At 41.5% G+C, this 72089-nt stretch overlaps 2 protein-coding genes across 2 annotated transcripts; both read right to left on the bottom strand.

Annotated features, from left to right (window-relative positions):
• Nucleotides 1-45273: 45273 nt before the first annotated feature.
• Nucleotides 45274-57934, bottom strand: DLEU7 (deleted in lymphocytic leukemia 7). Its single transcript, XM_033950336.1, has 2 exons — nucleotides 57026-57934; nucleotides 45274-47122 (listed from the first exon to the last, which is right to left on the bottom strand). Exons 1-2 carry the CDS (start codon nucleotides 57641-57643, stop codon nucleotides 46916-46918), a joined length of 825 nt encoding a protein of 274 aa, XP_033806227.1. The 5' UTR covers nucleotides 57644-57934; the 3' UTR covers nucleotides 45274-46915.
• Nucleotides 57935-59224: 1290 nt separating this feature from the next.
• On the bottom strand, nucleotides 59225-61883 carry LOC117363075. Its single transcript, XM_033950335.1, has 2 exons — nucleotides 60526-61883; nucleotides 59225-60395 (listed from the first exon to the last, which is right to left on the bottom strand). Exon 1 carries the CDS (start codon nucleotides 61867-61869, stop codon nucleotides 60688-60690), a length of 1182 nt encoding a protein of 393 aa, XP_033806226.1. The 5' UTR covers nucleotides 61870-61883; the 3' UTR covers nucleotides 59225-60395; nucleotides 60526-60687.
• Between the last annotated feature and the right edge of the window lie 10206 nt (nucleotides 61884-72089).

Genomic DNA, 72089 nt, shown 5'->3' with positions numbered 1-72089 from the left:
CTTCCAGAGGCTGTTATAGGGGAAAACACCCTCCAGGGATTCAAGACAAAGTTAGACAAGTTCCTGCTGAACCAGAACGTACGCAGGTAAGGCTAATCTCAGTTAGGGCACTGGTCTTTGACCTAAGGACCGCTGCGGGAGTGGACTGCTGGGCACGATAGACCACTGGTCTGACCCAGCAGCGGCAATTCTTAAGTTCTTATAAACAGCATTTTATTGTAAACCGTTTAGATGTATTTGATAGACGATATATCAAGAAACCAATAAACTTGAAACTCTGCAATACCATTCAAAAGTCCTCAGGAGGCAGCATAGTCTTAAATCTGTACAACAAATGCAACTTATTATAAGTCTAGTCCATCATCACCTTCTTTAGTTGCAATTTCATCAGCAAGGCCGAGTCTAGAATCATTTCCAAACTACACACATGCTCAGCCAACATAATCTTCTGATCACCTACTTGAATATCAGTGGGCACATCATTCATACCACTTCTGTTCATTCGATTTCTGTTTTAGCTACATTGCAGCATAGGCTGCAAAAGCAACATGGAAGCATTGAACATCTGCCATTTGACTGTCTAGCTCAGTGTCTCTCAAACTGTGTGCCCCAAAGTGATTCCAGGTGTGCCATGAGAGATTCCAGAATTTTACTTTATTTTTAAAATTCCCTTTAAGTTTCAAGTTGATTAAAAATGTGATATTCCTCTTATCGAATTTCTAAGCGGAGTACATTAAAAAGTAAAATCTGGGGGATACGAACGATATAACAAGATAACAAACTGGTACACTGGGGAAGAGGACATATACGTCACGTATGTAAGAGTCTGTCAATGTTATGAGCGTCTGTGTACATAATGATACAACCACCCAGACAAGCATCATTCTTTGATGTGATTGGTCCTTGAAAACTAACAACAGGTAATTTTATTTTTATTTTTTATGTAGTAGTTATCCAAACTTGAGTGAAAAAGCAATTAAGGCTTTGTTGCCATTTGGATCTTCTTATCTTTGCGAACTTCGATTTTCAGCTCTGACAGAAATTAAATCAAAAAAAGGAGAACGACTGTGGATGGTGGATGATGAAATGTGTGTTTGCATGTCAACTAATCGAGCCACATTTTGAGTTAATTTGCACCTAAAAACAAGCTCAGCCATCGCATTGATTAGCAATTCTATTCTATCTACTTTAGTTTCACCGTTGTTACAATTACCCATACATAACTTTAAAAACTTTAAATAAAAAACTCTCAAATTTAATTTTTTATTGGTTTTGCAATTTTATAATTTCAATTACAATGTGCCGCAACAAACATTTGCTCCATTTACATAGAAACATAGAAACATAGAAATAGACGGCAGATAAGGGCCATGGCCCATCTAGTCTGCCCACCCTAATGTCCCTCCCCTACCTTTGCCCTGTGAATAGATCCCATGTGCCGATCCCATTTACCCTTAAAATCAGGCACGCTGCTGGCCTCAATCACCTGTAGAGGAAGACTATTCCAGCGATCAACCACCCTTTCAGTGAAAAAGAATTTCCTGGTGTCACCTCGTAGTTTCCCGCCCCTGATTTTCCACGGATACCCTCTTGTTGTCGTGGGACCCTTGAAAAAGAAGATATCTTCCTCCGCCTCGATGCGGCCCGTAAGATACTTGAACGTCTCGATCATGTCCCCCCTCTCTCTGTGCTCATCGAGCGAGTATAGCTGTAATTTGTCAAGCCGTTCTTCGTATGGAAAATCCTTGAGTCCCGAGACCATCCGGGTGGCCATTCTCTGCACCGACTCCAGTCTCAGCACATCTTTGCGATAATGCGGCCTCCAGAATTGCACACAGTATTCCAGGTGGGGCCTCACCATGGATCTATACAATGGCATTTAGTGTGCCGGAGCTAAAAAAGTTTGAGAGACACTGGTCTAGCTGAACCATGAAGGGACAGGAAGGCATGGGACAGCTCTCACAGCACATTGGCTTTGACAATGTAGCTGGTGGTGTGGGGAAGCAGAGGCAATTCTGCATGAACAGTATTAGGATTCAAGGCCGCATTTTGTCAGATCAATAAACAGTGGTCCACGTTTCTATTGGAAAATTAGGATATGTTAGGGCCACTCCTCAAAGTTTGGAGCTCTAGGCAACCACCTAATTTCCTTAATATTAGCACCAGCCCTGAATGACTGGGGTATTAGCTTGAGCAGTTAAAAAATTTGAAATCAGTCAAGGAAGGTGGAAAGGAGAGAAGTGAAGAGATAGAGAAAAAAGAAAAAAAAAAAAGTGAAAGAACATGAGGAGGAATCAAACAGTAAAAGTAAGACTTTCTTCCACTCATAAATTGTAATGTGCTTTAAACAACTTCCCAAACAGCCCCAACCCCCAATTCAAAAACCACATCCCCCAACTCATAGATTCCATCACCTGCTTCTGTTTTGTTCCTTCACATTGCCACCTTGGTGGATGAAAGCCTTTGGCAAATTGGGGTCTTAACCTCAGCCAGATGTCTTTGCAAAATGGTGGTGGCTCTGTGCCAGCTTCCCAGTGGATGAATTAGGAGATGTTTACAAGTTATTAAGTCACATAATTCATCCCTGTATCACCAACAATACCTCTTTACTTCAAACACCAAAAGCAACAAACTAACAGCAGGGGCTTGAAAAGGTCAGCATAGTCTTTAAAAGGGAAATCTGAATGGGTTCAATGATTTTATCCATAGAACTAGCTCTGCCTCCCTCCTTATTCAAAATTGTACAGCATGAGGGGCCTAAGGGTCAAAATTTGTAAATAACTTTCCCAGAGACACAACACTGAAGAACTAACTTGTAACCTCTGGCTATAACATTTAGGCATAAGCATAATTTATATTGCTTTTTTCCCACACAATTGAAACTTCTTTCCTCTATATGAACTCTGTAGTAACATGCAAAGTTACCCTAGAGGTGAAGATTTTAACTCATTTCTATTCTTAGTGGGCGTAATTGAAGTTATAAGTATCTCATGAACCAATTAAATCTTCTTATCACTGATCTTTGGCTAATCTCAACTCAAGTTGGAAAAAGATAGGCTGGTTATATATAACACAAAAGATATAATGAAGTAAAAACCAAAGTAGTTAAAATAAAACAATTTCAGTTTATTCCAAACAAATAACTAAAAAGCAATTCACACATGTGTAAAACCCAACATGGCCATGTTTTACTCATAAGCTGCCTATGAGTTAAAACAAGCAATTGAAGGGCCTATTTCCAAAATCCACTAAGTCCATATTGGTTACACAGAGCCAAGCTCTGTGGATTGAAAGCGTTTGTCATGAGCTAACAATTGGCATTAACTCTGAAGAAGTCCAACGGGTAGGGAAAAACAGGTCCCTTCAGACTATTACAGAAAATTTTTTTCACGCTTTTGAGGAAGATATGTGCCTTATACATCCTATATAATAATACCCTTAGCGCACATGCGCACTTCAATTTTCGTGGCTCCTTGCGTCTATAGCTCTGTGGCCGGCAGAGAAATTGTAAAGCGTGAGGCACATGCACATTCGGCGCATGCTCACGTTCGGTGCATACAGTTTAACCTTAATCCAGCAGCGGTTACTGTGTGACGGTTGCCCTTCCCAACACAATGCGTGAGAAAAAAAAAAAAGGTAGGATGGGGCACGATAATTGACAGGGAGAGAGATTGAAAGGAAAAAAACAGATGGGACATTGACAGACTGACAGAAATAGAGACACAACACTGAAAGACAGGTAGGTAGGAGTGAAAGACACACACAGAAGGACAGGAGGCCAGGGAGAGAGATTGAAAGAAAAAAACAAACAGACAGTGGACAAGGAGAGAGAGAGATACACAGAAAAAAGACAGACAGACAGTGGCCAAGGAGACAGACAGCAAAAAAAGACAGACAGACATACAGCAGCCAAGGAGAGAGACAGCAAAAAAAGAAAGACAGACAGACAGTGGCCAAGGAGAGAGAGAGAGAGACAGAAAGAAAGAAAGACAGACAGCGGCCAAGGAGAGAGAGAGAGAGAGACAGAAAGAAAGAAAGACAGACAGCGGCCAAGGAGAGAGAGAGAGAAAGAAAGAAAGACAGACAGCGGCCAAGGAGAGAGAGAGAGACAGAAAGAAAGAAAGACAGACAGCGGCCAAGGAGAGAGAGAGAGACAGAAAGAAAGAAAGAAAGACAGACAGAAAGCGGCCAAGGAGAGAGAGAGAAAGAAAGACAGACACACACATCTATTCTAGCACCCGTTAATGTAACGGGCTTAAAGACTAGTAACAGTATATTTTGATGAAAGTTTTGCACAAATTTTGCACTAAAACACATCACATTAAACTGTAAGGTTTTTCAGATCAATTAATGACAATGGAACCCAAAAGAAGCCAATAGATATAATCAATATGGTCTATGGCATGGGTTTCTGAGATCCCTTCCTTTACAAAAAAGTATAAATATATAATAGAAGTTTGTATGGTATTTATGGTACTAATGATTTTTGCAAATGAGCTTATTGTCTCTGATAGATTATATTGGATTAGAGTTCCATACCATCTCACAACAAAATATTTATGGGAAGTCTTTAAACTATACGGTCATATTTCACCGTATTGCAAATAATGTATCATAAGAATCCACAAAAAATATCACATGATACGTTACTAGCTTCATTGCAATTTGTACAACTCTCATGTATGCAAAGTTACTCTGCTAATGTCATCAATATTTGGAACTGGATAGAAAGAAGTCATTTAAGCATACTTAGGCGTATTCTTTAATAGACTACCCTTGAGGGCAGAAGTGCCTCATAAGTGCCTTTCAAAATCTAATTTTAACTATCCCCTTTCTTTATAAAGCAGCGGTAGCGTTTTTAGCACCGGCCGCGGCGGTAACAGCTCGGATGCTCATAGGAATTCTATGAGCATTGGAGCTGTTACCGCTGTGGTCGGCACAAAAACGCTAGCGTGGCTTAGGCTTTGTAAAGGAGGGGGATTATGTCTGGTTATTTCTAGCAGCAAAACATTCCTTTAGAACTTTTCAGTTAACAAAGAAGTAACCGTCCTTAGCTCTCTTGGTTCTGAAGATTCCCCCTTTAAACTTTTTTACCCTCTCATAAATCTTTTGTTGATTCATGATACTATGTCCATACTGAGACAATATCCAATGATGAATTTCTATAAGTTTCACTCCCTCTGCCCAAAGAAAGCACACTACTGCACATTGTTCTTCGATGGTGCAATGAAGCGTCTATGTTTCTGACCTCGTGGCTGCCACATGATTACGAGTGCTGCACTGTGCATGGACGAACTATCTAACAGGCAATGTATGAGTACATTTGTTGCATTTTGCTAGCTCCATTCCAGTTATCACGTAATTTAACAATTGCCTTTAATTTTTGATTTGCCCTCGTATAAGCTGCCCAAAAAAATCTCTATTTAGCTTTATTCTTTACTCTCCTGTCAGCACACAATAGCCTTTGTTTAATAGGCAATCAAATAACAATGATTCTGACTTATCAGCTTTCAGCAGAAAGACTAACAGTTCTGGCAGCCAATCAAAAACGTTAGTATTGAGTTTTCCAATAGGTCAATAATAATGTTTTCGATTGGCTTGCAGCACTGTTGGTCTTTCTGCTGAAAGCTGATAGGTAAAAATCATTGTTTTTTAATTGTCTTTTAGTACTGAGAATCATAACTAATGTTTTTAATTGGTTCATCCTGTTGAAAGTTTATACAAAAACCTAGACGTATTGGGGCTCATTTTCAAAAGAGAAAAATGTCCAAAAAATGGCATAAACTGGCATTTGGACATTTTAATCACCAAAATGGCCAAGTGCCGATTTTAAAAACTAATTTTTTAGATGTATTGCAGAGCATTCACCCTCCAGGACATCTAAATGTTAAGGGGGCATTTAAAAGGTGTGGTTTGGGTGAGATTTAGGCGGGCTTATCATTTGATTGTCTTGCAGAGATAATCAAAGCTTTTTCAAGACATCCAGGGTGTCATTTAGATGTTCAGAGTTAGACTTGTTTTAAAAGTGAATAAGGGCCAAAAAGGTATCCAAACTGACCAGATGATTACTGAAGAGATGAAAGTACGATCCCCACCCCCCACACACTCCATCAGTGATCACTGACCCCCTTCCACCCCCAAAGATGTAAATGAAACAGTACATACCTGTGAGTCTAGAATAGCAGCACAGTAAAACCTTGGTTTGAGAGCATAATTCGTTCCAGAAGCATGCTTGTCATCCAAAGCACTTGTATATCAAAGCAAACTTCCCCATAGGAAATAATGAAAACTGACACGATTCGTTCCACAACCTAAAAACTTTAATACAAAATACTCACATGTACTTGTATTGCAAGACGTTGCTCGTTTGGAACAGTCACTACACTCCCTCAGCATCAGAGAGAGAAGAACCATCGGCTCAGTTGTGATGATATGACGCGTGTATACTGTATGTACTTGTATTGCAAGATTTTGCTTGTTTAGAACAGTCGCTACACTCCTGCAGCATCAGAGAGAGAACCATTGGCTCAGTTGTGATGTGTGTATACTGTATGTACTTGTATTGCAAGACATTGCTTGTATATCAAGTTAAAATTTAATCAAATGTTTTGCTTGTCTTGCAAAACACTTGCAAACTAAGTTACTTGCAATCCAAGGTTTTACTGTACTTGGTTTGGGAAAGCCCAGTAGAGCAGCACACAGGTGTCTTAAGTAGCCTGGTGGGCAGGCCAGTGTACCATAGAGAGGAAGACCCAGGCCCATAAGCCACTCTACCTATTACATTTATGGTGGAAAGTGTGAACCCATCAAAACCCACTCAATATCTACTGTACTGCCATATAAGTGAGACCTACATCTATAAGGGCTATTTGGTTGGTAGACAGGTGGGTATAGTAGCTTTGGGGGGAATTTTGGAGGGCTCACCTTACACTAAAAGGGGGTTCTGGTGAACTATGTACCTGCAGTCTTTATGTGACATTCACAGTAGTGCCCCCTAAGGTGCCTCACAGCCCTGTTGGAATGTCTGCATGGCTAGTCCATTAAGATGCTGGCCCCTCCCACATCCAAATGGGCTTGATTTGGACATTCTGAACTTGCATGTTTTTTGTATTTGAAAATGGCCTAAAGAGTTAGGTATCCTAAGGGCTAAGAATTCCAAATAGGTCATTAAAAAAAAATTAGACTTCTAGTGGTTTTGAAAATGGATGTTTCCCAACCCCAATATTTGGATGCCTTGCGGGATATGTCCAAAGTCAGACTTAAGACACATTATCAAAAATGTCCCTCATAGTTTGTGGAGACAGAGCTGAGAATGCCACAATAGAGACATACAATAAACAGTGATTATGAATACCCTAATGCAACTTTTTAAGCAAAATAAAGGCCTCTGTCTGTCACTGACACTGTCTGTCACTGAAGAATAATAAAGCTAAATAGAGATTTTTGGCTGTTCATATATTTGAAAAGTTTTGATAATATGTAAAAATAAGAGGAGTTGTTTGACCCCAGAGAATGGGGAGGGGGGGGGGGGGAAAGAATTAGTTCACTTTTGTTTTTAAGAAGGTTTAATTTCTGAGGTCCTGTTTCTTGGAATTCTGAGAGGTTCTGTGGTGCAGAGCTGTTTCCAATTAGTATTACTGATATACTGGCAGGATCTGTGGGACTGTGAGATAATTACTGAGGAGTTTCATTATTTCTGAATCAAAGATACTTCGATATACAGATAAAGCTGAGGTTGCTCAGATATTGTGTGAATGTGTGTTGAAGGTCTGTGAGCTTATTTCATATCAGAACATTTTTTGTTTGTTTTCATGGGATTAAAGAATTATCTGTTTTATGTACATCTACTTAGAAATACATGGCCTTAGCCTAAGAAAACACTGACTTTAGCCTTCACTCATTTAGGGAGATTAGGGTTTTGCTTCCTTTCATTTGTTTATAGATAGGATAGTAGCAAACTTCCAGATCTTCAGAGGAGCTGATGGTTACAGGCAGGTGATAGGATAACAACTCAGTGGTATCCAGTGCAAGAAATCAGTAATACCGGTGAAAACAGGTTTTAAAAAATACTTTATCTTTGTGTGCACACAAATATGCACTTTGGGACTGAGAAACACTCTCTGGTTTTAAAAGAGTCACCTAGTCAAATACCTGTGGTTTTGGATATCCTAGAACAAAGTTGGTATTAAGATGAAAGGCATGACATGTTTGTTTGAGGTTTGAATATTATCGCAAGGCACAAGCGGAATAGAAATCACTAATGTAATCATTACCTATAATACTGTAATCAATGTAAATCTGATCACAAGTGAATGTAAAATTAGCTTTGCTATTCATTTATATTTTAATTTAATTTAATTTACCTTGTTTAAACATCTGATAACAACAATTATTGGACATAACTATTTAGTTTTTTCCACTCTCAAATGTTATTGTTTTTATTAAGTTGCAACAAATAAATAGAAATATTTAAATGTTTAACCTCTGTGTTGGTGTGAATCGAAAGGGAAACCTATTGAAACCGTAATTATAACATCTTATACATTTAATTGTAATAATTAAATTGTAATGTAATTGTATCACATCATCACTAGGGGGTTTACACTACAATTCAGCATTAAAAAACAAGTTTAAAATTGCATTGCAACATCAAGAACATGTTTTATGACACCATAGCCTGCATGTATACTCCTCACTCCTCCCCAGTAGCGTACTAAGGGGGGGGGAGGGCGGTCCGCCCCGGGTGCACGCCCTGAGGGGGTGCTCCCGGCCTGAAGTCATTGGAGTCCGTTCCCCCCCGACGTCCGATTCTTCCCCTCTGGCCTCCCCGCACCATTTAGAGTAGCGAAGCAGCCTGCAGCAAGTTCGTGATGTCAGCGATCTTGCGCTGCTTCATGCTGTTTCCTCTGCCGCGGTCCTACCCCCCTCCTCTGATGTCAGAGGAGGGGGGTGGGTCCGCGGCGGAGGACAGCACAAGCTGACATCGCGAGCTTGCTGCAGGCTGCTTCGCTACTCTAAATGGTGCAGGGAGGCCAGAGGGGAAGAACCAGATGGCGGGGGGGGCAAGCGGTCCTTCGGGGTGGGAGGGCAGGCGGTCCTTCGGGGTGGGGGCGGGCAGGCAGGCCTTCAGGGGGAGATGGGGGGGGGGGTGAGCGGTCCTTCGGGGTGGGGCGAGCAGGCAGGCCTTCAGGGGGAGATGCAGGCCTTAAAGGGGGGAAGGGGACAAGCCTTCATGGGGTGGGACAGGCTTTCGGGTGGGACAGGCAGGCAGGCCTTTAAGGGGGGACAGGCCTTCGAGGGGGACAGGCCTTCAAGGGGGGGACAGGCCTTCGGGGGGAGGAGTGCAGGCCTTCAAGGGGAAGACAGGCATTCATGTGGGGGGACAGGCCTTCAAAGGGGGGACAGGCAGGCAGGCCTTCAAGGGGGGGGACAGGCCTACAAGGTGGGGGGGACAGGCCTTCAAGGGGGACAGGCCTACAAGGGGGGGACAGGCCTTCAAGGGGATGCAGGCCTTCGGGGGGGGGTGCAGGCCTTCGGGGGGGTGCAGGCCATCACGGGGGGTGCAGGTCTTCAAGGGGGGGACAGGCCTTCAGGGGTGAGATGCAGACCTTTAAGGGGGGGACAGGCCTTTGGGGGGACCCTGGTTTAGAAGTACATGGAGGGAAGGGGGTGTTCAAAGAGACATGCATATGCCAAACTTTGGGGGGGGGGAAGAAATAATGGGTCTGAAAATAGAGGAGAGGGAGAGAGATGATGGACCATGGGATTTAGGGAGGGAAGGAACAGAAAGGGAGAGAAATTGGACACAAGGGATGGTGTGGAGGAGGGAGAGAGATACTGGATAGGAGGTAATTGGGAAAAGAAAGGGAGAGATGGTGGACCCTGGGGTGGTGGGGAAGGAGGGAGAGATGCCGGATAAAAGGGTAGTTAAGAAAAGGTGGATTTGTGGAGGGAGATGAAAAAAAGGAAAGATACCAGACTTCCTGGGAAGGGAAGGGAAATGGAAAGGGAGGACAGAGATGGCAGATGGATGGTTAGCATGCAGAAAGAAGGAGACCCTGGCAAGCAAGTTATCAGAAGAAAACCAGAGCCTTGGACCAACAAGATTTGAAATATAACCAGACAACAAAAGGTAGAAAAATTAATTTTATTTTCTGTTTAGTGATTATAATATGTCAGATTTGAAATGTGTATCCAGCCAGAGCTGGTGTTGGACTGCAAACGTGAGCTAGGATTTAACAGAGAGAGGAAAAGTCCTTTTTGTTTCTTTATTTTATTTACACCACAGCGCCAGTGTGGTTAGGAGAAGCCAAAGGGGGTGAAAAAGCTATAAAACCCACCAGGATTTTTGAAAAAAATCACCCAACTGTGCAGGAAAATCGAATCGAAAAACCAATTCAATAGGCTGGATCGAATCAAAATTTTTTTTCCTGAATCTGGCAGCACTAGTTTGCGCTACTGTCTTAGACTTTAGGACCTGGGATTGAGGAGAGATGGCATCCTCAGTACTTTATAATGCAAGTGAAATGAGGATTTGGTCAGACTTTTGAAGGGTCTGCAGAAGCAGATAGTGTAGCTGGTTTTAAGAAAGATTTGGATAAATTCCTGGAGGAAAAGTCCATAATCTGTTATTAAGACATGGGGGATGTGTCTGCTTGCCCTGGATCGGTAGCATGGAATGTTGCTACTCTTTGGGTTTTGACCAGGTACTAGTGACCTGGATTGGCTACCATGAGAATGGGCTACTGGGCATGATGGACCATTGGTCTGACCCAGTTAAGCTATTCTTATGTTATGTTCTCATCTGTAGGGGCCTTTGTTTTCACTTCTTATTTTAATGTATTTTTTTTTCTGGGAACTTATCAGTGTTTTTTATAATGGGAACAAAAATGGAAGCGAATTAATGTGTGTGGAATGGGGGAGGGTAACTAATTTCTTCAGCTAAATAATTAAATCCACCTCAACCAGACATAGAACTCACGCACCATTCACACACCCTCCAACCAAAAACGTCAAAAGAAAAAAACTGTTCGACAACCTCCTAGCCATTCGAGCTGCGACACTCGACCCCCAACTCTACAACCTATTGACCTCGACCACAGACTACAAAACCTTCAAAAAGAAATAAAAACCCTTCTATTCAAAAGACACATAAAACCGAACTAACACAATCAGAACTGTCCCAAGCATCACCTGCAACTACTCCATATGTACTTCTGATGTCATGACAATTCAGACATAATTTATATTATATTATATTTGGAATAAAAGAAAATTTTCACTGCCTGTTTCTATTCTGACCATTTATTCCGTTTCATGGTCATTACAAAAAATATATTTTTACATGGGGGGGTGTCAAAAAATGATGGGCCCCGGGTGCCACATAACCTAGGTACGCCACAGCTCCTCATGTTCCTATACTTTTCTTTGGTCTCACCATATCCTCTCTCACCCTCATGAACTCTCTCTAACTCCTTCCCACCTCATGTACTCCCTATCTAGCTCTTCTTGTCAACCCTCCACCCTCATGAGGTATTCCTTAGCTTTCTTACTGTACTTATTCATTTCTCCCTCCCCAATCTCTCTCCCACCTCATACCCTGTTTTCTTTTTCCTTTTGAGTCACTGCCATCTGCACAGCAGACAGTGCAGTTGGTAACCAGAGGGAACGTCAAAGTGTCCCTCATGGCTGTCTCCCCAGTGCTAATGGTGTCCTTGCCTACTAGAGCTGCTCTGTGCCAACTCAACAAGCATATTCAAAACTCAAAAGCAAAATTTCTTCTATGCTGGTCTTGTATATCATGAGATCAGGTGGAATACAAATGTTACATAAAGTTAATGTATATTAAGTGTGGCTATACTTTTTGTAAGTTACTATTTTAATTTTGAAATAACAGATACATTGAACTGGTCTATGCTGTGATTTAGTGAAGAAATCTTGTCTGTCCACCCATCTCATGCTTCATCATTCTGGTTGAACTGACAGGCAATCCAACCCTGGGGTTAAGCAGTTGAAAGAGTGATTGTTTGGCGAGACCATGTGGGTGGTGAGTAAAACAAACAGCTAAGTGTCAGCACAAAGAGCTTTCTCCGTCTCTTTCCTCCCCCAACATAGCTTTCGACGCAATAAGCATTGCTCCCAATTTACCCTTTTTGCACACAGGCTTGACACTAGTGACTACACCAACTGTTCTGCTCAAAGAGGTCCTGTCAGGAGTCATGAAAAGGCCTGAAGGCAACTATAGTGGAAGGCCACAACCATGGAATAGCCATGCTAGCTAATTCTTACCAAATATACCAATGAACTGTGTTTAATCAAAAGGAAGGACAGCCGTTTGTGTTCCATTAAACAAAAATGAATGAATCAAATATGAACAAATCAAGCTAGGCTAGTTTTTTTTTTTCCCTCTTTTTATTCTGAGGAGGGAGCGAAGTGTGTACATGTATGCAGCTGGGTTATAGTATGAATAATGATTGATCCAATTTATTTTGTTTGCTTCTTATAGGATCTCCTTTAACCCTTTGCCTCCATAGATTTTTCTAAGACATTAATCAAGGATTTTGCAACTGCTTAAAACCAAGGTCTTAGCTCTTCTTTTCACACTATGGGAACAGCAGAGCTCAAAACAGTTCTGTATTTAAATGCATTCCTGCCCGTGAAGGAACACTTCTTGGGGGGGGGGGGGAGTAATTTATAATTTTTTCTTCCATGTAAAGTCAGTTTCGCATGCAGAAAATATCTTTGTAAAATTGTGTCACCATAATTGTGAATAAAAAGTGCATGCATAGGAAGTGAGCATCTACTTTTACTATATGCAGTCTGCACATTGGTGCTCCCAGGAAAGTAGTTTGCGTATAGAAGAGGCAGAGTTGCAAAAATGTATGAATTTGATAAAATAAATGGCTACACCCATAGTGTACTTATTCATATTTACACCAACGTCGTGAGCGTTGATGATTGCATGTGTAACCCTTATTTACCTGGTAAGCATCAGGGTGGTTTAGGCCAAAAGCTGCAGTTGTGAACTAAACTGGAATGATACAGAAAACATGGGAAACTTCAGTATTAAAAAACAAACCACAACAAAAAAATCCAACTGTGTCTGCAGTACAGTGAGCACAAGCAAAAAAACAAAAGTAAAACTGCAGACCAAAATGTACAAGATGCAGGCTATGTTTATTATACCAAATGCTAATGCAGTTACTAATATCACCTTATTACAAACCAAGGGACCCAACACGGTCCATGTTTCATAGTAACATAGTAGATGACAGCAGATAAAGACCCGAATGGTCCATCCTGATTCAATTTTAATTTTTTAATTTTTTTTCTTAGCTATTTCTGGGCAAGAATCCAAAGCTCTACCCGGTACTGTGCTTGGGTTCCAAATGCCGAAATTTCCGTTAAAACCTACTCCAGCCCATCTACGCCCTCCAAGCCACTGAAGCCCTCCCCAGCCCATCCCCCACCAAACAGCCATACACAGACACAGACCGTGCAAGTCTGCCCAGTACTGGCCTTAGTTCAATATTTAATATTATTTTCTGATTCTAGATCCTCTGTGTTCCGTGTTTCGGAGAACACGCCTTCTTCAGGGGTCCATGGTTGATAAGGTTTAAGATAAACCGCAATAAAAAGGTATAAAGCAAATGCCTGTGTGAGTTAGATCGCAAGCCAGCAGTGCAATGCCAAAAATGAAAGTATTAACCATGTACAGTTAGTAATATAATAAAGCTATCCATTTGAGCATAGACCATTGTTTTAAGATTTTGGTCTTGACCCATAAGGCGCTTTATGATGGGACTTCCTCTTATATGCCCATTGGAGCATTAAGATCTGCAAACTCTTCTTTGTTAAGAGGTGGGCGATGCCAAGGCCCATCTGACTTTGAGAAGGGATAATGCTTTTTTTTTTTTTTATAAGCCTGTATAGTTATAAGAGTAGATTTCATTGGAACAATTTAATGTAAAACTGAAGACATTTTTTTTTCAGGAAGCTTTTGGTCTAATTAGCTAGATGGTAGCTTTTTACACCCGTATGGCCCTATTCTTTCTATATCGCCTACAAAATTTGAACCCGACTAGTGCGGAGCTAAGCATGATTCCATAAAAGGTGCACTGAATAGAATCATGCCTAGCACTGCCTAAGTGAACTTAGGTTTCTCTGAGTGTCCTAACTTTTAAGCACACCGTATTTATTCCAAGTTTTTCTTGGCCTAAATGCCTGTGCTTAAGTTAGGCGCACCACAGCACTTAAATCAAAAACAGACACCCAACTCAAAAACATGCCCCTGATCCACCCCTAACCATGGCCACTTTTAACGATGTGCATTAGCCTAGGCATCTACTTTTTATAGAATCACATTTTTTAAGGTAGGTGCCTAACTTTCAGTTATAACCAATTATGTGGTGTTAAGTGCCCATTATCGGTGCCAAATAAACCTATTAATCAAGTTAGATGCCTATATCGGCTAGGTGTGCTGATGTAGGCACATAACATTAGGCGGATTGTATAGAATTTGGGGGTCAGCCTTTAGATTAGAGAAAAGAATGGATGAGTGTATGTGTGATGTCAATGAATGGTTGTCTTCCTTATGGTTTTTTTGGAATTCCATTTTATTTTTGTTTTATATTCTATTGTTATTATTGGATTGTAAACCTCTCTGACATGTACTGAGTGGTATATTAACATTTTTTAACTATTAAAGTAATTCAAACACTTACAGTCTTTAGGAGGTTCTTGGTTAAAGTCCTTTATACCCTTTGCAAATTATGTTCCATCAAGCACTTCTTCAATGAAGAAGTTTTATACACATTTATGCAATTCATTTTTTTCTGTGTAAATTAGATTATGGTAACATGGTCTTTATCGATTTCACATACTAATCTTAAGCATGTACAGATGACACAGAACTCTGCTCTAAGAATTCTGGGAAATGCTAGGAAATTTGCTCATATTACACCATTATTTTTACATTTTCATTGGCTACCGATTTATTACAGAATCCACTTTAAAATCCTGATTATGGTCCATAAAGCATTTTGGTGCCTAATGTAGGCACTGTATATAAAATATGGCCCTTTATCATCATAATTCACCCATGATGTTCAACATCTTCCTCCAACCGCTGGGGAAATTCATCAGAAAACTGGGATGGGAATGCTACATCTACGCAGATGACGTCCAACTGATCATTCCGCTGAAGAAATGGGACGTGAAGACTAAACGGTGGATCAAGACAGGCCTAGAGAAAATCTTAGTATGGTTTCAAACAAATGGACTAATAGCTAACAAGGATAAAATGGAACTACTTCTAGTTAACAAATGGGAAGGAAATAGATACCAACTAACTCTGAATGGCGATACCATAAAATCATCCATGGAAGGGGTGAGGAACCTAGGACTATGGCTGAACCCGAACCTAGACATGACATTACAGATCAAACGCATTGTGAAAAATGCTTATGGCCAACTCTACTGGGTTAGAGGACTTAAATCCTATCTCACCCATCAAGCGATGTTCAACGTAATGTGCATTAGTAGAGTCTCTTTTATTTGAAAGGAAGCTCTGGAATGAGAGGGCATAGGATGAAGTTAAAAGGTGATAGGCTCAGTAGTACTCTAAGGAAATACTTTTACAGAAAGGGTGGTAGATGCGTGGAACAGTTTACCGGAAGAAGTGGTGGAGACAGAGACTGTTTCTGAATTCAAGAAGATGTGGGATAAGCACGTGGGATCTCTTAGAGATAGGAAGAGATAATGGTTACTGTGAATGGGCAGACTAAACGGACCATTTGGCCTTTATCTGCCATCATGTTTTTATGTAATAACCCTGGTACTCTCAATCTTTGACTACTACAGTGCAATCCTGCTGGGTGTTCTGAAGTACATGATCAAGCAGATTCAAATGGTACAGCAAGATTTCTGCTAGGAAAATTGAGGCAGATAAGTGCCCCCCCCCCCCCCCCCCCGCTACTGAAAGAGTTACACAGGTTCCTGATTGAAAGAAGGGTGAAATTCAAGATCTTGTTGCTTACACACAAAATCGTTCATCTCTCGGAACCACAATATCTAGCTGCCATACTACATTACCATGCACTAGCATGCGCCCTATGCTCAAGCCAAGAAAACCTGTTGGAAATACCCTCCTTCACAGACTTAAAAAACATTAGGACAGGAATGTTCTCAGTGATGGCTACAAGGTGGTGGAACTCCCTTCTGAAGGAATTAAGGAATTAAAAAGAAAACCAAGTTGGTGGAACTCCCTTCCGAAGGAATTAAGGAATTAAAATGAGAAAAGAACACCAGAAAGTTCAAGAAAAGGATACAGACCATCCTCTTCACAGACTACTTTAACAAATAAAGCAACATAGAGTAGATAGCTGGCTAGTCTACTCTGACAACCACAAGCACAGAGACTTTAGTAAAAAGTCCAGAGGTTCTTTGCTTCAATTTTACTATCATAAGAGAATTATTTTGACTGGATTAAGAAAATAGGAACATGGAGCAGTGATATATCCAGATCTCAGTGGGCCCTGGGCAGGAGGACTGAAATGCACCCACCAGTATGCAGGCATGCACCCACCCCCTTAGTTCTGGTGCACCACAGGTCCAGCACCTCTCCCCCCCCCCCCCCCCCCACACCTCTGTGCTCAGCTACTTACTCCACAGCTACAGCGTCCGAGACAGCACTAAAGGTTGCCTCTCTGGCTGGCGAGACCTTGCCTCTGCTGCATCCTGCCCACATGAAGTTGCATCAGTGCGAAAAAAGGGATGAAGTCTTACATGCTAACTTTGACACTGTGGCTGTGGAGGACCCAGCGGGCGGGTAAGTAGCTGAGCTCAGGGGGAGAGGTGCCGGACCTTGGCGTGTGGAAGGAAGGGTTCAGCTGCAGGTAGCCCCTACTATTGGGCAACCCTGGGCCTTTTGCCAGGCTAGCTCATTTTTAGCTCCACCCCTGACATGGAGGCATCAGTAAAATGCCCAAATGTGGGAACGAAGACTAAATCAGTGCAGTATCTTTCTTGACTGCTGGGAACTGCTAAAGCTGTGGAATTAGTAGACTGTATAACAAATTAGTGATGTTGATTTTGACCAGTATTAATGACCTTCATCTGGACTAAAGCAGCAGGTCCAAAGATAAAGGCACAGCATTTCATCTAGGAAGTCACCCTGACCCAAAGGCTATCAATTAGAGGACACTTATTCATTTGTAACATGTTACAATGTAAGAATTTTATGACTGCTAAGTCTTGACTCATAAAAGAAACCAGAAGAATTTTAATTACATGCTGAGGCAGCACAGCTTTTGCTCCCTTTGCACATGTTTACTCATATGGGTTACAGTTGTCTTTTTTTTTCCCCCCTCATCCTTGTCACAGACTGGGGGAGGGGTCCCAAGTAGTTCATAAGTGATGCAAGTGATGCAATGATTGGCGACGGCGAAAAGGGCGAACAGAATGCTAGGAATGAGAAAGAAGGGGATCACGAACAGATTGGAGAAGGTTATCATGCCGCTGTACCAGGCCATGGTGCGCCCTCGTCTGGAGTACTGCATCCAACACTGGTCACCGTACATGAAGAAGGACACAGTACTACTCGAAAGGGTCCAAAGAAGAGCGACTACAATGGTTAAGGGACTTGCCGTACAGTGAAAGATTAGAGAAACTGGGCCTTTTCTCTCTCGAACAGAGGAGATTGAGAGGGGACATGATCGAAACATTCAAGGATCAATCTGTCATGTAAGGGAAAAATTCAGGTGGCCCTATCGAGTGGAGTGTTGGGTGCTATTAGACACCAGGGTTTGGGACAGGAGAGGAGCTGATACATAATGCAATGACCAAAACACGGCTGTGTCGAGTCCTCTCAAAACATTAAAGTGAGACTTGAGAGTCCTTTTAATACACTGAAATTGAGAATACATTTGTTGGATCATCTGAATCCTGTTTTGTTATGCCTCAACTGATTGTCCTGTGCTGTTGCATATTCGTGAGGCTTGCACCTCCAGAGGTTGTTTTTTTTGTCAACCTTCCTGTCAGTGCATCAGCCATTCATCATTCAGGCACCGACTTAGACATTTTGCAGGATGTTCACCCTTCAAAACGTCAAACTCAGAAAGGGGCATGTTAGAGGTATGCCTTGGGCAGGTTGTGGGCTGGGTTAGATTTGGACATTCTGTGGCGATAATTGAACCTTTTGCAGGACGTCCTAAACAGAACTTAGACGTTCCGAGCTAGACCTGTTTTAGAAACGTCTAAGTGCCATAAAGGTAACCAAACTGACCAGATGACCACTGGAGGGATTAAGCAATGACCCCCCCACCCCCACCCCCACACACACTCTCCTAGTAGTCACTAACCCCCTCTACCCCCCAAAAAATATTAATAAAGCAGTACATCCTGTCTAGAGAACAGCAGCATCTGGTATGGGAAAGGTTAGTAGAGCATCACACAGGTGGGTGGGCTAATGAGCCATAGAGAAGAAGACTGATTCCAAAAATCAGGACTTCAAAATCATTTTGCCCATTATCTATCAAGGAAACATCTTTTTTGCCCCGGTCCTCTTGTCCTTACCTTATATGTCCTCTTTTACTTTTACAATTGTATTTCATTCCCTCATACCTTCCGTTTCCCGTTAGTCAAGTGTCTCAGTTTAGTTTTGTTAACCGTATTTTAAAATTTATGTTATTTTTAACCTCTGAATCTTTTATATTGTAACTCGCTTAGAAATCCTGATAAGCGATCTTATCAAATTTGTAATAAAACTTGAAATTTGATCTCAAAACATTAAGGACTCCTTTTATGAAGCTGCGTTAAGGCATTAACGCACGGAATAGCACATGCTACATTGCCGCACGCGCTAGACGCTAATGCCAGCATTGAGCTGGCATTAGTTCTAGCCGCGAGCGCACCTTAGTAAAAGGAGCTTTAAATGATAAAAAAATATGCTGAAATAACATAGTAACATAGTAGATGATAGCAGATAAAGACCCGAATGGTCCATCCAGTCTGTCCAACCTAATTCAATTTTAATTTTTTAATTTTTTTTTTAGCTATTTCTGGGCAAGAATCCAAAGCTCTACCCGGTACTGTGCTTGGGTTCCAACTGCCAAAATCTCCGTTAAAACCTACTCCAGCCCATCTACACCCTCCCAGCCACTGAAGCCCTCCCAAGCTCATCCCCCATCAATTGGCCATACACAGACACAGACCGTGCAAGTCTGCCCAGTAACTGGCCTAGTTCAATATTTAATATTATTTTCTGATTCTAAATCTTCTGTGTTCATCCCACGCTTCTTTGAACTCAATCACAGTTATACTCTCCACCATCTCTCTCGGGAGCGCATTCCAGGCATCCACCACCCTCTCCATAAAGTAGAATTTCCTAACATTGCCTTTGAATCTACCACCCCTCAACCTCAAATTATGTCCTCTGGTTTTACCATTTTCCTTTCTCTGGAAAAGATTTTGTTCTACGTTAATACCCCTCAAGTATTTGAACGTCTGAATCATATCTCCCCTGTCCCTCCTTTCCTCTAGGGTATACATATTCAGGGCTTCCAGTCTCTCCTCATACGGCTTCTGGCGCAAGCCTCTTATCATTTTCATCGCCCTCCTCTGGACTGCTTCAAGTCTTCTTATGTCCTTCGCCAGATACAGTCTCCAAAACTGAACACAATACTCCAAGTGGGACCTTACCAATGACCTGTACAGGGGCATCAACGCCTTCTTCCTTCTACTGGCTACGCCTCTCTTTATACAGCCAGGCATCCTTCTGGCAGCAGCCACTGCCTTGTCACACTGTTTTTTCACCTTTAGTCCTTCGGACACTATCACCCCAAGGTCCTCTCCCCGTCCGTGCATATCAGCTTCTCACCTCCCAGCATATACGGTTCCTTCCGATTATTAATCCCCAAATGCATTACTCTGCATTTCTTTGCATTGAATTTTAGTTGCCAGGCATTAGACCATTCCTCTAACTTTTATAGATCCATTTTTATATTTTCCACTCCCTCTTCGGTGTCTACTCTGTTACAAATCTTGGTATCATCTGCAAAAAGGCACACTTTTCCTTCTAACCTTTCAGCAATGCCACTCACAAACATATTGAACAGGATCGGCCCAAGTACCGAACCCTAAGGGACTCCCCTACTCACCTTTCCTTCCTCCAAGCGACTTCCATTAACCACCACCCTCTGGCATCTGTCCGACAGCCAGTTTCTAACCCAGTTCACCACTTTGGGTCCTAACTTCAGCCCTTCAAGTTTGTTCAACAGTCTCCTATGAGGAACTGTATCAAAGGCTTTGCTGAAATCTAAGTAAATTACATCTAGCATATGTCCTTGATCCAGCTCTCTGGTCACCCAATCAAAAAATTCAATCGGGTTCGTTTGGCACGATTTACCTTTTGTAAAGTCATGTTGCCTCGGATCCTGTAACCCATTAGATTCAAGGAAGTACACTAGCCTTTCTTTCAGCAACACTTCCATTATTTTTCCAACAACTGAAGTGAGGCTCACTGGCCTGTAGTTTCCTGCTTCGTCCCTGTGACCACTTTTGTGAAAAGGGACTACATCCGCTTTCCTCCAATCCCCAGGAATCACTCCTGTCTCCAGAGATTTTATTTATTTAGATTTTTATCCTGTCCTCCCAGTAGCTCAGAACGGTCTACAAGTGAACATACACAATGGAGTGTAATTGGACATATAAGATATACAATAGGTTTAAATGTTTGGACATACAAGACTGAGCAGTAGTTTAAATACAGGGAGTATACAGCAAATTAAGAGTAGAGTTTAAGTATAAGTAGTTTAGTTTAAATACAAGTTATTTGAGTTTAGATACAATTTCTCAGAGTACAGACTAAGAGAGGACTATACTGAAATTTAGGGAGAAGATAGACAGGAGAGAGAAGAGAGAGGTGGGGCTTAAGGGGGGTGTGTAGACTGAGGGTGACCTTTAGTTGAAGAGGAGGGTCTTTACCATTTTACGGAACGTCAATAATGAGTTCTGTAGTCTGAGTTGAGGGTGGAGTTGGTTCCAGAGATGTGGAATGAAGTGGCTGTAGGATCGTTTACGGGCAGTTTCTGAGAGGAGGGACCTTCCGGGGGGAATGCATAGGCGTATCTCCGATTTTGAGCGGAGGGTGCGAGTGGGGGTGTAGATGGGAAGCTTGGCTTTTATGTAGGAGGGGGTGGTGGTATAAATTCTCTTATGTGCTATTGCCAGGGCCTTGAAAGCACAGCGCTGGCTAATTGGGAGCCAGTGTTCTGCGCGGAGTGCTGGGGAGATGGGATCATGGTAGTTGAGGTTGTGTAGGAGGTGGATAGCTGCATTTTGGACCCGTTGGAGGCGCTTGAGATTATTTTTGGCTAGTCCATTAAATAGGGAGTTACAGTAATCCATTCTGGAGAGGACATATGTGTAGAGGAGTTGGGCCAGGTCAGGTGTGGAGATGTAGGGTTTGATCCTTCTCAGTTGGCGAAGGTAGTAGAAGGAGGTGGAGACTACTTGGGCAGATAGGGATAGGTGTCCGTCTAAGGTTACTCCTAGGCTGCGTACTTGATCTGTTGCCGTTAGTAGAGTGGAGTCTCATGCTAGTGTAGGACGTGTGTATTTGGTGCTTTTTTTCCTGATCCATAAGAGTTCGGTTTTAGAGGCGTTCAGTTGAAGTTTGTTGTTTGACATCCAAGTTTTCATGTCAGAGAGGCAGTGTTGGAGGTTAGCAATTTGGGATGACCGGTTCTCACCTAGTGGGAGGAGCAGCTGGATGTCATCTGCATAAGAGTGGATTTTAATGCTATATTTCTGCGCTATATCAATGACAGGCCTGATGTAGAGGTTGAATAGGAGGGGGGATAGAAGGGCGCCTTGAGGAACACCATATTTGATAGGCTTGGGGTTAGATTTGTGTGTCCCTAGTAGGACAGTCTGGGTCCTTTGATGGAGGAAGGAGGTGACCCATTGGAGGACTGTGTCCTTGATTCCGAGGTCATAGAGTCTGGATGTGAGGAGATGGTGGTCAACTGTGTCAAAGGCAACACTGAGGTCAAGTAGGTCTTTAATAGGACTCGCCAGAACCTCTCTGAGCTCCCATAGTATCCTGGGATGGATCCCGTCTGGTCCCATTGCTTTGTCCACCTTCAGTTTTTCAAGTTGCTCATAAACACTCTTCTCCGTGAATGGCGCAGAATCCACTCCATTTTCTCGTGTAACTTTGCCTGACAATCTCGGTCCTTCTCCAGGATTTTCTTCTGTGAACACAGAACAGAAGTATTTGTTTAGCACATTTGCGTTTTCCTCATCACTCTCCACATATCGGTTCCCAGCATCTTTTAGTTTAGCAATTCCATTTTTCATCTTCCTCCTTTCACTAATATATCTGAAAAAATTTTTGTCTCCCTTTTTTACATTTTTAGCCATTTGTTCTTCCGCCTGTGCTTTTGCCAGATGTATCTCTCTCTTGGCTTCTTTCAGTTTCACCCTGTAGTCCTTTTTGCACTCCTCTTCTTGGGTTTTTTTATATTTCACGAACGCTAACTCTTTCGCCTTTATTTTCTCCGCCACTAGTTTGGAGAACCATATCGGCTTCCTTTTTCTCTTGTTTTTATTGATTTTCTTCACATAAAGGTCGTAGCAATTTTTATTGCTCCTTTCAGCTTAGACCACTGTCTTTCCACTTCTCTTATGTCCTTCCATCCTAACAGCTCTTTCTTCAGGTACTCTCCCATTGCATTAAAGTCTGTACGTTTGAAATCTAGGACTTTAAGTATCGTGCTCCACTTTAGCCGTTATATCAAACCAAACCGTTTGATGATCGCTACTTCCCAGGTGAGCATCCACTCGAACATTAGAGATACTCTCTCCATTTGTGAGGACCAGATCCAATATCGCTTTTTCCCTCGTGTGTTCCGTCACCTTTGTCTGAGCAGAGCCTCTTGAAAGGCACCCACAATCTCCCTACTTCTTTCCGATTCCGCAGACGGAACATTCCAGTCCGCATCCGGCAGGCTGAAATCTCCCAACAGCAGAACCTCCTCTTTCCTTCCAAACTTTTGGATATCCACAATCAGATCCTTATCAGTTTGCTGTGATTGAATCGGAGGTCTGTAGACTACACCCACGTAGATAGAAGTTCCATCTTCTCTTTTCAGAGCGATCCATATTGCTTCTTCCTCTCCCCAGGTCCTTTGCATTTCGGTCGCTTGGATATTGATCTTTACATAGAGAGCTACTCCTCCACCTTTTTGACCATCTCTGTCCTCCCTAAAAAGATTATATCCTGGTATGTTTGCATCCCATCCATGTAATTCACTGAACCATGTCTCTGTGATAGCGACAATATCTAGATCTGCCTCTAACATCAGGGCATTTGTAATATATAATATATATAGTGAAATAATAATATATATAGTGAAAGAAGTGTTGTGAAATAATACATATATAATATATATAGTGAAAGAAGTGTTCAGAACCATAAAACTCTTACATAGTGGAGGCAAGAGATATTAGGAACCATCACTGCACTTCTCATATTCTTGACCACCACCCTCACCACAATAAATCTAATCTTCTATTTTTGTGTCACTCATATCTATGCAGTCTCAGGTGACTAATGGTATTGTAACTTATTTAAATTTTGGTGGTCACACATTGATGTCCATGTTCAGATGTCTATATACTCCTTCCAAACTCAACTACTTTGTTGCCTGCAACTCTGATCAATTGATACTGAACCGTTCGTAACTCTGTTTTAATTGATGTGAACCGCCTAGAACTCCCTGGGTATGGCGGTATACAAAAATAAAGTTATTATTATTATATATTTCATTATCTTTCACTACTCATAACATACGATAAATCTCTTTTAAAATTCACCACGTTGAGTTAAATTGTATTATCACATTATCTCACAGCTCTCTTCAACTCAGATCTAGATTTTGCCTGGAGGCTTCCTCAGGAAAAGTTTTTGCCTTTTTAAGACATAAATCTCAAAAGAAGAAATGACTCCACCATAGCGGATCAAGGGAAAACTCCCCAAAAAATCAAGATAGTCTATCCATATACAGATCTAATAATCTTTGGGCCTAAATACCACCTTTTTCTTTTGCCAGTTGAGGTGGGTCAAACATACTTTTTCTCATTACATGTAATTAAACATTTACAAGGGAACTTAAGAAAGAACAATGCTCCTAGAGCTGAAGCATGTTAATTATATTCCAAAGACTGAGGGCTCCTTTTATCAATGCGCGCTACGGGGGTTAGTGCATCGGATATTTCATCACACGCTAAACCCTGCGGCAAGCCTAAAAACTAATGCCTCATCAATGGAGGCGTTAGCGACTAGCGCGGCAGGCGGTTGAACGCACGGTATTCCACACGTTAACTGCCTACCGCACTTTGATAAAAGGAGCCCTTACTTTCACATTAGTGACCTCTTTTATCAAACAAGTTAGCACAGCCTGACATGGCAAATGCATTGAAGCTCAAAGGGATTTAAAGGGCTTCAATGCATTTGCCGCACGGCACTCACTATTGTGGCTTGATAAAAAAAGGCCCTAGTTGGGTAGTTCTGGTGACACTGGAAAAAATGCAGATTCTTTACCCACAAAAATCCTCACATTTCTTAGAAAAATAAAATTTCAGTATCCTTTCTTTACCTCATTCAGAGTATAGGTTTACAAGGATAGCTGCTCTCATATTAATAATATTCTGAGACATTTCTAGAAATTAAATTTAAAGACTCCAACTCTCCTTCTCTTCCCTACGTTCTTTGAAAATGCACATAACAATTCAAAAAGATAATTGAATCTCTCTCCTTGATATGTACAACGTACTTTACATATTTTCTCAAGAGAATATCAGGTGCAAGTAATCTGTGATAAGGAAATTTCAACACGAATCGACATGGGTTATGTCATTGATAATTCCCATGTCATTTCTAATAACAGTCTGTATTTGTGATGTTCAAGAGGGAATAGATTTGGTTACATAAGGAGATAAATGTATGTTCAATCCTATATAAAATTTTAAAAATCATCTTAAATCAATCATGCAAATGCTTTCCTTTGCATGTAGGCTGAGCAATTTTAAAACAAGCCATTTGTTTTAAAACAAGGCTTTTTACAAGTGCCCACACGCTTGGTTTTTTTTTTTTGCAGTTTAAGACTTTGGTTGCTTCTGCTTGACCACATACTGACTTCTGTATGCTGCAATTTTTCCCTTTGAATCTCCTCCTTCCTTCCGATATCAGGTGGTGCAGTGCAGGTCAGTATGCTATCCTTTGATGCTTCTTATAAACATCCTGTTTTTCCACTACAGCTGTCACTTGGAACAGGATTTAGTTTCTTGGCATGTTCAGATATTCCCACATTGGAAATGCATGTGTTGTAGTACAGCGATCAGTGTTATTTTAGCATTGACCGATTAATGAAACACACAGGCATCATAAGTACTGCATCCCCCGGTAATTTAGATCTCCAAGTACCTTGAATTAAGTTTAGAACATTTTCTTTTCTAAGAGTTAGATTTGCTAAAAGGTGCTTCGGTATTACCATGCTCTATTATTCTCTTCATTATCTTGAATGTTTCGATCATGTCCCCTCTCAGTCTCCTCTTTTCAAGGGCGAAGAGGCCCAGTTTCTCTAATCTCTCACTGTACGTCAACTCCTCCAGCCCCTTAACCATTGTAGTCGCTCTTCTCTGGACCCTTTCGATCAGTGAAAAAGCCCATCAACTTACAGCAGGATGAGTGTATCTTCCATTGCTAAGTATCGCTACTCGTAAGCATGCCTGGAAGACTGGCTTCCTGAAGATCTAGATGTGTTGCTAAACACCAGCATTGCACTATTCCATTTTTGGCCTCCATTTCACCAGTCCTGCTTCTTTCCTGGCAAACAAGATACTTAAACTGTTGAACAGAATCATTAATCTCGTACCCCCACTGACATATCCTGACCTCCAAAATTGATGAACGACTTGGCAAAGGAAGATTTTAAATATCAGAAAGTGCTGGAATGGTTCCACATCTTTCCCGTGATTTGGGTTCCAGTAGCTGTTTCCACTGAAAAATACAGATGTTACAAATAGAGTTACAAATAGAGTGATTAGGTCCATATTTTAATAACAAACAGAGCTATCACTAAGGCGGTCTGTTTTTTTTCCACTGGAATTGAATGTGGCACAGACAAATGCGTCAGTTGTCGATGGTAATATAGAATATGTCCTCCTGGATTCTATATAGATTGCCCAAAGTAGGGCACCCACATTCAAGTGCCTAGGGCAGATGTGCGTGGAAAGTAATTAGTTAATAAGGCATCAATAATTGTTGCTAATTGGCACCAGTTTGGAGTAATACGCACTTTTGCTCTAGCCACAATTCTATAACAACTGTGTCTAAATTTTACAGCACAGCTTTAACCCCTGCGCCACACACTCCCCCCTGTACTTGGCAGAATCCCAAATAGCAGCAACATTCCATGCTACCGATCCCAGGGCAAGAAGTGGCTTTCCCCCATGTTTATTTCAATAGCTGACTATGGACTTTTCCTCCAGGAACTTGTGCAAACCATTTTTTAAACCCAGCTACACTAACCACCGCCACCACATCTTCTGGCAACAAGTTCCAGAGATTGTTTGTTGAGGGAAATATATATTTCCTCCTATTTGTTTTAAAAGTATTTCCATGAAATTTCATTAACGAATAGGTAGGCATTATTATTTTTTGTATGTAAATTGTATTGTACTTTTTGTTGGCATTAAAAACTAAATAAAGTAAAAAAAAAAAAAAAAAAGAATAGGTAGGCACATAAATGCATAAATATAGATACCCTGTTCTAAAATTATCCCATATGCCTTCATAAAATAGGTGCCTAGAGCCAGCCAACAAAATAATTTACCTCTGTGCATGTACTCGTGCATTTTATAAAATGTGCACATTGATCAAGCCAGGACTCTGCTTTCCCCCTCCCCCTGATGCCTCTGGGAATGCCTAAACACAGATTGCATAAAACTGGCTGCACATTACCCACGTGCATACTTGTGTTCATGTATTTAAGCATAAGTTTATAAAAGCCCTTTTCTACATGTGAAAAATGGTTTATAAAATACCCCCCCCCCCCATGTTACTTAGGTTGTTCCATAGTTTGATTGCTATCTTCCTTCTCTTTCAGTCTTAATATGTTTTTACTGCTGTCTTCATAGGAACAGCTCTTATTCCCTTGGCTGCCACTGCCACATCATCCAGGCCAGGTTCACACAACCACAACACTGCCAGTGAATGTGATTCATCCCAGGAGGCGGAAACCTTGATGATGTGAGCCCTGATCATCTCAGCCAAACAAGTACTTATAAATGCATACATGGAAAAACACAGGTTTTATTTTCAATAGAAAAACATATAAATGAAGAAGTCTATTAAGACCTCATCAGTCTTAGTCTTCTAACTGTGAAGAATCATGCCATTGTGGTTTCTTCCCTTAAAAGGCAGACTCTTTATATTCAAAAAGGATAGTTATCAAACTGCATTATTGCTGTAACATGTTATTTGCATTTCATACAATTTAATACAGGTTTTTCCCTTTAACTAATTTTATTGTTACCCATTTGATCTTTCTACAAATGCCTAATGAACCATAATCATAATAACTGGTGTTATCAGTAAAATAGCCTTAATGATAGCCCATTGTGAGGGAGTCTATAGAATGATACAACTCCCCCTACTGGATGCTCCCTCATATTGCCAGATCCAGCTTAACTTATGCAGCTCCTCACTAGGGGGAAGTGACGTAGGAAAAGTAGAATCAGGAAGTATAAGAGGTAAGGCCAGAACTAGGTTAAGGGAGCCCAGGGAGTGGAAGGAAGCAGTATCCCCTGGCATACACCTTGACCACAACTGCTAAATATTCTGCTTGGCAGGGGAAAGCCAACTACTTTTTGCTGAATAGTTGAGAGACTTTTTCTGAGGTGTGGCTGGGATCAGACCTGGAGCAAGATGCACTAAACAGGATCGGTAAGACCGTGTAGGCCCGCTCCAATCCAGTTTGTGGCCAATCTAAAAAAATAGACTTCTATAATATAGGCGTCTATCTCTTGTCCATCACACGTACGCGCCTCCATCACATGTACGCGCCTATTACAGAATTGCGCCCAACTTAAAACTTAGGTCCCTGTAATATAGGCCAAGGTTTTAAAGTCCTTTAGAGAATTGCACCTAGTGGCACCTAAATCCTTCTCCTCTCCTAAACACACCTACTTTGGAGTTAGGTGCCGCTAGGCACCATGCAATAGGTGCCTATCTTTTGTAGAATCGCACTTAAGAAGATAAAGCTCATCATGAAGCTAATTTAATAAGTAAGAGAGGCACCTGTTTATTTAGGTGCCTATCTTTAGGTGCCTCTTATAGAATGTAAAGTACTTACAAAGCAGGCATACACATGGACGGATCCTGAGTGGGACTTGGACAGGACCCACACATATAAGATTACCAGGTTTTCCAAATGGAAAATCTGGACTCTTAGACCCGCCCCCCCTTGGCCCTCCCAGTTCCACCCATCCCCGCCCCTTTACACCCCAGTCTTGCCCCGCCCTATTGCCTGCTCTCATTGGCAGGAGGTCATCCACGCATGAGCGGATGCGATGCGATGACATCACGTGCAAATGCCCTCCTGCCCGACGGCAATTTGTTGGAAGCTTTTCAAAACCCGGACAAAGTGCTGGGTTTTGAAAAGCCATCTGGACCCTCGGACATGTCCTCAAAAGGAGGACATGTCCGAGGAAATCCGGACGTCTGGTAACCCTACACACGTAACATCTTACAGAATACAATAAGGTACCTGCAGATCTTCAACATTTAGGTGCTCATGGTCATATCCACTCTATAGCTTGTATAAATGGTCATGCCTAAGCACTGCAGTCCTGATTCTATAAATGGTGCCTAACGTAGTTGCTGAAGAACGCAAGTGTCAATCATAAGTTAGTTGTCATTTACAGAACTGCATCTAGTTTCAAGTTTCATTAAAATGTATTATACCGCCCACTCGAACCTTCTAGGCGGTCCTACAAAAAATGCTGTAACAATATGCCAATAATAATACAATGTACACAAAAACAAACCAAGGGTCATAGGCCCTGAGGTAAGCACTGAAACCTTAGGCACACTCTATTTATGCCTAAGTTAGATATCTATTGACGCCTAAGTCAAAGCACGCCCATAATCTGCCACCTAAATGCAAAACATGTCCATGATCCACTCTGTAACCACACCTATTTTCTGGTAGGTGCCTTGGAGTAGACGCCTTCTTCAAAGTGGTAAGCGCCTGCCAAGTTATGTGCCTGCCATCTAATTGATTGTAACATTAAAAAAAAACATAGTAGATGACGGCAGATAAAGACCCGAATGGTCCATCCAGTCTGCCCAACCTGATTCAATTTAAATTTTTTTTTTTTTTTTTTTTTTCTTCTTAGCTATTTCTGGGCGAGAATCCAAAGCTCTACCCGGTACTGTGCCTGAGTTCCAACTGCCAAAATCTCCGTCAAGACCCACTCCAGCCCATCTACACCCTCCCAGCCATTGAAGCCCTCCCCAGCCCATCCTCCACCAAACGGCCATACACAGACACAGACCGTGCAAGTCTGCCCAGTAACTGGCCTAGTTTAATATTTAATATTATTTTCTGATTCTAAATCCTCTGTGTTCATCCCACGCTTCTTTGAACTCAGTCACAGTTTTACTCTCCAATTTAATTACAATTTTCAATTAACAGCGCCTAACTTTAGGCATAAGAACATAAGCAATGCCTCCACTGGGTCAGACCCGAGGTCCATCATGCCCAGCAGTCCGCTCATGCAGCAACCCAAAGAGGTCCAGGACCTGTGCAGTAATCCTCTATCTGTATCCCTCTATCCCCTTTTCAAGCAGGAAATTGTCCAATCCTTTCTTAAACCCCAGTACCGTACTCTGCCCTATTACGTCCTCTGGAAGCGCATTCCAGGTGTCCACCACACGTTAGGTAAAGAAGAACTTCCTAGAATTCGCTTTGAATCTGTCCCCTTTCAACTTTTCCGAATGCCCTCTTGTTCTTTTATTTTTTTGAAAGTTTGAAGAATCTGTCTCTCTCTAATCTCTCTATGCCCTTGATGATCTTGTAAGTCTCTATCATATCCCCTCTAAGTCTCCTCTTCTCCAGGGAAAAGAGACCCAGTTTCTCCAATCTCTCAGCGTATGAAAGGTTTTCCATCCCTCTTGTCAGATGTGTCGCTCTCCTCTGAACCCTCTCGAGTAACGCCATATCCTTCTTAAGGTACGGCAACCAATATTAGACGCACTCCAGATGCGGACGCACCATCGCCCGATACAACGGCAGGATAACTTCTTTCGTTCTGGTTGTAATACCCTTCTTGATTATACCTAGCATTCTATTCGCTCTCTTAGCGGCCGCTGCGCACTGTGCCGTCGGCTTCATTGTCATGTCCACCATTACCCCCAAGTCCCTTTCTTGGGTACTCTCATTCAATAATATCCCTCCCATCGTATAGTTGTACCTCAAGTTTCTGCTTCACGGTATAGCGGTATATAAGAAATAAATTATTATTATTATTATTATTATGTAATACTTTACATTTCTCAACGTTGAACTTCATCTGCCATCGTTGCCCATTCCCCTAGTTTTTTCAAGTCCCTTTGCAAATTTTTCGCAGTCCTCTTTAGTCCGAGCTCCACTAAATAGTTTGGTGTCGTCTGCAAATTTTATCATCTCACACTTCGTCCCTGTTTCTAGATCATTTATGAATATATTAAATAGCAGCAGCCCGAGCACCAAGCCCTGCGGTACACCACTCTTTTATAGAATCAGAACTTTAGAATAGCCTTACTGGTTCAGACCAATAGTCCATCTAGCCCAGGAGCCCATCCTCACGGTGGCCAACCCAGGTCACTAGTACCTGGTAAAACCCCCAAAAGTAGCAACATTTCATGCTAATGATCCAGGGCAAACAGTGGCTTCCCCCATGTCTGTCTCAATAACAGACTTTGGACTTTTCTTCCAGGAAATTGTCCAAACCTTTCTTAAAACCAGATACCTGTTAACACTAATATTCTATGAAGGAAGTGAGTCGCCTACTTTCCTTTATAGAATAGGCTCCAGCAGAAGGACAAACAGCAGACCAACAAATTAAAGAAGAAATAAAAAAAAACTTTAAATAAAATTCACTGTGCCTGACTTGGCCACGTTTCACCCAGAGGCTGCATCAGAGGCAACAAACTAGAGAGGCAAAAGCAGCCAGCACGTTTCTCTCTAGGCTAGCAGTACTGTATAAGTCTATCGCTGCAGTTTGATGTCATATCCATGAATGTGTGACACTTAAGCAAACAGAAGGCGATATCATCTCATCTCTGGAAAACTGGAAATTTCCAGCAGCTCGGGCCTAGCAGTAGATCAAATGTGAGGTTTAAACAAAGAAAGATGGACCTGTTGGGGGGGAGAATTTCCTCAAATGACTTTCCATACATCTATCAACCTCTTTATTCCAGATTTTTTACCGTTGCTTTTGCTCTCTCACTAGCTCCCACCCGCATCATCTCCTCCCTTTCCTTTGCCCTGCTTTTCTAAACACTGACCTGCACAAATTTTGTTCTACATGGACCAATGGCAGTATTGTTCATAACTGCTAATTAGGAACAACACCAATTTAACAGACCTTATTCTATAACTTTCTTATGTAACTGTGCACATGTGAGGTGCGTTGCTTGGAAGCGGGAGGGAGTGGGCATCTTTCATGCTGCCAGGCGGAGGAGGTGGGTGTCGGGGGGGGGGGGTGTTGTTTGAAGTTGGCAAAATTTTCTGAGAGATCTGAGCTGTCAAGCCTTACTTTCCTGTCAGCGCTAGAGCCAATCAGCACTCAGGCACTGATCGGAAAGTAAAGCAATGACAGCTCAGACCTGTCGGCAAATTTTGGCCGCAAATGTGGCACAACGAAGATAGAGAATCACTCAGCGATTAATAGAGAATCGCTCGGAGTGATCATTCTAATATTAATGACCTCGTTGTACTACATTTGCAGGGCAGTATCGGAGACTGGTAGAAAACTCGGAAAAGACCACGGTAGGCCTTTTTAATAATCCATTGTTAAAATACATGTACGCTAAACCGGCTGGAATTGATTTAGCGAGCACATTAAAGACAGATTTTAGTTTTGAGAATCTGCCCCTAAGTAAGCACATACGTATTCGCTTTATAGAATTAGAGGGTACATGTTCTAGGGTCTTTGAAATGCCCAGGTTCCACAGAATAGAAATTCCAAGAGTATGATTTAACATATTACATAAACAGTAAGGGGAAAATTCTATAAATGGCGCCCTAACATAGGCACCGGTAGACGTTCTACTGGCGCCTAATTTAAGAAGGAAACGCCATTTTAAATGGTATTTAAGTAAAAAATTCAAAGTGCCTGCAGGCGCCTAAACAAATGGCGCTGGAATCATACCACCGGAGGTGCCTACTGGTGCCTAACGCCACTATAGGCATTGCTAATGCTGGAAACGGCATTAGGCACAATTCACGTCAAAGGCTGGTGCCAGAAATGTAGGCCCAGAAAACCCTGGCCTACATTTCCAGCGTCTATCTTTGCCAAAGACGCGATTCTCTCAACGGTGCCATCACGTGATTGACATGCGATTGGCGGACACTGTTAAGGCAGCCACCGCCGACGGCGTCATTTAGAGAATCTAACAGTAATTGATTAACATCCAGCCTCTCTCTGGAACACTGCTGTCCTTTATGTCTTGAAGCATGCCTCAGATATCAAGAATGTTTGAAATCTCCAGCCTTTTTGTTAGCTTTAGCATCGTAAATGTGGGTCACTAGTACAATGTCCCCGCTTAGAGCTGCAACCCTTAACGAGTGGGAGAAATCAGTGACTCAAGAGCTACATCCACTGGCAAAATCTTAAAGTAACACAAACATGTCCAAGAGAAGGCAGACAGCTGGCAGCCCTTATGAAGCTGATTTGTGGTGAATGTGGCAGAGAGATTGAGTTAAGTTACCAGCAAGAAGTTCTGCAAGGCTGGCTTAGACATTTGGCAAGCTAAATGGTCACATGAAAGGCAATTCTGTAACCGCATGCCTGCTATTACGTGTTTCTCGTGCATGTAAATACAGCAAAAATTGCCACTTAACATGAGCAACGTCTTAAGTGCTATTCTATCAAGGTGCACGTAGCATGCAATTGCAGGGGGGGGCATACATGTGGGCGGAGCATGATGGGACTTTGGGACATGAGTATGTCCCCACTTATGCACACAGCTTTCTTTAATAATTTATATTCTGCATATCCTACAATTCTATGCGGATTACAAATTACAAGCATTATTCCCTAACTGTCCCAGCGGGCTCCCACTCTATCTAATGTACCTGGGGTAATGGGGATTAAGTGAGTTGTCCAGCATAACAAGGAGCAGTGCGGGATTTGAACCCACAACCTCAGGATGCCAAGGCTGTAGCTCTAACCACTGCACCACACATGCCCACTTCTAGAATCCTGTAAGTTCACCCATTTGCACTTGTCATACGCTTGGCATAAGAAGGCATGCCTACATCTAGACAAGCTGATTCAGGATTATGTTAGTATTCTGTAACAGAATCTGGGTACTTCGCATGCTGCATTGTGTCACCTACATCTAATGTCCCTTTTGTAGACTTGCCCCCTCAGGACACAGGTTCAAAACAAAATAATAGGATCTGACAGCCACACAGCCTCAACTTTATACCGACAAGGAGGTGGACAATTTTCAAATAGCAATTTAACCAGGTCAATGGCTTCTGCAAATTGCTTTTATTATTAATAATAAAAAAATTTTTATTTATAACCCGCAGTACCTTAACAGTTCAGAGCAGTTTACATCAAGAGAATCTGCCAGACGCAGATGAAATACATACAGAATTGTACTACTCGCATGATTGAAGTTTCTTAAACAAATTTATCATACAAATAGGACTTCACAGATTTCTTAAACATTTGGTAAGATGATGAATTCAAACATAAACCACTTAAGGTTTTGCTCCAAACACCAGCCTGGTATGATAAAGTTTTATCCAGAAACCTTTTTAAAATACCTTTTAACGTAGGAAAAGAGAACAAAGAAATTATCCACATGGGTCGAGAGTTTGTAGAGAATACAAAGTGATTAACAAGGTATATAGATAGGTAGATCTAAATATGAATTAAAATTTAATATGGAAAAGTATGATATCCAAAGAGGTGTTTTAATAGGATTGTGCTGGGGAGGGGGGAGTTAGTGCTGGGTGATCATGATTGTTCAGTTTAAATATTGAAATCTTAGGGGGGATGCGATGTTAAATATAAGCAAACCGTGTCTTTGCTGTTTGGGGAGGCTGAAATGGGGTGGAACAAGTCAGAGTGGGAAGGGAAGAGTTAACATCTTTGGGGTGGTAGGGGTTTGTTTTTTGGTCTGAGACCATAATTGTCTGAAATCATGCAGAAATAAAGGTCAATGTCCCTCTGACACCTAGCCATAAAACTCCCTTGGATTCCCCCTCCCTAACATGCAACTTCATGCCCCCCCTCCCCCAGTATCTCTGGGTCCTCTTCTACCTCGGAGTTATGATATCCCCTAAACTTTCCTTTCCTCCTTCCTCTTTAACACTATAATTTTCCCAGTGAAATAGAGCTTTGCAAAAGACAAAACCTTTTGTTATACCTAAATGTGTATCTCCAATTCAAAGTCTTAGGTGTTTTTCCATCAGTGGCAGGGTTATAGGCCCATGAGTCGTATCTTGTTGCCCTATTTAAGATTAAAATAAAGCTGAATACTTCATAGTTTGGCAGGTTTCTAGTTTTAACATCTGTTACAATATTCTGGCATGGATGAGGGCCAGTGCATTGGTTTAGTGGCAGTGTAATGGGTCAGTGTTCAGGGTGCATTGAAACTGTGTACTCCATCAGTACTCAGGACCCTCTGGAGAAATAAATCATCCTAACAGACTGTATTCTAAGAAAACTTTGGAAAGAACTCTCTCACGAAATCCAAGTTTTTGTACAATTGATAGTTCCAAAGTCGAACATCCCCCTGGGCTTTCTTGCAAAAGGGCCTGCTATTTGTAACTTACATTTCAAAGTGGAAGGGTTATCAACAGCCGATGGCAACTTTTCCAAAAATGATTGGAGATGTGAAAATAACATTATTATCCTTCCCTAGACACTATGAAATAATTTGCTCAACATTTGGGCTGCTCATGTACCCACCGCACCCACAGAGCTGGTACCTATGATCTTACTGGTGTTTATGCCAACTAGTAATCCAGTAGCATCATCAGCCTGCTGAGTTCCTTTTTATTTATTTATTTATTTCTTCCATTTGTGCGTCGCACATACCTATACAAGCTCTTGGCGACATTACAGAGGAAGGGGTTAGAAGAGGGTAGGGAGGACAATGGAGGGCAGAAAGATACAGGAGGAGAAGAGGATACAAGTGATTAGGTGTCAAATAGATGAGTTTTCAGTTTCTTCTAGAATTTGGTGTGGTTAGGTTCCGTCCTGGTCATTTCAGTAAGGTCATTCCAAGTTTTTACACCTAGCATGGAGTGGAAAACACGTTTGTATTGCAGATTTTCCTCATACTAAGCTCAGATACACTCCCCTGGATTCAATATATGGTGCTAAAATATTGGCGTAGAAATTTTGGCACAGATGCAAGAATGCACACACACAACTAAATTAGTTAACAAGATATCGATTATGAATTAATGGGCCTTAGCAATCAATTGCATTTAATTGTCACTAATTTAAATTTGTGTTTGCATCTGCTTGCATGCTATTCTATAATCCTAAGGGCCGAATTCTATAACTGGCGCCGACATCGGTGGCCACCTTAAAAGTAGCTGCTGATCGCGTGTCAGTCACATATCAATGCTGGTTTCAGAATCGCGCCTACGGAAAAAAATAGGTCCCAGAAATGTAGGACAGGGTTTTCCAGGCCTACATTTTCAGCGCCTATCTTTGTGTGAATCGTCAAAGTAGGAGTGACCGCCTAACGCCACTGACCATGCCTACTTTGGTACCTACATAAGCACGATTCCGGTGCCTTTTATATAGGCACCAGTAGGCTCTTCAACCTCACCATTTTTTGCCATTTCTAACAGTGTTCTTCAATTAACATAGGTGTTGGCAGATTGCCTATGTGTAGGCACTGGTTTTAGAATGTCCCCCTAAGTGCCTAAATCTCATAGTATATAACTTATAAGGGGCATGGCCATAGGAGAGGAATGGGTGGGTCAGGGGCATTCCAATAATTTGCCTGCAGTGTTATAGAATAGCACCATTTATGTGCTGAAATACCATGAGTTGAGCACCGACATTTCAGCTGGCCGAAAGACCGATGCTCAGCTTTAGGTGCGAGAATCACCTCTAAGTGCTATTCCATAAAGAGTGCTCATCTTGGAGCACCCTTTGTAGAATACTGGTTAGCACTAATGTTTCCCAGCACCGATTTTTGAGCATCATTTATAGAATTCTCCCCACTATTTGTATCTGGTCAAACATTACTGATGGCCTCTTTATTATCAAACATGCTTTGCAACACTAGAGGGAAACTTGATAAGTGGATCCCTTCTTTTAGACTTAATGATGCTGTGTAGTGAGAGCCTGTTCTATAGTGGCATCTGGGCACCTAGATTCCATTATAAAATCCTAGCATAATACAATATCTGCATGCCTTACATTTCTATGCCCACTGTTACACCAGTCATAGACCTGACATAGCTGAGCGCCTAATTATGGTAAGAGTGCCTGTAATTTACAGTATTCTGTAATATTTATTTATTTATTCAATTTTCTATTCCGTTCTCCCAGAACGGTTTACAAGAATGTCTTCAGGTACTCAAGCATTTTTCCCTGTCTGTCCCGGCAGGCTCACATTCTACCTAATGTACCTGGGGCAATGGGGGGATGTGACTTGCAAAGGGTCACAAGGAGTACATTGGGATTGAACCCATAACCTCAGAGTGCTGAGGCTGTAGTTCACATGTGTATGTAATTGCCAACACCACCCATGCTCCACCCATATGCATGCCCCTTCCCTTCATATTTATGCATTCTTACAGAATAGCACTTAAGTGCCCTGTACATAGAATTGTAGTGTGTGCTAGATTGTAGTGTGTGCTAGATTTAACACTCCTTAAATCAACCAACACTTTCAAAAGTTCTAGTGCACATTTAAAAATTATTTTTAATGCAAGTGCATGAAACAAACCAAAAGCAGTCCAAAAGGGACCCAAAAATTAATCCATTTTTTTTCTGTGTACATGCCTGAAATAGGGTTACCAGATGTCCAGAAAAACCCAGACATGTCCTCTTTTTAGAGGACTGTCCAGGTGCCTGAACAGATTTCACTATTCTGGGTTCAATCACAGGATGGCAGAAGCCTTCAGTATCGAAATATGCGTATATCCACTTTTGGCTCTCTTTATAGCCTCCTGATGCTATATTGCCCATTTAATTACTGTTGCTTGACTTTCTATCATTCTTATAAAAAATAAATAAAGAATATACAACAGTAAAGGTTTCAAGGGTTCATATGGGAGCTCTTTCTCAGCATCCTTATTCTTTAGGGGCTAGAGCTAGTCTGCATGTCTAGCCCCTAAAGAATAAGGATGCTGAGAAAGAACTCCCATATGAACCCTTGAAAAAGCCCATTTTGGGCGAAACGGGTCCCGTCGGGACATGCTAGAGACACTGCATTAAAAGGATAAGTAAAAAAGAAACTTTTACTGTTGTATATTCTTTATAAGAATGATAGAAAGTCAAGCAACAGTAATTAAATACGCAATATAGCATCAGGAGGCTATAAAGAGAGCCAAAAGTGGATATACGCATATTTTGACACTGAAGGCTTCTGCCATCCTGTGATTGAACCCAGAATAGTGAGGTTTTCATTCTCTGTGGTGGTTTCCAGTTTGTCTCACTACTTCATCATCAACATCCTTTTAGCCTGAACAGATTTCCCAAACCTAGCAATTTGTCTGGGTTTTGGAAGACCCCAATCACGTGGGCTGCATCTGGAGAGTCACCAAGCTTTTGCAGATGTGACACGATGGCATTAAATGCATGGGCGCATGTATGTGATATCATCGCATCATATCTGCGCATGCTTGGAGGCCCTCCAGATGCGGCCCAGTTTTGGGGAAGAAGACCTGAGATTTGTTTGGGGGCATAAAGGGGCAGGGCCACATGTCCTTTTTTTTGCATGAACAAATCTGGTAATCCTACCCTAAAATATCTAATAAGGATGAATACACTTCTATAAAACTTGCCAAAAAGTCAGTGAGGGAGTTTCGTTTGCTGATGCAGACATCCATTTTGAGTATTCTAGATTATTGTAATATTATATATTTAGGGGTTTATAAAAAAAATACTCAAAAAACTGAGACTGATTCAGAACACTGCGGTTCGCCTCATTTTTGGACTAAAAAAATGGGAGCACATCACCCCTTTTTATCAAAAACTTCAGTAGAGTCCAGAGTTTTGTTCAAGTTTTCCTGCATTTGTTACAAAGCAGTTTTTGGGATGCTACCAGATTATCTTGCTTCTCAGTTTTCTTTGAACTATTTTAATAAGAGCACACGCAGAATAAATTTAATTAATTACCCTTCTCTAAAATCATGTCACTATGAGAAGTTTTTTGATAGAATGTTACCATTCCAGGCCGGTAAATTGAATGCATGGCTTGGAAAACCTATATTAGAGGCTACTTCTTATTCTGACTTTAGAAAATCACTAAAAACATGCCTGTTTGACATGTTTACAACTTAGTTGTGGCACTGTTTACTTCTCCTGCTTTTTAACTTTTTAATTGATGCATTTTTTGACTGTTTTAATGTACTTTATATATATTGATTGTATGTGTTTTTTTTTACTCTGTTGTGAACCGCTTTGAACTTTTGGTATAGCGGTCTACAAAAAGATAAATTATTATTATTATTAGGATAAAAACTTCTGCAAATCAGTCTTATGACGGAGGTCACCTAGGTCTAAACTCTCCAGTTTAAAAAAAAATCCAGCATTGTTCTTTATAGATAAAAGCTGGAGGGCTATCAGAATTGTATTTATGCTAATTGTTGTTAACCCCTTCCCTCCTTACATGTACTATTATACTAGTAATGAATGTTATGTTTGTTGGTTTTTAATATTTTACACAATTTTGGAACTTATGTAAATCGCATTGGATTTGGACTATGCAAGGTAATCAAAGAAACTAAATAAACTTGAAACTTGAAGCCCATTCTTTGATAAGGAAACTAAGGGGCCCTTTTACTAAGCTCACCAGGAGATAAAAACCAATGCTGTGAGGTGCGCTAAGGCATCCCATGGTAGTTTTTAGATCGCATGTGCTTCCCACATACTAAAAATACGTTTTATCATTTTAGCATGGGGGTTAGTTTGGGGGCAGAAAATAGGCATATTCTTTGCTAATCGCTTAGCGCGGCTACATTACTGTGTACCATCTAATTAGCGCAATTCTCTATTGATGTTGGGAATTTTGGATGATTGATGCAGTAGTGGTACTTTCCATCCTTTGTGGCGTTGAAATTAGTGAGTGGCCATTAATTTAAAAAAAAAAATGGAAAGTGCAGCTATACAGTCGCGCTAAAAGTGGGCTCAGTGTACGGGAAAGTCTCATGCCAGTGATTCTGCTGGTGACCTTTTAGCACAACTTAGTAAAAGGGCCCCTAAGATTGTCAATCTGATGCTGATTTTATCATCAATCACTTGGTAAGTTGAATATAAATAAAATAAATCAGTCTTGCACATGGGATGTTTCTTGTCAATGATTTCAAAAACAATTTCTTAAAGAGTGAAAATGTTTTATCTATATGGAAAAGAAAATAAAGTGAGGTAAAACCCACAAAAAAGTTTAATATATAAACAATATTTTTTTTAAAAATAGTCTTTCAAATAACAATCGTTGCATACCATGTAGAAAGTCATACTTCAGACAATGGTCTTGGCACAACACGTACAGACTCGACACATCCACGTTTCACCAAAAGATGCCTGTGTCTGGAGTCATTACACTTATCAATGATGTGTCACTAGAAATCCTGTTGTAGAATTTTCCATACTAATTAATTAGGATAAAAAGTTGTAGCAAAAACTTGTACTATATGATAAATTGTAACCTGTTATTTGTATATTATGTATGCTAATCTGTAACCCGTTCTGAGTTTTTAGGGGAAAACGGGTAGAAAATGAATTTAATAAATAATAGCACAAATTGATGTAAATGCAATTTGAATGTAGCAACATCACAACGCTTCCAGAAAAAAAATACAAAATAGGGCATTTTACAACCACACAAAATTATAATAGGATGCCCTTAGAGATAGTACCATGAGACTACCACCAGGGGTCATCAGTGCTATTTTTATTCTGCATTTACTAATTATGTACAAGTAACATGTGCTTTTCTTTCAAGCACACCATAGTAAACAAAGTAGTTTTTGATAAGTCTTGAAAGACCTAAATCTTGTGACACATAAAGTCAGTATTTCTTTACCAACAAAAAAGTCTTAGAATATGGCCATGCTCTTGAGAAAAGATAAAGGCAACTGTGAGTGTAGCCAGAATGACTACATCAGTGTCTGAGCATTCAAAAATCTCTGTTAGATCCAAACTATCTTAAGTCAAATAAGATAGTTTAGAAGCATCTTTTCATCCTTGAGGCAATTTCGTTGCAGAAATATAATAGAAAAAAGGAGAAAATGCTTCCTTAGGAATATGTAACCTCAGGCACTAGTTTAATAAATTTGAATGAAGACCACTCCAATACCCAAATGATCAACTGCAAGACATTATCTCACAATTGTGCCATACTTCATTCTCTGGTTTTTATTGTTAGTCTTGCTGGTCCTCAGCGGGACACCATGCACTCAAACTACTCTCATTGTGCTGGGCTTTATGCTCCCACTCGTCATCGGATCCAGTACTGTAAATGTTTTAGTTTTTTGTTGGATTTTTTTTAGTAATTATAGTTTTGTTCATTCAAATAAATATGTGCTAAAAATACTTAGCTGTGCAAAAGACGCTACTCAAGGGGGGTACAATCACCAATCACCAACATGTTTCGCCCGTGTGGTTCTAAGGGCTTTCTCAAGGTTCCCACTCCTGCTGTATTGATTCTCCCTCCTTTGACTTCTGCGTTCAGTGTTGGTATGCTATATTCACCCGTGCTGTGACATCACCAATGATGCTGGGGGGTGTGGCAAATTCCATAGCAGCAGTAATACTTTTTAGCCTTCTTTCCATTCGAAGAAAAAGCTGAGTAAAATATGTACAGTTTCAACCACATATTTCTTTAGTAATTCCCCTGGTGACAAAATAGAGTGCTTTGTAAAATTCAAAAATTACAAATTCAAATACCTTGGTGAGTTTTCCAATATCTTAATTCTTCTAGTGATCGGCATTTACTTGAGTTCTCTGTGACTCTCTAATTTGTCCAGTCTCACTTGTGCACCATCAATCTTTTCTCTGATTTCCTTCAAAGTGTCCTGATTTGCAAGAACCACTGAAGATAAAGTTGGAATTGATTTATGAAGTGCTGTCATTAGTTTCCACAAAAAGCCAAGAGTAACAGTATCTAGTTTAGTCAAAGGAGAGATATTCAACAAGAGCTCCTGTTTTTTTACTGCACTGGTTGGTTTTAATTCAAGATAGCCATTAGCTTGGGTCTGTGTTAATATTTACCATAGAGTAAAAACTGTGTTATCTGCTTAATATAGTTTCGTAAACGGGCCTCTATATCTCTACAGCACCGACTACCTTTGTAATGTCCTTTAGGTAAAATAGAATGCATTGCACCAGTAGTGTTGAAAAGAGGTTGACATAAGTCAGTCCTTAAAACTCTTTTCTTTGAGAAAAGCAAATGGAGGATCAATATAGGGCGTACAAACAAAACTGGACAATGGCTTTAATTTATTTAGACACAACGTTCTCTTAGTTGACGTGTTTCTATACATTTCTCCCTCCGTATTCGCTGTGATAGAGGATTAACAGAACCACAAATACTGAAAAACTGCGAATAACTTTTTTATATGTTATTTGTGTTTTCTATTAAAAACCATCGTGAATATGGTGAAACCACGAATAACATGGTGGAAGACCTGGCCCGTTTCTGAAGGAGAGGCAAAACACGGTGAACAAAGTGCTGGGAATCAGCGATTTCTCTATGCAAGCTGATGTAATTTGGGGGGAGAAACCAGCAAGCTAAAAACTGTGAATAATCGAAACTGCAAATGCTGAAACGGCGAGAACGGAGGGAGAAGTGTATAACTTTGTTGAATCTGCTGAGCATCAACCTAATGTATATTCAAATGCAAAGTTCACTAGATGTTTGTAAGAGTAGTTTTTACACTTTTTTAGTCCTCAGCGGTGCATCCCTGGCATGAGTTTACCGCACAAGTTATCCCACTACACCATCGGTCTCATATTAATTATGCTGGTTTCACTTATTTCAGTGTCTAAGCCTCTTAAGACTAATCTTTAAAAATACTCATGTGCTATTCATTAGGAAATATTGTATTCTGAAGTAGGTAAACACAGACAACAAATATCCAACTCATTGTTCAAAGATGTTTCCATGAGCGCCGATGTCGCCTACACTCTCAGATGGTAGGAAAACACAGTAAAAATGGAACTAAGATCATATGTTTTTATATATTCTCTATACCAGGGGTGTCAAACTCAATCATATAAGGGGCCAAACTCTAAAGCACAGGCTAAGTTGTGGGCCAAATTTTTTAATTGAGATACTTAGGGCTCCTTTTACAAAGGTGCGTTAGGGCCTTAACGCACAGAATAGCGCGTGCTAAAATGCCGCACGCGCTAGCTACTACTGCCTCCTCATGAGCAGGTGGTAATTTTTCGGCTATAGCGTGCTCTAATCCGGTTCGTGTGCTAAAAATGCTAGTGCAGCTTTGTAAAAGGAGCCCTTCGTCTTAGTAGAAGTATAGATCTTTCCTCACCCTGAGACACCATTCCAGCAATTCATCTGGTTATTTTCACCTCATAGATGTTACCAAACTTAATTCCAACTTTATTGAAATAGTCATTGTAGGCATAGGCAGCGGAACGCTTTTTTGTTTGGGAGAGGCTGAAAGCTCTACCCCAGACCCCGCCCCCATAATAGTACTAATTGTAATACCATTTTTTATTTATTAATTAAAACATTTATATACGGCATACACTATCATGTTGAACAATTCTCCCTCTTCCCCATGTATACCATCTCTCTTGCCCTCCCACCCCACATACCTATGTCCAAGAATTTTCTTTTTCTCTTCCCTCACCCATCGGCAGCATCTCTCTTTTCCTCCCTTTCTAACCCCCAGCCTATGCAGCCCCTGTCCTTCCCAACCCCCTCCCAGCCTATGCAGCATCTGTCCTTCTTACTTTCCCAGCCCCCTCCCCCTGCAGCCCATACAGTATGTCCTTCCCTCATTCCCAATCCCAGCCCTCCCTTCTCAGCTGGATCCTATAGTATGACCTGTCCCCAATTCCCAACTCCCCTCTGCTGAAATTTAAAATCTTCAGACAGCCAATGTGAAGCCAGCTTCCCACCTTCAGTCTGCCCCGAAGTGTTCTTTCTGCAGCACTTCCTCTTCCTGCATAGGCAGGATGCTGCAGAAAGAACACTTTCGGGGTAGGCCAATGGCGGGAGGCTGGCTTCGCATTGGCTGCCCGAAGATTTTAAATTTCAGCGGCAGGGAGGTGATAGGTGGGGGAGTCGGGACACAAGGAGGTTCCTGGAGAGTGTAGTGTCAGATGCACAGTCACCATGGGCCGCATAAAACGGCCAGGCAGCCCAGATTCGGCCCGCGGGCCTTTTTTTTTTTTTGACACATGTGGTTTATACTATGTTATTTTGCTTGTTTATTCTTTTTTTGGAAATGTGCCTATTTTAAATGTACGAGTTTATTGCTTGATTTGGTTGTAGACTCCTGAAGACGGTACTGTTTTTTGTTCCAAAACACTGACAGTGTTGAGTCTTGTCACTGAGTGATTCTCTATCAATTAAGATCCTATATGGAAACATGTCATTCCCACTCCTTTTTACATAGGTAATGGCGGAATAAAAATCACTAAAGTAATGTAATGTAACATAGTAAATTATAGCAGATAAAGACTTGAACGGCCCATCCAGTCTGCCCAATAGTCACACTCATTATACATTCATGTTTAAATTGTCTTTTCTTTAATATTTCTAGGCAATAGACCATAGAAGTCCACCCAGTACTGTCTTTAGGTTCCCACTCCAGCCTATCCTAACTATCCTGTCACTGAAGTTTCTATCAAAGCCCTCTCCAGCTCATCCTAAACCAAATCACCATATACAGGATACCTAGTACTGGCCTTAGTTTGTTTTATACCATTCATTTTTTAATTAGAGATCCTCTGTGTTCATCCCATACTTGTAGGAATTCTGTCCACTGTTTTCATCTCTATCACCTCCCTCGGCAGGGCATTCCAGACATCTACCACCCTCTTCATGAAAAATAATTTCCTAACATTACTCCTAAGTCTGCCACCCTGAAACCTTTCCTTTCTCTGGAAAATACTTGTTTCTATATTAATACCTTTCAAGTAGTTAAATGTCTGCATCATATCTCCCCTGTCCATCCTCTTCTCTAGAGTTCTGTATATATATTCAGGTCTTCCAATCGCTTCTTGAATGTCTTATTGGCGCAAGCCACATACCATTTTCGTCACTTTTTTCTCTGGACTGCTTCAAGTCCTTTTACATCCTTAGCCAGATATGGCCTCTAAAACCGAACACAGAACTTCAGGCTGGGCCTCACCAATTACCCGAACAGGGGCATCAGCACCTCCTTTCTTCAATATAGTCCAGCATCCCTCTGACTACAGCCACCGCTTTGTCGCACTGTGTTTTTTTAAATTTTGCCTTCAGATCCTCAGACGCTCTCATCCCAAGGTTCCTCTCCCCAGCCATGCATATTAGAGAATGACAGGGTGACAAAATTCATCACCGTTACCGTCCCCGCGGATAACCACGGTAAACAATCTTCATGTCATTCTTTAAGGAGAGAGGGAAGAATCAGAGTATGAATGGCCACAACCACTGACCCTCAAGCTTTGCTTTGAAGAATGCTGGTGTAGAAGGACTGAGGCTGAAATAGACACTAAAAAATGATATGGGATTATTCCCCGCGGTTATCCGCGGGGACGGGAACGGTGATGAATTTTGTCACCGTGTCATTCTCTAATGCATATCAACCTCGCACCTCTCAGCATATATGGTTCCTTCGGATTTCTACTCCCCAAGTGCATCACTCTGCACTTCTTTGCATTGAATTTTAGTTGGCAAACATTAGACTATTCTTCTAATTTTTGAAGATCCTTTTTGCTTGTGATTTGCATCTTTGTGGGGACTTTGTGTTGCTCTCCTATGTGGAATTTAATTTATTTAGTGCAGAGCTGCCGCCGTTCCAGGAGAAAGATTACAATCCTGTCTTGGATTTCTAACCTTATCCTACTGCTTTATGGGACTGCAGCACTGATTTCAATGAGTAGACTCAAGGGCTTCAAATACCGCATTGGGATGTAGGTTTAATACCCGGACTGGCCCTAAAGTCTCCCTCCTGGAACTAGGCTGAAATTCTTTTTCAAGAACAATATGCTGCTAACTGATGTTTAGAAGCCAGAGATTACAGTGTATACAGCAGCACTGAGCTCATGGCCCAAAGTGACATGGAAATGTTATTTTAGTACATTCAGTGCTGCAATTTTAAGTCAATATACATTCCATCTAATTCCTGATTTATTCCAGATTGAGCTCCAAGCATTTGAGTCAAGCCTAATGGTAATTACGATAATAGGGGGTAATTAAATAAAGGACTTGGGCATGTAGAAAATCATTTTTGGCTAGAGTCATTAACATGCACTATCGCAGTTGACTTGCAGATGTTGGATGGGCTCAAAGGATCTGGGAGGGAGAAGAGGAAAAAGATGCTATGTGCAATATGTGTGCTGCAGAAAACAGGGTTCTGCTCTCTGTGTCCTGCAAGCTGCCTGTTAATTCTCATAGTCTGGGACTCATGCTGTAGAAAGGTAGCAGAGGAATGCATGAATACGCATGCTTGTAGGAAGGAGCTCCCACACATTTAAGAGCCACTGCTGGGGTTAAGGTCTGAACTGGAGCTGAGCATCTGGCAGTGGTGACTTTCTGGTGACACACCTGATCAGAACTGGTGCCAGCCTTACACCCACCTTCAGTTAACTTTCGGGCACCCCTTTCCAAGATTTTGATAACTAAAGTCAACAATCATGATCATCAGAGAAACATCCCATAAAATGCAAGTTAAAGTATGTGCTGGTGGCTCTTTACATAAGCTTCTGTGGATGTCAGGACTTGTTTTGCTTTCACTGCAGCTGCCCTTTGCCCTCTCCCAGAAGCTGCTGCCCTAGACAACTGCCTAGTCTATCCTAATGGTGAGTCAGTCCTGCACCTAATCATGTCTGAGAGCACACGTGCGGCAGGGGGAGAAGTGGGAGGGGGTAGAGAGGATGAAAGGTGCTGACACCCCAAGCAAGATGGCGCCCTGGGAGGACTGCCCCCCTTCACCCCTTTAATATGCACTGGGCTATCCAGTCTACTGCTATCTTCCTCTCCTTTAGATGAATCACCCTTGGATCTCTGCATAGTGTTTGATTGGTTAGGTACTACAAGGTCCCAAGAATTCAGACACAGTCCTCGTCTTCACCACCTCCACTGGGAGACTGCGCCACAAACTCTCATCATAACCCTGAAAAAGGTAGACCCTGTCTTCAAAGTCCCAGTGCTTCGTATGCTCATTTTGTCATAGGTTCTTTTCCCCCCCCCCCGACTATGTCAGACATCGGGGAGGTTTTGTAGGATCTGTCCGAGGGCAGCTTGGGCCATGGCATGGGAGTCCGTAGGGAATTCTGCCAGTGACTGAATCAGGTTCTTAACAATGGTTTTCAGACAATCATGCGCCGCATTCAGATCTCTGTCGAACTGACGCATCTCCATCTGTGAAGCCATATGACAGCAGATATTTCTAAATTCAATACTATCCTGGAAATAAAAAAAAGACACAAAAAGATAATTATGTGAAACCAGAGGTAACCCGATAATACCAGTAGGACTCTTATAATCTTTAAATACACACACTGCTTATCCCATAAATAAAAGAATACTATATACAGTAGACTCTCCGTTAACTGGCACCCATGGGAATTGACAGATGCCAAATGAATGTAGTCTCTGGTTGCTTGAGAGTTACTATTAAAAATAAGCCTAACTAATATTATACTCCATACTATGCTATACCATAAACTATTCCAAACAAACTACCAGAAATGTGGTAGGAAAAGCATGGGCGTAGATTTATTTTATGGTTGCTTGAGCATTCTGGTTAATTGAGTTCCGGTTAACAGAGAGTCTACTGTCTACAGGCAATCAGAATCGGCAAAAGAGTGATGTACTGCTGCTAAGCCTCCATTGTTCCCTTGCATTAATAGCCCTGACACAGCGGGAGACCAGTTAGTGCCGCGAAATGCGTCGGACCTGAGAGAAAGAAAAAATAATTCATTATAGCAACGGCTCCAGGCAATATGGGCGATGTAGTTGAATTGCTTAAATACAGCAACTGAGGGGTAAGTCCCGCTCTTTGAACATGAACCTTGACAGAATTTAACATAAGGAGTTTGCTTTACACCAGTCTGTCATATTCCATTTGAAATAACTTGTGTGGCAAATGAAACAACGTGAAGAAAATGAATTGTTATTTAAAATCTATAGACAGTAGTTTGCCTTTTTATAAACTGGAGTTTTGAGTAATTTATTAATATTTGAATAAAGTGTAAGCATTTTATAAATAAAAAATAGGGAGGTGGTTGACATTCTATGATGTTACAGGAACACCTATAAGACTATGGGCTCCTTATACTATCATTAGAGCTTTAATGCGTGGAATAACGCGTGCTAAATTGCCGCCCGCGTTAGACCTTAACTCCAGCATTGAGCTGGCATTAGTTCTAGCCGTGTAGCGTGGGTTTAGCATGCGCTAAAATGCTGCGTGCGCTAAAAACGCTACCGTGGCTTAGTAAAAGGAGCCCTATATGATCAAAACACTGAATTGGGTACACTGCTCCAGAATCTGAGGTATACAACCATAAGGTTAAGAAAAGAATTTTCATTACAAAGAAGCAGCCATACAAGGTTTATTTGTTTGTTATATACTTTAGAGTACTCTCAAACCACAAGCACTTTTTTGTTTGTCTGAAGACAATTCTATAACTAGATGTATGCAATTTCATGCATCTTGTGCGCATTAGTAGTGCTTTAATTGGCACATAGGTCCTGACCTTATAAATGACGCCTGCCAAAATGGTGTGGAGCCCATTGACTGCATTTATTGAGTCACAATAACTGTCATGTACCTTTCCTTTTATTTGACTTCCAGGTAGGTCTCTCTCTCTCTTTTCTGCTCTCCCTGCCCCTCCCTATGGGTCTAATATCTCTTCCTCTTCCTTCTTTCCCCGAAGATCTCAGCATCATTGCTTAACCCAGCCCTCACCCATGGTCTCAACATCCTTTCATCTTCTCCCCCCACCCAGTAGTCTTTTCCCTAGATTGCTGGTAGCAGCAGTGCTAAAGACAAGTGCTGGCCATCTCACAAGGCCTTCCTACGCCAATCCTGCCACATCTGATTCTACTTCCTATTTCTGACATGGTGAGACTAGCAGATGGAAGGTATCCTGTTTTCAGCACTGCCGTTGCCACCAGCAGAAATCCAGGGAAATTTTAAAGGAACACCAGAGGGAGAGGTGAGTGAAAGATGCCAAACCACAGGAGATGGAGGGGAATGAGAATACGAAATGCCATAGTGTGATAATAGGGAGCAGGGAGCCAATGCTGGGATAGGTAAAGGGTCATGGATTTGATATATTGCCTTTCAGTGGCACAGCTACAGTGATTTCATTTATTATAGGTAGGTACTTTCTTTATCACTAGTTGGCTCATAATCTAAGTTTTTGTACCTGGGGCAATGGAGGGTTGAGAGACTTCCCCAGAGTCACAAGGATCTGCAGTAGACGTCAAACCCAGTTCCCCAGGTTCTCAGTCCACTGCAGTAATCATTAGGCACCGCCTCCAAAAGCATTTTGGTAAGTGAGCTGGAGAAGGGGGTCCAAATGCATGTGTCACCTGCCTAATATGTGTAACTTGGCATATCTGAGTACATTATTGTGATATAAGCAAAACAACAGAATTAGCTATGAACTCACAGGGCAGGAAAGCAATGCAAAGCAAAGATTTCTGGGAAGGGAACACAGTCAGTCTTAACCAGTACTCCTTGTTTTACACAACAGGATTTCCATGTTTTAGCACATCTATTCTACAGATTTTGTGAGACAAGGTATTGAAATGTTATAGGGTGGAGTGCAATAAACCTATTAATCATTCACTTACGATGGACTAAAGAAATCTCATTAATGGCCACTCTGCTCATAAGTACTACAGTCGTCTTTAACAGCTAAAAATAAAACTTTATCACACCCCACTGGGTGTTTCTTATTCTATTAGTAACTCTTGAATTACAACAGCTTTATAAATAATTGCAAAAGTAATATATTGGAAGTATTTATAACAATATGGATTAGCCAACAATTGTCATGTGCTGTATGTTTATGAATTTCTTCTCTGCTTTTTTCAATGCTATTATTATTTTTATTTATATGTATAATTTTAATGTATGCAGTGTTTGAAAATGGTCAATAGGTAAGACTGGACTATTTCTATAAAATCTTGTGATTTGGCTCAGTGCATATGAATGCAAAATGGTCAGTGACTAGACTGGTCACAGAGCTCCAGGATTTCATGTCACAATATGGCAGTTTTTTTATGGTTTGCTATTTTAACCAAAGGTCCCAGTGCCAGGTATTAGGAGATTAAAATGTAGCTGTTTGATATTCAGAGATTATGTTTATTCATATTTGCTAAAATTACCATTTATGCAAAGCAAATCAAGGCTATGTACAATAAAATCAAAAGAAAACATGATAAGAAAGAAACTCCATTATAATAAAAAAGAAACTCAGACATACCAAGAGAACATTCAGATAACCAAGAAACAACTGCACGCTGTTCCTAAAACAGCCAGGGGGCTCTAGAGAGCACTGAAAGCTTGGTTGAAGAAAAATGTTTTCAGACCTACCTTAAATTTTTTTTAAAAGATGGTTCTCATCGAAAAGGTGGAGGCAGTGCATTCCAAAGAGAAGATACCAGAATATAAAAGGCAATTTTTTTTAGCTGACTCCCAATAAGCACAAGAGGGACTGGGAAGGGATAGGGATACAGAGGGGTGATGCTGGACACAAGGCAATGGTCATTTAGGCCCAGATTCTATAAATGGTGCCTGAAGTTAGGTAACTAGATCGGCACACCTAGCCAATCTAGGCACCTAACTTACCCCACCTCCTTTTATCAAGCTGCGCTAGAGGTTTTTAGCACGGAGCGGCATGGTAAATGCTCTAACGCTCATAGAATTCCTATGTGCGTCAGAGCACTTACCTCGCCAGCACACTCTAAAAACCTTTAGCACAGCTTGATAAAAGGGGATGTTAATTTTTTAATTGGCTTAATCGGCCCCATTAATTGAAAGCACCATAAAAAAAACAATTAAAAAAATTAATTAGCACCTCCTCTGAAGTAGGCCCCTCCATCTCCTACATGGTGTGGTTAGGGGTGGATTCTGGGCGGATTCAGGGCAGATTTTGACTGTGGTTTGACTTAGGCATCTGCTTAACTTAGGTGCACTCATTTAGGTCAAGAGAACCCTGGCCTAAATGGGAGTGCGCCTAAGGTTTCAAAACCTACCAGCATCTAAGACTGCTTAGGTGCTTCTAGGCACGATTCTATAAATGGCGCCTAGCAAACGATTGACAATTACGCTCAATGATGACTAGCAGTTAGGCACTGTTGATAGAATCAAGGCCTTAATAATGAAAACGGGCACACTAGGAACATACAGGATTGTCAGTTGACTAGATAGTCTGGGATTCCAGTATGAAGGGCTTTATATGTCAATGAAAGAATCTTAAATTGAATTCTGTACTGTATGGGTAGCCAGTGTAGCTTCTTTAAACATTGGAGTGATATGGTTCAAGTTCAAGTTCACTTTATTTTTGATGAATCGCCTATTTAAAACATTCTAAGCGATGTACAATTAAAAAACAAATTATAAGAGAACATACAATCATATTAGTAATACATTAATAACAGCAAAATAAATATTTGTTAATTGATTACATAAAATAGAAAAGATCTCTATACATAATGTTAAAAACAAACATGAAAAGAGGGAAAGGGGGGAAAAAGTTACAAATTTTTCTCTTAATGGAGGAAAAAACATATATTAGGGAAAAAAAAACAAAGGGAGGGGAAAAGGAAAAAAAAAAAAGGGGGATTAATTAATCGATAAAGGCATCATTGAATAAGAAAGTTTTTAAAAGTTTTTTAAAGGAGACAAGATCTCTATCCTTTCTAATAAAAAGAGGCAGAGTGTTCTAGAGTTGGGGAGCTAAAACAGAGAACATATCGTTTCTCCTTGTTCCCACAATTTTTAAGGAAGGGACCAATAATAACTCTTGTTGTGACGATCGAAGGGATCGATTTGAATGATATGGAATAATCATTCTGGATATAAATTGAGGGGTATTATATAGTAGGACCTTAAAGACTAGAAATGCTATTTTAAATGTTATTCTATGATTAATAGGTAGCCAGTGTGACTTAGTAAGAAGGGGTGTTACGTGGTTGTATTTTTTTGCTTTATGTATAAGTTTTATGGCAGTATTTTGGATTATTTGGAGTCTTTTCTTTTCTTTTTGGGAAATATTATATAATACAGAATTACAGTAGTCTAATTTGGAAATGATCATAGAATGAACAAGGATATTAACAGATTTTGGTTCTAGAAAGGATGAAATAGATCTTATGGTCTCTATATTTGGCACAACAAAGCACTTTAACTGCTGAAAACCCATCCTTTGATATAGCTTTCAATCCTTAAGCCTACTCCTCTGCCCTCCAACCCAGCCAGCTGATTAACCATTCCCCTTAACTGTATCCATGATATCCTGTTTGTCTGTCTTGCCTGTTTAGATTGTAAGCTCTTTTGAGAAGGGACTGTTTTCTTACTCTTTGTGACTCTGTGCAGCACTGCATGCATCTGGTAGTGTTATAGAAATAATTAATAGTAGTAGTAGTAGTAGTAGTAGTGTGAAGAGTTTCAGTCTTTGGGAAGCAGAGCTGAGATTGTGATGTCATAATGCCTTCCACCAATAAGAGCCAACCTCATTAGTGATGTCACAATGGTTTGATTGTCTTGTACTCCCCACTGCTCTCCAATCCAGCCAGCAGACTAACCATTCCCCTTAACTGTATCCATGACATCCTGTTTGTCTATCTTGCCTGTTTAGATTGTAAACTCTTTCAAGCAGGGACTGTTTTCTTACCCTTTGTGACTCTGTGCAGCACTGCATGCATCTGGTAGCGCCATCTACATACTAGTTTTTTAGCCCGTTACATTAACGGGTGCTAGAATAGATGTGTAAACTTAGGCATTTCTTTCTTTCTCCCTGGCCCCGCCTGTCTGTCTTTCTTCCTTTCTGTCTCTCCCCCATGTCCAGCAGCACCCCTTCCCTGCTCTCCCTTTCTTTTACCACCAATCACACCCCTCCCCCCCCAAGGAAAGCAAGATTGCTCCCTGGGCTCCTTCCCCAGCACCCCCCCCCCTGTTCTTTACATAAATCAATTCACAATAGTTAACAGCTTCCCCAGCATACACCCTTCACCCAAAACAAAATGCAAGTATTTTTTCCTGCCCAGCAAACTGCTTTTTTTTAAAAAAACAACAAACAACCTTTTCTTCAATGTCGGTGCCTTCGGCAGCAATCGTTGAATGCGCATGCTATTACACGGAGGTGTTCCAGCTGTAAGGGTATTTTGCTCGTTAGAGTACTGCACGATCTTTGAATTAAGTGAGAGCAGTAGCAGTATTTCCCTCCCCCTCCACGTCATCCCTCGCCAGATTTTTTTTTTTTTAGTGTAAAAGTGCCCAGCGGCTTCTCTCAGGATTCCTGCCTGCCGCGGCTGCCCCTTAGAGTACTGCAGAAAGCTTTTGAATTTAGTTGAGTGCGGGTATGTGGTGCAGCAGCAGTACTTCCCTCCCCCTCCATATCGTACCTTGCCGTTTTTGTTCCGGGCCGCTATTTGGTTTCTGCTGCGCAAGCGTGGGGTCGTTTTAAGCGTGCATGCGCACTCTGCCGGCCACGGAACTACAGATCAGGCAACACGGTGGTAAGAGTGCGCATGCGCGCTTAGCGTTTTATTATATTAGATACCACATTACAATAGTTGATTCAGGATCGATGGTAGAAGTCCAAGAGGTGGTACTGTATTTTTATCCAAGATGATTGAATAAGATCTAAAGCACAAGTAGTTATACTCATTCCTGATCACTGGTGAGTAAGGGCTACTTTTACTAAGGTGCGCTAGCTTTTTTAGCGCACACAGGAATTTACCACGCGCTACACCGCGTGCTACGCTTCTAGAACTAACGCCAGCTCAATGCCGGCATTAAGGTCTAGCGCACGCTATTCCACGCGTTAAAGCCCTAGGGCACCTCAGTAAAAGGATCCCTAAGAGATGATGACTGCTGAAGAGAGTCAATACTGTCAGCGACTGGTAGAAATGATAATTGAAGAGAAGAGCACTAATATTTTAACAAAAAATTGGGCTGGAGCATCAGCCATAGGATGGTTAAAGAGAGGCTCCTGCCTGGCTAAATTGCTTGTCACAGTCTAACCACTGATATTCAGTGGCACCTAACCGAACACTACAGCTGAATATCACTACTAACCACCCCTGGACTGTCCAGTTAGTGCCAGGGCAGCCCAAGGGTGGAGCCTGGGAGGAGCTGGCATTTAACTGATTAGCAGCTGCATTTAGACTAACCAGTTTTTTAAGTGGCTAAAGATAGGACAAGAAAAGGATTGCCCTAACCTTAGCTGCGGAGCTAACTGGGCACCAGTCTGAATATTGGCCGGTGCCCAGTTAACTTCCAGGTAAAGTCATGAGAAGAATTAAGTACTGCAAGATTGCCATTAAAGTTATGGTAGCCATTTTGAGGCTGGCCCTGCAACAGGCAAAAGCAAGTTCTCAGAAATTAAAACTCTCCTTTCCCTCTCTTAGGGATAAAAATAAATCTATTAAGCAATGTAGCCATTCTTTCTCCTTGAAATTGACAGAGCTATGGAATTATTTGCCGCTCTCTTTAAGAAGCTTAGGCCCCTTCTTTTCATTCAGGAAGGCTTTGAAGACAATTCTATTCGCCAAGCACTTTGGAAATTAACTACTTCTACCTCTCTTGTTTTAGTTCTTTTTTTCGTTTAGTTCTTTTGTATTTTTCCTTTTCTTAATGTTAACCGAGTCGAGCTCCAGATTGGCTGATGGCCCAGTTTATAAAACTAAGTTATAGTTTAGTTTAAAACCCCTGCCCACAAGACCACCTAGAACACTCAGGAGTTCCAGGAAGGCTCAGGGGGCCTACAGGAGTGGAAGGGAAGGTAGGGGCTTGGGATGGGCTGATCATTTACTTCAGGAGGGGGATCAAGAAGGGCGTGATTCTCTTTGAGCAAATTCTGGCTGATATTCATCCAAGGCTCCCATAAGTGTCTTATGCTGGTCTCAACTGAGTAACAGTCAGGAACCACTTTAGACCCAGCAGCTAGTTCATTCTGAATTAGCTCTAGATATTCAATGCTCAAGCCTGGACACGCCCCAAGATTGAATATCAAGGTCTAATTTTGTCCACGGCAGTCAGCATTTATAAAATCGCTTACCATCATGGGCTGAATATTGACTGGTAGATCTTTTTCTCTAATCACATATGTGACCTGTTGTCAGCTAGGCTATATTGTTTTTTTGTATTAGTGTGATCACTACAATGATTATGAAGAGTACTGTATTTCATTTTGGCTGAAACTTTATATAATTATGCTGTGATAGCCTTGCTCAAGAAAATGACTTTGCCCATTCTGTGCCATGCAAAAAAAAAAAAAAAAACCAAAAAAACTTCAATAAGGCCTATAGATATTTTCAATAGGAAAATAGACTCATATTCTGGAATGACCAGACTTGGACAAGTTTTCTTAGGATCTAGAAATCAGACCAAACATCTTAGAGCCAGACTTAGGGCTCCTTTTCCTAAGGTACGCTAGCGTTTTTAGCGCACGTTAAAGATTAGCACATGCTAACCACATGCTAAACGAAAAATACTAACACAGGCTCTGTAGCATGCGCTTAAAAGGAGCCCATAGTAACGACTGGAATATTTATTTATTTATGGACACCCCAGCAGTCTCAGCCTTTTACTTTCACAAAACACATTTGAATAGCTGCAAAAAAAATTTCTCCCATGCAAGAAATACTACTTTAATAAGGCCTATTTGTCTTTTTAATAAGGGGACAAACCCTTTTCTGTAATGATACATTTTCATAGCTTCTAGCACAGTTTAAACTTTTTTTTTTTTTTTTTTAAGTGCTGAATTTTAAGTGCAGCGTGAGAGCAATGATTCCCTCATTTGGCAAACTGACCATATGTGGTGGATTCTATTGCATTGTGTGGGATCAGGTGCCGCCATTTTCTAAGACGGCAGTATGGAGGCAGGAACAGGTGGGCATTGCTTCAGCCTTCTGACTTAAAACATGCAGTGGGGAGGAGTGGGTCAGGAAGTATTGGGTGGTTCATAGTCAAGCATCTTTCCGGTAATTCAAGTTCTCAGAAACAAATTAAAATTCTCTGAGGTACTAACAACCACCATATTAAACAATGTTCATCCAAAATCAATTTAAAAATTAACTTTTCCAAATGATTGGGAGTATTGAATGGAACAGAAACTACCATGTTCCACACATACCCCCTCTTTTACAAAGGTGCGCTACGCTTTTTAGTGCACGCTAAATATTATCGTGCGCTAAGCTAAATATTATCGTGCACTAAACACGCGCTAAACGCTAATGCGTGCATGTTTTCCTATGGACGCGTAAGTGGCTAGCGCACATGTTGGTTCAGCGCGTGCTAAATCCGCACTACAACGCTTAGCATGCCTTGGTAAAAGAGGGGGATAGTGAATGAGTTTGCTCAATATTGGGGAGGGGGGTGTCAGCATCCAAAGATCTAGCACCTATGATATGTTAGATGCAATCCTAAAGCTCCATCAACTGGCTGAATTTTGTGTCCCAGGTGTAATACTTGACTGGTTTAGGTCATTCCTTCATTCTTGATCTTTCGTAGTTCACTGGTCTAGTTCACTTTCTGCATCCCATGCTCTAACTTGCGGTGTCCTTCAGTGCTGGGGGGTCTATACTTTTTAACGTTTTCTTTCACCCCTGGCTGTCCTTATGCAATCCCTAGGTCTAAAATTTTTCATCTCAAATTAAATTGTTGTTTTGTCTCCAATTTTTTCACACTCAGAATTTTAATAAATTTTTAATTTTGAAGATTAATTATTTGGTCTAATCATGACAAATATATAATGGATTTTAACAAAAATGCCAGTCATGTACATAATGTAACACACATAGCAATATGATTTTTCTGCTTATGGGTATGTATGAACTCTTTCCCCAGAGCAAAAACTCTGGATTAAAGTGCATACAACATAAATAGCAAAGTAAAAAAAAAAAAAAAAGTATTTAAACTGAACAAAAATGTTTAATGCTTTAATTTTTTTATACCAAAAATAGCCTTATAAATAGTATGTGATATGTTCTGTTTTAACTATAATATAAAATAATGCCAAGGAATCTTTCAACTCCCCCCAAAAAATCAAGCTAATTCTGTAGAATTTTTTTTAAAAAACAAACAAACCCCAAAACATGGATCTTTATGAAAAAGTCTGCAATACTTACTTTTAAGTGAATATTAAAAGGTTGGTTCTGTGAGAGAGGGTACAGTAGGTTTTGTTCCACTGATAAAAGCTGTGATATTGACTCTGCTATCCGGGTCAGTCGGTTGTCTGAGGCTCTCTCTGCAAGCGTCCGGGGTTTACAGACTCCACCTCTCTGACTGGGGCTCAAACGTGCTGTCCTGGATTCATCTGAACGATCCGAGGCTCTTATGCAAAATTCCTGTGTTCCAGGTAGGAAGATGTTAGTCAACTCTGGTGCCTCAGAGAAATTGCCTGCCACTCTCCTGGCACTACGCTCATGCGTACATCTGTCCCGTGCCATGCCAGCCCAGCCGCTAACACTAGTATCCTCTGTGTTGGATCTATTTCCAGCCATATCCGCAACAGGTGCATTGTGCTCATTCTGACTTAGATCAGATCTGCTCCTGTCCTGTGCAAGTTCAGACAAGACCCTAACTCCAAGCTGGGGTACAGCAGACTGCGAGTCCTCTGTAGGTGCCTGAACCAGCGAGCAGGTGCTGGGAATCTCAAAGCCCTTCTCCAGCAACAGGACCTTGAGGGTTGTGAAAGCAACAAGCTGGTGATTAATGGATGCAAGGATAGGCGCTTGTCTGGCCATCTTCTAAGTCTGAGCTCAGAGAAACTTTCTCTGTGAATGAGCCAGGCTGGAACTTTGCAAACCCTTTTAATAACTTTATCACAGTATGTGTGCATTGCCAGCCCCACCCCTCTCTATATTAAAGTGCATCTTCCCTGAAGTACTTGTTAATGGGGTTTGTTTGTAGTTTTTGGACACTGAATTGCCGCAGTCAAGAATCTGCAGTTAATTGCCTTTCCCTACCTTGCTTCATCGTGAACATTTTTTCTTTGAATACAAAAAAACACAATAACCAACCCTTCCCAGGAAAATCTAAACCCCTGCATCTCCTGATTTAACTACTGACATACCATTTTTCATATCTATGCATGCTAGATTTAAAAAAAAAAAAAAAAAAAGCACGTGCCAGTGTATTTTAGGACCAACAGGAAACAAGTACCTCGTGCACCACACAATACATTTAACAGACAGCTTAGTCGCTTACATTTCTTGGTGGCTTGTTGCTTTATAAGGCACAAAGTCTATCATAAAATGCACCATTTGCAGATAAATGTGATTTGTTCTTCGGTTGATGGTAAAACATAAGAAGCTACATCTCAGAGCGCTTTTAAATAATGTCTACAGACATTTTCAGAGAATATGTTTTTTTAGTCACCACAGTGGTATAGTTGAAGCACAAGAAAGGGTAAATGCAAAAAACTACTACCGGCAGAAGTGCATGGTTTTCATACATGGTTGCTCTTGATACAGTGGTCAGAGTTTGGCGGTATTTATATGGAGGGGTTCCTTGATAAAGCTTGAATGCGAGCGAAACATGTCGGTGTTAACCCCCTGCCAGAGACCACAGAATTAAGCTAAGTAACATGCTTAAAAATTAGCTTCATAAAAATCATTTTGAAAATCATTTTGAAATAATGTGAATAGTTTCAAAAAAAAGGAAAAAAGATAAAAAGAATAAGGTTATAACGTAAAACGATCCAGTGACGATTTGACACGTAAAGCTTGGAACAATGAGAGTGGTTTGAGTTCCAAGTGGTGCCGCTGAGGATCGGAGGAATAGCTTACCAATATTCCAGGAAACAAAAGGTTGACTTAGGTGTATGTCTCCCTTTGGCTTGGTATATGGTTTTCATATTAATGCACAAAGGAGTTTAGTGCAGAAGTTCACGTGCCCGGTACACATAGATGTACAGTATATTTTAAATGCATTATTTCTCCACAATGCACAGAAATAAATGGGATTTTACAGGGCAGGATTAACCAATAGGCCCAGTAGGCACGTGCCTAGGGCCCGAAATGGTCAGGGGGGTCCGATGAAGGAGGGCATCAATATTGTTTTTTCCAAACGGCGATGGGCCCCTCCAGCATCAATTGGCAATGCGGGCCCCCCCCCCCAATTGGCAATGCAGGCCCCCCTGATCAGCAACGCGGCCCCCCCCCCCCCATAGACGGAAAGTAAGACAAGCAAGCAACGCGGGTAAGAAAGGCAACAGGAACTGTAATTTTGCAAGTGGTGCTGCTTGCCCAAAGCTTCCCTCTGGCGCAGCTTCCTGTTTCCACCTGGGCGCATGGTGGGGTGGGGTGGGGCGGGGCAGGGGGGCCCAGTGTACTTGTGTGCCTAGAGGCCCTCAACGAATTAATCCTGCCCTGGGATTTTAATGCACACATGTGAGAAATTCACCGCTGGATCCTAGGCAGTGTAGAAGAGTTCCTGATGCACAAGTTGGGTGCGCAAGTCTGCATTTCTGTAACACTGTGCCTAAATATTTAGAATACCCCAGACCTGCACGTGCCCTAATCCCAAGGCCACATCCCCTTTTGGGTTGCATAAAAAACACTGGGGGTGTGCAATGTTATAGAATAGTGCATAGGCTGATGCATATGTAAGTTCAAATTAGTACCAATTAACACCAATAACTGGTGTTGCTTGGCTCATTAACTAATTAATTTGGGATGCATATTTGCCCAGTGCGCCCAAATTTAGGCAGCCTTTATAGAATCTCATGGATGATGTAGCTGTTGTTCCTCATGATGTTGGACAAGTCATAACTCTCCAGAGCCTCAGGTGCAAACTCCCCCCCCCCCCCCTTATACTAAACCAATTAGCATGGCAGCCTACGGTAATCGCACCAAAGCCCATTGGGAATTAATTGGCTTAAGTGCTGTTGTCATACGGCTTTGTAAAAGGAAGGGGGTCAATTGTAAAACCCCTGGGGGACAGGAAAATACCTACACCCCTCGATATTTAGCACTATTTAACCAGCCAGGAATGGCTCTTGGTCGGTTAAATAGTGTTTAGTTGGCTAACTGCTAATATTCAGTGGGAGACAGCTGGTTATCTCTGCTGAATATTCATGGTTTATAAACAAAACAGACTGACTCAGTATATTAGCACAACCCAAGAGCAGAACCTGCTATGCAAAAATAAGGCTCAGAGAAATGTGACTCTAAAGAGGGAGAGGCAACCCCCTCTTGAGAAAAGAGTTTTATCTTCTAATCATTGCTTAATAAATGCAAAAGCACAGTCCCACTCAAGGGTGTGAGTTGTAAAAAACTGAATATCTTGATATCAAAAACTGTATATTCTCAAAACTTCTGAACGGTTTAAATTCTTGCATTCAGGTTGACACTAGACACTTTTATAATCAAAAGGTTGAAACAAAAAGGTACTTATCAGGGTCCCGACGCGGCCCCGTTTCAGTATCTGCTTCAGGAGACCCCGTCTGATAAACGTTAGAAAAGGTAACAACCATAAGACAGGTTCAAAAAGTGTCTGAAATGCAAAGACAAATATGTTAAAATGCAGTGGATGTAGACTGAAACATTCAAAAGTCACAACCCCTACATATTTCATAAAAGCTTGTGGCTGACCTGAAGGGTAGGAGTAAAAATGCAGTACATACCGTTCTAGAAATGAAACATCTCTGTGCAACACAGAACGCCGGCAACCGCAGCGGTATTTAAACCGGCAAAAAGGCGGGAAACCGGACGTGCAGAACGTGATGACGTAACAAAAAATAAAGCAGGACAAAAAACTTCAAATATTGCACGAGAGCCAGACATGATTAAAGGAACGCTGCCCACTCGATCTCATTATTAAGACCATTTGGATGAAGAGTGTTGAGATCATAGATCCATTTCTGTTCCTTTCTCCATAATACACGAGCTATGTCTCCCCCCCGAACGTTACTGTGATAATCCAAAACTGTAAATCTCAGATCTGTTATTGCGTGATGTGTCATTTGCCAATGCTGTACAAGGGGGGCTTCCTGCACTGCGGTGCGTATACGGCTCATATGTTCCCCAATCCGATATTTCAAGCTCCGGGTAGTGTTTCCCACATAAATAAGCTGACACGGGCAAGATATGGCATAAATGATATGATGAGACTCACAATTGGTAGCATGTTGAGTATACTTGCGTCGGGAAGGCAGTGACATTTGTTGAATAGTGACACTGAACTGACAGTATTTGCAATGCCCACATGGTAAATGCTGACCACTGATGTAATTGGAAGCTGCAGAACTCAAAAATTGTGAATGAGTAAGTTGTTGTTTTAGGTTGAGAGGTTTAGAAAAAGCAAATCTCGGAACATCCTGAAAAACCTCATGGTACTGTAAAATAGGCCAATGCTGTTTAATGATCTTCTTAATTTGAAAGGCATGAATCGAATAAGGCAAAACACACACCAATGGGCTGACATCAGTTTTTTGTTGTGGTTGCAACAGTAACAATCTATTGGCATATAACCCACGTTTATAGGCTTTCTTGAGCACAGACAAAGGGTAGCCTCTCACAAAAAATCTGTGTTTCAATTCATCCGCCTTAGACACATATTCCTCCACCGTGGAACACAGTCTGCGAAGACGTAAAAATTGTCCCGTGGGTATGTTATTTCTCAAGTGTTTAGGATGAAAGCTATCATATTGCAACAAATTGTTTCTGTCTGTGGGTTTACGAAAAATTGAAGTCTTAAACTGTCCATTGATGAGTGTAATGGAAATGTCCAAAAACGCGACCTGATGAGAGTCCATGGTCATAGTAAATTGTAGATTAGAGTCGCAGCTGTTGAGCCATTCACAAAAACATATTAAGTCCTCAGATGTCCCAATCCAAACAGCTAGCACGTCATCAATATATCTCTTCCAAAACAGAAAAAACTTCCAATACTCCGAAGGATACAAAAACTTGCTTTCAAACTGAGAAACATAAAGGCAAGCTATAGATGGGGCCATTTTAGACCCCATAGCAGTGCCTTTGATTTGTTGATAAAACTCCAAATCGAACTGAAAATAGTTCATGCTGAGAGCAATTTGAGCCAATTCAAGCAAAAAATGTACCCTGGTGACTGACATACCTTGAGCTAATAATTCCACTTTAATAACCTCAAGGGCTTCTTTCTGAGGAATGTTAGTGTATAAGGCAGAAATGTCAAAAGTCAGTAATATGGCATGAGTGGGTATGTCTTGGAGAGAGGACAAAAATTGAATCATACTGGTGGAATCTAAAACATAAGACGGAGCCAACGGCACCCTGTCTTTAAGGTGTAAGTCTAGAAAAGCAGATAAAGGTTCTAAAAGAGAACCTATTCCTGAAACTATTGGTCTCCCCGGAGGGCTAAACAACGACTTATGAATTTTGGGAATGAAATAAATGACTGGAATACGGGGATATTTACACTGTAAATACCTAAATTCCTTATCAGTGATGACTCTTGATTCCAAAGCCTGTAATAACACATGAGAAATGACATCTTGAATAGATTGTGCTTTATCTGCTTTTCTAGACTTACACCTTAAAGACAGGGTGCCGTTGGCTCCGTCTTATGTTTTAGATTCCACCAGTATGATTCAATTTTTGTCCTCTCTCCAAGACATACCCACTCATGCCATATTACTGACTTTTGACATTTCTGCCTTATACACTAACATTCCTCAGAAAGAAGCCCTTGAGGTTATTAAAGTGGAATTATTAGCTCAAGGTATGTCAGTCACCAGGGTATGTCTTGCCCGTGTCAGCTTATTTATGTCAGCTTGTTTAGCCCTCCGGGGAGACCAATAGTTTCAGGAATAGGTTCTCTTTTAGAACCTTTATCTGCTTTTCTAGACTTACACCTTAAAGACAGGGTGCCGTTGGCTCCGTCTTATGTTTTAGATTCCACCAGTATGATTCAATTTTTGTCCTCTCTCCAAGACATACCCACTCATGCCATATTACTGACTTTTGACATTTCTGCCTTATACACTAACATTCCTCAGAAAGAAGCCCTTGAGGTTATTAAAGTGGAATTATTAGCTCAAGGTATGTCAGTCACCAGGGTACATTTTTTGCTTGAATTGGCTCAAATTGCTCTCAGCATGAACTATTTTCAGTTCGATTTGGAGTTTTATCAACAAATCAAAGGCACTGCTATGGGGTCTAAAATGGCCCCATCTATAGCTTGCCTTTATGTTTCTCAGTTTGAAAGCAAGTTTTTGTATCCTTCGGAGTATTGGAAGTTTTTTCTGTTTTGGAAGAGATATATTGATGACGTGCTAGCTGTTTGGATTGGGACATCTGAGGACTTAATATGTTTTTGTGAATGGCTCAACAGCTGCGACTCTAATCTACAATTTACTATGATCATGGACTCTCATCAGGTCGCGTTTTTGGACATTTCCATTACACTCATCAATGGACAGTTTAAGACTTCAATTTTTCGTAAACCCACAGACAGAAACAATTTGTTGCAATATGATAGCTTTCATCCTAAACACTTGAGAAATAACATACCCACAGGACAATTTTTACGTCTTCGCAGACTGTGTTCCTCGGTGGAGGAATATGTGTCTAAGGCGGATGAATTGAAACACAGATTTTTTGTGAGAGGCTACCCTTTGTCTGTGCTCAAGAAAGCCTATAAACGTGGGTTATATGCCAATAGATTGTTACTGTTGCAACCACAACAAAAAACTGATGTCAGCCCATTGGTGTGTGTTTTGCCTTATTCGATTCATGCCTTTCAAATTAAGAAGATCATTAAACAGCATTGGCCTATTTTACAGTACCATGAGGTTTTTCAGGATGTTCCGAGATTTGCTTTTTCTAAACCTCTCAACCTAAAACAACAACTTACTCATTCACAATTTTTGAGTTCTGCAGCTTCCAATTACATCAGTGGTCAGCATTTACCATGTGGGCATTGCAAATACTGTCAGTTCAGTGTCACTATTCAACAAATGTCACTGCCTTTCCGACGCAAGTATACTCAACATGCTACCAATTGTGAGTCTCATCATGTCATTTATGCCATATCTTGCCCGTGTCAGCTTATTTATGTGGGAAACACTACCCGGAGCTTGAAATATCGGATTGGGGAACATATGAGCCGTATACGCACCGCAGTGCAGGAAGCCCCCCTTGTACAGCATTGGCAAATGACACATCACGCAATAACAGATCTGAGATTTACAGTTTTGGATTATCACAGTAACGTTCGGGGGGGAGACATAGCTCGTGTATTATGGAGAAAGGAACAGAAATGGATCTATGATCTCAACACTCTTCATCCAAATGGTCTTAATAATGAGATCGAGTGGGCAGCGTTCCTTTAATCATGTCTGGCTCTCGTGCAATATTTGAAGTTTTTTGTCCTGCTTTATTTTTTGTTACGTCATCACGTTCTGCACGTCCGGTTTCCCGCCTTTTTGCCGGTTTAAATACCGCTGCGGTTGCCGGCGTTCTGTGTTGCACAGAGATGTTTCATTTCTAGAACGGTATGTACTGCATTTTTACTCCTACCCTTCAGGTCAGCCACAAGCTTTTATGAAATATGTAGGGGTTGTGACTTTTGAATGTTTCAGTCTACATCCACTGCATTTTAACATATTTGTCTTTGCATTTCAGACACTTTTTGAACCTGTCTTATGGTTGTTACCTTTTCTAACGTTTATCAGACGGGGTCTCCTGAAGCAGATACTGAAACGGGGCCGCGTCGGGACCCTGATAAGTACCTTTTTGTTTCAACCTTTTGATTATAAAAGTGTCTAGTGTCAACCTGAATGCAAGAATTTAAACCGTTCAGAAGTTTTGAGAATATACAGTTTTTGATATCAAGATATTCAGTTTTTTACAACTCACACCCTTGAGTGGGACTGTGCTTTTGCATTTATTAAGCAATGATTAGAAGATAAAACTCTTTTCTCAAGAGGGGGTTGCCTCTCCCTCTTTAGAGTCACATTTCTCTGAGCCTTATTTTTGCATAGCAGGTTCTGCTCTTGGGTTGTGCTAATATACTGAGTCAGTCTGTTTTGTTTATATACCAAATTGTTTTTTCTGACTCTACAGTTACCTTGTCCCTGCTACAGTGGAAACATAGAATATTCATGGTTAGCAACTAGCTGCTAACTGGCTATATCGTACAACTTAGCTGGCTTGCTACGTATCAGCACTGGCTGGCTAAACTGTGCAGGCAAATTGGACTGCATAATAGTGGTTCTATCTTTGCCTTCTATTACCCTAACTAGCCAGTGCTGAATATTCACTTAGCTGGGTAAGTTAAAGCCAGCCAAACACCCCATTCCCCCCCCCCCCCCCCGATATTAAACGCCAGGTCAAGACTCAGCATTGAATATGTCAGTTGAGCACCAGTATTGGACAGACTGGTTCTGTGGAGGGAGGAGAAGGTATTGTGGAACTGGAAAGTTGGGCGCCGGCATTTTGAACCATCTGTTGCCTATCCTTATTGATACATTGCCTTCCCACGACATCTGATGTCATTGGGCCGCAATTGAACTTCCCTCATAAAATCGGGGCAGTGGAACCTCGAGAGTTGGAGAAGGTATTGCGGAGACTGGAAAGTTGGGTGCTGGCATTTTGGATCATCTGTTGCCTATCCTCATTGATGCATTGCCTTCCCACAATGTCTGATGTCATCAGGCCACGACTGAACTGCCGTCATAAATAAATATTCTAAACATGGGTATGGACGTAATTCTCTATAGGTTGCCGAAAGATAGGTGCCAGGAAGATGCCAGCTAAATGTGAATTCTATAATAGGCATTTACATGTGTAATTGTCATTATAGAATACTAGTATAAATTAGCAGTTTCAAGCCTAACTTTAGGCATGAGCACTTAGGCTAGGCCAATGGCTGGTGTAAATGTCTATGTTTCTAGAATGAATGTTAGTGTCTTTCCTATTTTATTAATGCCATTCTGTTTTATAAATAGTTTGTTTGTTTGTTTTTAATTGTAAACTGCCTTGAAATGTGCTTCAACTAAGTTTAATAAATGTGCTTCAACTAAGTTTAATAAATGATAAACGATAAAAGAAAACTAATGGTATTCTTTTTTTTTTTTAAAAATATATATCCATTGCTTCACAGGAACAACAAAAGAATGTAGTACAATGCCAAATATACATTCAAACTGTGGACTAACAACAAAACTGTTGAACAATATCTGATTGATATGACTGTCTATGTTTCACAGAAACAGAATTTATAACAAGGAAACATCTAGACAGTGAGGCCCTAATTCTCCAAAGTGCATCCCGATTTTAGGCAGCTGTAGGCGTCCTACAGCTGTCTAATCAGCCAATCGGTATGCACGTTTTAAAAAAAAAAAATGCTCCCCAGGCAAGCTGAAGGCGCCTCCGGGAGCCTAGGGAGACCCGCAAGATGCCTAAGCTCGTCTAAGGGCCTTAGGCGGGCCTTAGGCTGAACCTAGGCAGCCCTACACGTCTCTCTAGTAGAGGAGAAGCTTAAAATGTAGGCCAGCAAAATGCTGGCCTACATTGTAAGTAGACGCGGCCGCTATACTTATCGCGGCAAGGGATCTCTCTGCCGCTATAAGTATAGCGGCCCGCAGCCCCCTGACCAGGAGGGTGCCCAAACCCTCTGCCCGAAGATGCACCCCCCCCCCGACACTACCGACCGCCCCCCGACACTACCGACCGCCCCCCCCAACATTACCGATCTCCCCCCCCCCGACAATATCGATAGCTGGCAGGAGGGTGCCCAATCTCTCCTGCCCGAAGACGCACCCCCCTCCCCGGCGCTAACAACCCCCAAACCTCCACTCCACCAAACCTTTTCTTAGATGGGTCTTGCACGTCTTGAGCCGGCAGGCACGCCTCGTCGAAATGAAGCGGGCCCGCCCCTTCCCGGCCCATCCCGCCGAAGCCTAAGGCCTGATTGGCCCAGGCTCTAGAAGCCTGGACCAATCAGGCCTTAGGCATAGCGGGTCCGCCCATCCCCACTTAATCTAAGGCCTGATTGGCCAAACAGACCTTAGACTTAATCTAAGGCCTGATTGGCCAATCAGACCTTAGACTTAGTGGGGATGGGCGGACCCGCTATGCCTAAGGCCTGATTGGTCCAGGCTTCTAGAGCCTGGGCCAATCAGGCCTTAGGCTTCGGCGTGATGGGCCGGGAAGGGGCAGGCCCGCTTCGGGCAGAGGGTTTGGGCACCCTCCTGGTCAGGGGGCCGCGGCCCGCTATACTTATAGCAGCAGAGAGATCCCTTGCCGCGATAAGTGTACCGGCCGTGTCTAATCTAACCCGTTTCTCTAACCCGCGTCTGTAACATGGACGCCGGTTACAGAATCGGGGTTTAGTTTAGGCCGATTCTGAATAGGACGCCTCTCCCGGGTGTCCTATTCAGAATCAGGGCCTAGGTGTCTTGCGGGCCTCGCCTTCAATATAAGCGGCCTGCCTGGGGAGCATTTTTTTTTAAAAACGTGCATCCCGATTGGCTGATTAGACAGCTGTAGGACGCCTACAGCTGCCTAAAATCGGGACGCACTTTTAGAGAATCAGGCCCTGAGCGTAGACCTCCAAAAGGTTCTCCATACCACATTTAAGACATAAAACCAGACACAGCCCCATAACAATCTCATCCTACAACCCTAATCAATAGCACTATACCAAGAACATAAGAATTGCCATAATGGGAAAGACCCAAGGTCCATCAATCCCAGTATCCTGCTTTACCTGTTGGAAAACTTCATGCCTGAAATTTAGGCCAAGAACCATCTGGATGTGTTTGCAAGATCTGTGTGTGCACAGCCAAGGACATCTACCATCACTGGAGCTCTATTGCCATGGAGGAGAGGCTATGACTCTGCTGCACGATCCTTAGTTAGACAATTTTGGGTTTGGGGGCATTCAGACCTTTATCTGTGTAGCTCCTTTGCACTGTGCAGGGGACAATAAGAACTGATAAGGATCTCCCTTGTGTGTATCTGTTCTCTGCTGAAAGCTAGAAAATCAGAAACTGTTCGTTTTTGGGACACTGCTGAACTTTTGTCTCTGACTTATAACATGCACCACAAAGGACTGACAATCATTTGCATTGGCTGTTATCAGAGGGAAGCGACCTTATGCTGATTGAACGAGGATTCTCCATCTGCCGGACTAGACTTAAGGCTCACTGTACGCTTGTAGCCATAAGAAGATAAATCCATCACTGGGGGAGCTGACATCTGCTGGACCCAAGAGTGAGGCAGGAATATATCTCTTAGTCGTGCTGGGCTAGAATAGAGTTTTGTTTTGGTAGGATAAGGTTGGTTCGGGACTCTTGGTGATTGTGCCAAGCTAATCATATCAGATTTGCTGCTATATTCTTGGCAAGAATCATATTATAAGGAAATATAGATTGTGTGATAATTAGTCATATTTTCTAATTACTTAGTGATTATATACTTCTCCCTCCATATTCACTGTGATAGGGGATTAACAGACCCGCAAATAATTTTTTCATATGTTATTCGCTGTTTTCTATTAAAAACCATCGTGAATATGGTGAAACCACGGATAACATGGTGGGAGACCTGGCCTGTTCCTGAAGGAGAGGCAAAAGGCAAAAAGACCTGGCCTGTTCCTGAAGGAGAGGCAATTTTCTCTGTAAACGCTTGGAATCAACGATTTCTCTATGCAAGCTGATGTAATTTGGGGGGAGGAGCCAGCAAGTTAAAAACCACGAATAATCAAAACCGCAATTGCTGAAACTGCGAATATGGAGGGAGAAGTATATATGTACTAATTGTATACTACATATCTTCAGAGATATTTTGTGAATAATTATTAGCTTGCTATATATATTATTATTCTATTTTCAGAATAAAATCAGTTTCAGATATTCTAGTCTCATTATTACACTAAGATTTCATAAATCTGAACCTGGTAGTTAGCAGTGGGTGTACTCTTTCCCTAGACACAAGTTACAGATGCTTATCTGATGGCCTGACAGATTTATTACACCTTAATTACCTGCTACACTATCTACCATCATTACTACACAGACAGCCCCATTCATACCCCCTTCCCTTATACTATACAAGGGTGGTTTGAAAAGTTTTGGGGGGAAAAAAAGCAAGTTAAGAGGGTTTTACACGTGGTCCAGTGAGTTTCCAGTTTTTTGATACCATATGAAAAATAGCTTACAAAAAATCTGGATACTCGCGAGGCCAAGGCCCTCTTCTATCAAACTGTGTTAGCCCTCGATGGAGACTACATTAACTTGTTTTTTTTCCCCAAAACTTTTCAAACCACCCTCATACACTGACTCACAGAGTTGAAGCTTTCTTCATCAAAATATGACAGACATTCCTGCCATAGAAACAAGTATCTGGCAATTTCCTTTACTTACTCTCCATAGTAGTCTCAAATTAAGTCACTTGATGCATCTTCTGCTTACAAAGATCAATATAAGGGTCATTGATAGTATTCTATAATCTACGCACATAAGTACTAGGCATGCCTCTGATCTGTGCATGTTCCTCTCGGGTCCATGTACCTATGCAATTACCCACTATCCCCTTGATATTCAGCTGACCAGTTATCTTCCGCTGAATATCCAATTTGCTGGTGACCGGCAGTTTGGTCTTTGGCCACTAGGTTTTAGCCTGCCAGCCGATGAATATTGGCTTGGCTACCTGTGGTGATAATCTTTGCCCTGGATATGTAATGCCAGTGGCCTGATTCAGTCCCAGCATTGAATATCTGGGATCCCTGAGGACTGTGGCTGCAGTCTGAAAATTGAACTCTACGGATTTTGCACACTGAGTTTGTAGAATACCAGTCAAGGGCACCTGTTTTATATAATTGCCCTTTAATGACATCATGAGTAATTCTCTTTTGCAATATGACTGTAGCTGTAAGAAAAGAAATGTTTTTAAAATTCATTTTATCAGGAACCATCTAGAAGGCTCATCCTGTCAGTCAGACAGTACCCTGGAGAACTTGTTACCAATTGCTTGGCATGACGGATTCCATTTTCTAAAGTGGATTGACATAGTCCGTCGACAGATTCTGAGAAAATAACCCTTGAAAAATACAAAAAAAATACAGTGCAGAACAAAGTGCAAGCTGTGAAAGCAGAAGTATACACTGCCCTGAAAAAAGAAACTAAAAAAATGCCATGCATTATATTGCAAAATTTAAAACAACATTGAGAACAAAGTAATAATCATACAATTTATTAAACAGAAACAAGCAAAAAAAAAAAAAAAAACAGCAGGAATGCATTGCACCATGATCTTTAGAATTATAGGTAAGACATAAGATAATTAAACAGTGTTTTACCTTTATTAGTCTGGTTCCATGATACAAGCTTTAGCTATTTTGAACCACCCTTCAAGAAATTCCTTCTTTTAACGGTCCTTTGGTAGAGAATATACTGCTTTAGCTAGAAAGGAAAGAACAGTATAGGAAGGACTTCCTCATCCTCGCAGTATCACCCAGCTCTTCGACTTGACATCCTGGTGGAAGATGGCATCCTGTGATTGCATCATGAACCGTGACATACAGCACAAAGCAGTAGAGCCGGTTCTCAAAAATAACCAGTCTAACGAGTTTTGTATTCCTCTGAAGGAAATAAAAGATGAAGATTGGAGAAAAGGGAGTTACTGCATAATTTGACTCTGACAGCATGATAAACCAGGACTTCCAAAACCTGAACTGGGGTTGAGACTTAGGAATTCTTCTATCAAACTGTGCTAGCAGTTTTTAGCGCAGAGAGCTGCGCTGCTCCCGACGCTCATAGTGTCGGGAGCAGCACGGGCCATTCAGTGTAGCTCGCTGCGCTACAAACTGCTAGCGCAGTTTGATAGAAGAGGCCCTTAGTGCATGCAAACTGATCTCATGAATATTCATTGTGGATATCCTGAACACTTGAACTGGCTGAGGAGTCCCCATGACAGGTATTGGAATCCTTGGCATCCATGGAATCCTGAATTTTCCTGCATGACTTGTAAGGGAACATTATTGCCTGGATGGGTATGCAAGCATTTATCGAATGCAAATATAAAGACAGAAACCAAAACTCTGAGAAGAGTTATGAGACCGAGGAAAAAGGTCTTGAATGTCTTATATTATTTTAATTTTTATAGAATTACATTGAATTATTAATCAGGTAAATAAGAGTGCATTTGTACAACAAAACTAGAAATTATGTGGGGAAAACTGGGTTACAGCAACAAAGGGAGCTTGGTGGACAAACTCAGGTAATTTATTCCAGGCATAGGGGGCAGCTAGATGAAAGGAATGAAGTCTGGAATTGGCAGTGGAAGGGAAGGGCAGCTTATCTGAGGAACGGAGTTCTCTGGGAGGTGTATAAGGAGAGAGAAGAGATATTGATGGGGCAGAAGAATGAATACACTTATAGATCAGCAATAGGAGATTGAACTGCATGCGAAGGTGAATAGGGAGCCAGTGAAGTGATTTAAGAAGAGGGGTGACATAAGTGGTAGAAGATGGTTGGTAGAAGATGAGTCATGCAGCACAGTTTTGCACAGATTGCAGGGGGGTGAGGAGGCACTGCGGGAGACCAGTTTGAAGTAGATTGCAGTAATCTAAGCGTGAGGTTACGAGAGCTTAGACAAGGGTCCGGGTAGTGTGCTCAGAGAGGAAGTGGCAAATTTTGGTGATACTGAAGAGATAGAAGCGACAGGCCTTAGCAGTTTATTGGATGTGCGTGGAAAATGAGAGATCAGAATCAAAGATGACTCCAAGGTTGTGAGCAGAGGAGACTAGAACAACGACAGTATTATTTATCAAGTTGAAGAATGGAGGAGGAGGAGAAGAGGGTTTAGGAGGAAAGAGGAGCAGCTCAGTCTTGGACATGTTTAGCTTCAGATGACGGCAGGACATCCAGGCAGCAATGTCAGCCAAACAGGCAGATACTTTTTCTTGGACTTTAGGTGAAATTTCAGGCATAGAGAGGTAGGTCTGGGAGCCATCAGCATATAGATTATACTGGAAGCCATGGGAGGAGATCAGGGCACTGAAGGAAGAGTGTAGAGAGAAAAGAGATCCTAAGACAGAGCCCTGGTGTACGCCAACTGCTACCAGGGTAGCAGCAGAAAAGGACCCACCAGCACATACACTAAAGGTGTGATGGGAGAGGTAGGAGACAAAACCAGGAGTAGCTTGGATAGGAACGGAAGAAGGGAGACAGGGCCTCCTTCCTGTGTCCATGGTACCCCC

This window comes from Geotrypetes seraphini, chromosome 6 (assembly GCF_902459505.1).
Source record: "Geotrypetes seraphini chromosome 6, aGeoSer1.1, whole genome shotgun sequence".
NCBI classification, from domain to species: Eukaryota; Metazoa; Chordata; class Amphibia; order Gymnophiona; family Dermophiidae; genus Geotrypetes; species Geotrypetes seraphini.
Note: the sequence above shows the minus strand (reverse complement) of the source record. Positions and strands in the feature narration are given on the sequence as shown.

Bases quoted from the DNA above. Each gene is read 5' to 3' on its own strand.
- DLEU7 (XM_033950336.1), bottom strand. From the start codon at position 57,643: ATGGCCAGACAAGCGCCTATCCTTGCATCCATTAATCACCAGCTTGTT. The intron at 47,123-57,025 runs GTAAGTATTGCA...TTTTATTTCCAG, and splicing joins CTTTTAATATTCACTTAAAA to GATAGTATTGAATTTAGAAA.
- LOC117363075 (XM_033950335.1), bottom strand. From the start codon at position 61,869: ATGGGGTCTAAAATGGCCCCATCTATAGCTTGCCTTTATGTTTCTCAG.